The sequence below is a fragment of the Triturus cristatus genome, chromosome 6, assembly GCF_964204655.1.
Source record: "Triturus cristatus chromosome 6, aTriCri1.1, whole genome shotgun sequence".
Taxonomy (NCBI): Eukaryota; Metazoa; Chordata; class Amphibia; order Caudata; family Salamandridae; genus Triturus; species Triturus cristatus.
The window spans coordinates 1,627,537,761-1,627,609,849 of NC_140589.1; positions in this window are offsets into that span (position 1 = coordinate 1,627,537,761).

The following is a 72,089-nucleotide window of genomic DNA, read 5'->3' on the forward strand; positions in this document are numbered from 1 at the left end:
AAGGATCCCGCACTTGACGTAATTGACATACAGACACATGCCACAGCAGAAGAAATAAAGAAGTGGACTGAACTAGGAGGGATCCAGACAGATCAAGGATGGATGACGAAGGAGAAATCTGTATGGTTTCTCCCTGATTCCATGGTTCAAGCCATTATAGCTACAGTTCACAGTCCAGCACATTTAGGAGAGAAGGCTATGCTAGACAGCATTCAGCACATTTGGTTCAACAAACATTTACGAGCAGCAGCTAAACAAAAAGTTCGTACCTGTATGATATGTTGTCAGTTTAATCCAGGAAAGAGTGTTCCCGTAGAGCAGGGTGGATTTCAGCCTCCTGACCATCCTTTTGAAGTCCTCCAGATGGATTATATTCAGATGGAACGTTGTCGAGGATTCAAATATGTCCTCGTAGTTGTCTGCGCTCTCTCCCGTTGGACAGAGGCGTATCCCGTATCAGATTACACTGCCCCGACTACTGCCAAGCAGCTAGTTCGAGAATTCTTCCCACGGTACGGTTTACCACGTGTTGTATATTCAGATAACGGCCAGCCTTTCTCATCCGAATTAATGAAACATGTCTCACTCTTGTTGGGATATCAGTGGAAATTCCACTGTGTCCGACACCCCGAGGCAGCAGGTCTCGTAGAAAGACATAACCAGACACTGAAAATCAGACTGTCCAAAATATGTAGAGAGAAAGGTGTCGACTGGATAGTAGCATTACCAGTTGCACTCTTTTACATGAGAATGGTAGCACACTCTAGAACAGGGCTATCCCCGTATGAGGTGATCTTCGGTAGACCGCCGAATATGTGGGGGACGCCTATACCACGTAAAATAACTGATGTCGACTGTAATATGCTGACAGATTACTTGGCTTCCTTGATGTCTGCACTACAATCTTCTCGTTCACAGGTAGCTGCAGCCTTTCCCGACAACACTGAGGCGAAACCCCATGACGTTGTTCCGGGTAATCTTGTCTTTGTGAGAAACTTCGACAGGAAAAGTCAATTGGAGCCCAGGTGGAAAGCACCCAAGTTGGTCCTGTTGACCACAAGAACAGCCGTGAAGATCGAGGGACGAAAAGGGTGGATTCATTCAAGTCACGTCAAAAAATTTCATGGACTTCCTCCTGACACAGACAGTACTGCCCGTGTGTCTTCCCCCATTGACTCAAAGCTACCTTTGGCTGAGGCCAGTAGCACCGAACTCTATAAACAGAAACTCAGGTCCAGATCTAAACTGTCGGACGATTTGATTGTTTAAGTCCTCTCCAAGGTGAAGCGGTTGAATCTGTCCCGACATGTACCCCTTAGGTCTGAATCACGTAGAGTCCAGAATCATAATGAAACGACATGCTTATTGTAAATTACTGCGTAACCACTGTATTGTGACTTTATTAATTTTGTCTTCCTTGAGTTTTTTAATAGTTACTGCAAGTATATTGTTGCATATGTATTATCCTGTTTCTAAACGTGTTTTCAATATAACTGATGAACATTCTTTTAGTGACCTACCGCCACATGAATTATCTTATAGACTTGCGCTGCGCAATAACACATTCATTAGTATGTTACATCATTCCCATCAGACTAGTAATGCGACCAATTGTTGGGTGTGTGGCCGACTCCCTCCCTATCAGAATAACAAAGGAGTTCTGCCTTTCTTTCCACATCCATTCACACACAATGGCTCCTGTGGAGCATGGTTTAGTTTATTAAATTCCATAGACCCAGACACAGCAGTTTATCAACAACATTGGATATGGGGAAATCTGAATCTAGTTTTATTCAAAGTCTGTCACCCTAATAAGGAGGGTCACCCCAGTAGAACAGGAACTGATTTAGAAAATGAAGTGTATAAATTAGGTAATTTTACGCCTAATCTTATGATTCTGAATGTCAAATCCGAAGTTGAACTAATTCTGCCCACTATGTCAGTATTTCCAGTTAAGGGTGAATTATGTGTAAGAAAAGTTGGTTCCATACATATGGGCCATAGCCAATGCGTTACTACAGTAGAATATAGTGATCAAGGTAAATCTTCATTTAGAGCTTCTCGCCATTCTTACTTCATATGTGGTCAGACGGCATATATGCGTCTGCCTCTAGATTGGGATGGTACCTGTTACATAGCATTCCTTTTGCCACCTGTTTTCCTAGCTCCCCCTGATTATTATCGAAATGTTCATTTAGTACACAATAGAGAGCAAAGAGATCTCCCAGTTGTCGATTATACTGAGACGGCATGGGACAAGTATGTAGATTTCAATAAAGGTATCTTTCCCTATATAGGTACAATATCAAATAGTAAGCTGATACGCAGACTCACCAAGACTCTTGAAGCTGTAGTAAACGAGACTATAGCCGCCCTAGGCAATCTGACAGAGGAACAATCAGTGATGAGAATTGTTGTTCTCCAGAATCGTCTTGTCCTTGACGTCATCCTGGCCGATAGGGGCGGAGCTTGCAGGGTCATCGGATCCAGCTGCTGCATATTCATACCAGAAAATTCGCCATCTGTATATAAAGCTATAACACGCCTTCATAAGATTGTAAGCCAGATACACGAAAATCCAGGCACTTGGACGTGGTCCGGGTGGTTTTGGAGTGTGATATCAGCCTGGGGATGGAGAGTTCTATCCTTCCTAGGTATTGGCCTTCTTATACTCTTCAGTTGTTGTTTATGCCTGCAAGGTGGACCAGCGATTTGTGGTCTGTGTGCCACATCATGCATTCCACATCACAGGTCCCGTTCAGAATGCCGGAAGGAAGAAGAAATGATGCTCCATGAGCAAATCAATGGAATGATGAAGATTGATGTCTCGTGAAGGGCAAGAAGGGGACAAGGAGGGAATGTGGAAATGTGGATTTTCCTGATCAGTTATGTCCCCTATCTTGGACCCCAACGGTTCTATATACATGTTACAAGTACATGTATGTTCCCTCCAGTTCCAGTTTCTAAGACGCAAACATATGTGTGTCTACCGTCAACATGTTCTCTGTCAGATCCGCCATCAATGGGCTGGATATTCGATTCCTAAGTATGAAAGGCCACCGACTTTATATGGCTAAGTTACTCCATTTTTACAGTTCAGGCGAGTAGGCCCGATTCTGTCCTCGAAGCCTTTCCCTGCTCTCTGTCTCTGACAGCTTCAGCTTGAGCTCGCATCTGTATCCATGAACTTTGTCCTACTCCCTGTGCAGCTAACGGTGCCTGCCTCGGCCAGTTTTCGCCTGTCTGCCAAGAAGTTGTATTTCACCTTCGAATTATCTATTTTGCTCTCCAGCCGATGCATTCCTGTCCAGTGATTTAGGTAAACATTTCCTTTAGCTCACAAGCAAGGGACTCAGCCTTTCCGTCCTCCTGCAAGTGATTCATAGCCCTGTTGCCATGGAAAGTTTTCTGCCCCTCGCATCTCATATAGACACTTAGACGCTTGTACACGCACACAGTCAGTATAGAATAGATTCTGTCCGAGAGTCTCTTCCTTGTGGATAACATAGTTCTTTAAACATAGGATGTTAGATATGATTTGGGATTAGGTTGACTTGACCCCAGACTTCTCGTCTCCACATGTAGAGCTAAATGTCAAGTCCCCTTCACCCCCTAGTTGCACGTCAATTACACGTCATGCTGCCGCGCGCGCATCTATGCCAAGTATTATCTTATAGATCCACCTATGTCTGATAATTCTAACCAATCATGTTTCTTTTATTCCTTATTACGCCTAGTTTCGATTATGTCACTGATTTTGTCACTTTTCTTATCAAATGTTACGCCTTCTACATTCGTTTCATTGTAATGCACTTATTATAAAAATACATGTCTGTTAATAAATTATTGTACTTCACTTCCTGAACCCTCGTGGTGACGGAACCTGAAGGCCGCGACTCGAGTCGGCCATTTTGAATGGAATAAAGCCCATTAGAAAACCTCTTATACCACGGATTCTGCCTCTTGTTATTTTGAGCTATTTACTTTAATTTAAGATTCCGCATGAAATTCAGTCCGGTAATATTTATTTTATTTACCACAATCCTTAGCATAGTTTCCCCCAACTTTTTGCCTTTAATCCTCCTGCTTTGCTGACTTGATTTTTGTTGGCCTTGGGACTCTCCACAGATTACCACTGCTAACTAGTGTTAAAGTTCTTGTGTTCTCTACATTAAAAATTGAAAAGTTGGCTTACACCGAATTGGCACATTTATTTCACTTGTAAGTCCCTATAAAATTGATACTACATGTACACACAGCCTATAAGTTAAATGCTACTAGTGACCCTGCAGCACTCATTGTGCCACCCATTGAAGCAGCCTTTTAAACATGTCTCATGCCTGCCATTGCAGCTCATGTATGTAGTTTTAAACTGCCATTTTAACCGTGCAGAATAAACGATTTGCCAGGCCTAAGCCTTCCTTTTTAATACACATAAAGTGGTAGGGTAGGCCCTAAACAGCCCACAGGGCAGTGTGCAGTGTATTCAAAAAGTGGGACATATACTTTTAATTGTACATGTCCTGGTAGTAAAAGACTCTTACATTCGTTTTGCACTATAGCAAGGTCTGACTTTACCATTGGATAACATTTGGTTCACATCTTACAATGAATACGTGATAATGTGCAAATGGGAGTAAGTAGGAATGTTGACTCTGGTAGCTAAAAGCAAAAGAATTGTAATCTAAAACTCTCTTTAATGGTAAAGTCAAAATTTGAATCACAAGTCTGAAAAGGCCACTTTCAGAAGGTTGTCATTTTTTTGTCCCAACCATTTGGTGCCTGCAGCCTGAATCCTTGGTCACAAGAGTAGGTGTAGCTGGCAATTTTCCTTAGTGTATTGTTCCCAGACAGTGAGACAAAGGGGAACTAGGCGTTGGCAGGACGGACAATCTCTGACTTGATAGGAGTAACAGCTCTCGCCTACTACACCTGAACATCAGAACGACCCTGCCTCAGCACGCTCACAAAAAGTTTCCCACTAGTCTTTTGTGCTGCCAGAGATAAGGTGGCTCAGGGCATGTAGGAAGGGCATTCCAGACATCTCTGTGGGGGGAAACCTCTGGAATCTTTTCCAACTTCAAAGCTGGCACCATGTATAAATATTGGACCCTCAGACCCAACTTCTCAGTACACATCTGGAGCTGTGGAAGAGTCAAAAGAAGGCCTGCTGTGCTGCTATGCTGAAAGAAGGACTGCTTCTCTTCTGCCTGCTGCCCTGCTGGCGTGTAAGAAGGACTGGACCTGCATCTTGAACCCAGTACTACCAAAGTAACTCCAAGGGCTAGATTGCTGACCTTCTGTTCAGAGACTCAAGGACAGAAAAGGCACCAACCACTTTGAACCCTGCACCTGGACTCTGCCTGTGTGAGTCTTGTCCCCCACGTGCTACCACCCTTAGAGGTGGGCCTTAAGGTGCTCTACCAGTTCAGCTGTAGTCCTTTGGGCAGAACCAAAGCAGCGCAAAGCATCTCTTTGCAGCTCCCCATCAGAACCCCCGCTGTGTGACACAGGACCCCAAAGCGTTTCGGAACCACTGTTGCACGATGCATCCTCACCATAGGAGTATGCATCGCAGCCCCACAACTACTTGGAACTGCTGCTTTAGGATACATCCTCAACTCAGGACTTTGCATCTCAGCCCCGTACCTCCACGAAATTGCAGCTCATTTCGGGACCTCGCATCGCAGCCCACAATTAGAGAACTTCAATGGGCAGACAGCAAAGAATCAATCTAAAATGTGCATTCTATGGGGTTAAAATCCTTGCTTTCTGCTTACTGTAAATGCTCTAGATATTATTATTTTTTATGCAGGGATCTTTCAAGGACAAACATTTTGGCTAAACCAAACGTTTCTGTATACAAAGGCATGTTGCAAGAGTTACAAGTAGCAATATTGTAGTCAATAATAATGGCTCCACAATATCGAATACCAACATGTATTTAAGGTTACCATAAATAGGGAAGTATGAACTTACTATTCCTTACGCCACATCTCCTTAACTTGATGATATTGTGGAGTCAAAAAATAGTGCAGGTTGAAAATAAAACTTCAGTATTGTGGTTGAACCTATGTTGGTCTATCAAAAAATCAAAAAGGGCTTCCTGAGAAGTCAAGGAGTTTTTTACATAGTTCAAGTGGATGCCTTTCTTTTGTCGTATAATCCTCTGATGGACAACTGTGCTTAACATCCACAGGATCACATTATTTGGCACCAGCCTGTGTGAGAAATAGGCTCAGTGCATTATGGTTTGAAACAATAGAATTTCTTCTTTTATAAAATGCCCAACTTTTTTTTTTCTTCTTTGAGAGTGGTAAGATATCACAACTTATGTTGTCATAGTCTTCATCATCAACTGCTGTGGTACTGCAGCAGCTCATGAGATATGAAGTGTGAGGAGTTGTTAAGAGAAGGATAAATACATACATTCTAACCATATAGATATTTTTTAATGGTCTGGCTCGACAGCGCGGCAGTCACCGGACAATTATGTGAGCAGGGAGAGGGCCTTTGGCCCTGCCCACATGTTGGTAGCCAGGAGTAGATGTTCTGATTGGGCAGAAGTTGTGTGCTACCACAAAAAATTTGGGTTTTGCGAAAATAAAACCTGCTCGGATTAATAATACACATTAACAGTGTGCTGTGAAAATTTCATTAAAGAAAGCTAAAATAAGGGGAAATGCTTTTGTGCATGCATGTACTAATACATGAAAACTAGGCCGCAAGTACTTTAATTAAAATACTAGTGCTGCTTTGTGCATGTTAATAACGTCTGCTAGGGAAATAACGTGGGTTGTGCATGGGTTAGTGCAATGCTGGGATGGTGTGCAATGAAATTACATTTCATGAAAATAATAATGTTATGTGTTTGTTTTCTGTAGAAAAAGCAAGCATGGGCCTACTCTTCTGCGTGCCAGTTTGGGGTTAATAATTGGTGGAAATATAAATGACCAAAGAGGGAGAAGAAAGAGCGCAAAAGTTGTGCGTGTCCTTGTGGGACTGCCAAGCTACGGAAAAGAAATTGTGATGATCAGTGGAAGCGAACAACTTCCTTCTCAAGATGGCAAAAGCAAACAATGGAAGTGCAGAGACTTGCAACATGTAGTGTGCAGTAGGAAATATGTACTATGATTGTGTTCAAAGTTGTTTCCTGGGAAGAATTTGTCGTAATACTTAAAGTTTAAGACAAAAGGACATTGAATAAAATAGTCATGATGAGAGTGGTGTGACAGTACACCCCCATCCTTATCAAATGGGAGACGGAGTTCGCTCTCATATTGAAACAAATGTAGGTTGGACATTTAGGTTTTAGGATATAATTTAAAGTCCCTGGTGGGTGTGGTTAGGTCGGCTGGTGTTTAGGTAGCGGAAGATCATTGCTGTTGTCGGTTTGCTGTTTCCAGATAGAGGCCTACCTGTTTCCTGATTCCTGACTTAAACTTTGCCACTCAACTCTTCTTGAGGGGCCTTACTGCCCTTTGGACAGAGAGTAAATTTCCCTGATTCTTGGTTTAGTATAGATAATATCCTGAATTTGCATATTCATTTGACAATATATTTTGTCTCTGAATCTTTTCTCTCTTCACCTAACCACTTCTTTAATGCATTGTTTTATTTGATATGAGGTTGTTTTTATCCATTGCTAATACATGTTCTCCGTGATAAGCTATGATTTGCATTGGATGACGGTACTTGATGAGCATTTATTTCAAATTATTTTTCGATAAACATTATAAATCACACACTGAGTCTGTTATTATTTAGTAATATAGATAGGTACATATCATTGCTATCAACTATTCAACATTAAAAGGTTTGTCACCACATTTATATACATTTATAAGGAGAAATGCAGGTTTAATAGTGTATTTGATAAGTTAGGTATAAACTTGCATCACATTGAACCCCAGCGTGAAGGGATCAGTTGGGTAGTGTAAATGGGCCTTGTTTGTGAAAAAATTATCAATCCCAGATCGCTGGATCACGTGCTTGCCTTCCACATTGCTTATGTATTCAGCTGCCTGAGCTTGACCTTTCAGGGGTACACACATGGCACTGCAATGGTACCAAAGTGTCTTGGATAACTGGATAATTTATGTTGTTTTTTCTCTGGAAGCAGTACAGCTGGGCGAGGGTGGGCTTCGACGTAAATGGATTTTTAGGTCTGCCTTGACAGTGCAACTGTTTCCTGACCTTTAACCTTCCACACAAATACATACTCATTCCCTTGCTATGTACTTCACATTACCATACAACATTCTTTTAAAGTCATACCTATTGGAATTTCCAATTGTAGGAGAGTAGGATCTGCACTTATGTTGCCCCCACTTTTTTCTGATGTATACACTGGTTTCTGGCTATAATCAGGCTGGGTCCCTTCTAATTAGGGCCCCAGTCTCTCTGTTCTCTCTAAACGACTTGGAGTGCATATCAGATGTACTAGTGATTGGATACTGTGGTGCCTTATGAGCCCCTAGTATATGGTACCTTAGGTACCAAGGGCATAGGTACTTTACAGGCCTACCAGGGGCTGAAGCATGTATTATGCCACCCCTGGGAAGCAGACTAAATCTGACACCTTAGACCTGCTACTGCAGCCTGGGTGAGGTTGTGTTAGCACTCCTCACAGAGGAATAGGTTCCTATATCTCACCATACACACACATATAAACCTATCAGCCACCCCTATGGCAGGCCCTTTCAATCCTGAGGGCAGGGTGCTTGGTTTACAATGTGAGGGGGTGCCTCTGCCTGAGAAGGGCCCCTCTGCAGCTGTCAGGGCCTACTCCCTGTGGCTGTTTGTGGATGCGGCTAAACCATATACTCTTAAGTGCATTATAACCTCCCGGTTAATGCTAACTTTGGAATGACTGCATCAAAAAATGTCGTGTTTGGTGTCAAACAACTTGGAATCATACCCCCACACCAGTAATTGGTGTGGGAGTATGATCCCACCCTTCTAGAGGGGATGACATGTACCCACTGTGGAAACACGGTAGAAATCTGAAAGAGCCCTGGCATCACAAAATGGATGCCACCAGCACAGACACTGGGCTGCCCTCCTGCTGATGACTGAAACTCGCAGTGCAGGAGGCCCAACAATAGGCATCCTGTCACAGGGAGGTGTCACCACCTTCCAGACAGGATTAAGTGTTTTGAAGCTGGGTGGGTGCGCTCTTAGAGTGCTTTGAAGTCCTGCACTGGGGGAGCAGTAGGCTCCTCTGTGCATATGCCAGCTCAAACCGGTTTAGGGGCTACCAGCCCCTGCTCTGGCACAAAACTGGACAAAGAGAAGTGGGTGTAACCACCCACCCCCCGACCCTCCTAGAGAAGTGGTCATAGAGCTAGTCCCTCCCTTTCTTTTGCTATAAGATAGGAACACCTTGCCATTGCAAGTTAGATAACCCTGGACGACGCTTTACAAGAAGAATCCTGGCCCTTCGACGTTCCACTACCATTGGAAGACGGAAGAATCTCCCTTGGAGTCAAGGAGTGACTCCCCTGCTTGGCAGGCACCTGCAACTGTAATCAATGGTCGCAAACTTTCCCACTCCCGCCGGAGTACGAAGTCCCTGCAGCCCCAGAAGTGGATTTTCTGACTTCTTGACAGCCATTGTGAGTCCCCAGCAGAGCTGAGGCGAGTACACCAGACAGACTGTGCTCTTGAGGCGGAAAGCCGAGAGCTTTTTTTAACTTGTTCTACAACTTATTTTTAAAAAACTTTATTGTCACTTTACCTGTGTGCACTTGCTTCTTGGCTTCTTTGATTTCCTGCGCAGCCGAGTTTCGCTGCCGCAGCCCCCACAAGCTTTTCCCGCCGCCAGCTCGGCGAGGACCGAGGCCACGCCCCCTTGCGAGGCCACGCCCCCCACGCCATCCTTTCACTCCCAATAATTAATGTGCATCTCTCGGACGCGCAGCGGACGAGCGCAGCGGGCGCGCCGTCTGCGCGCCGAAGGCGCGCCTAGGGCAAGCCCGTCTGCGCCCGTCCGTGCCAGACCGAGCCATGGGGCATGGCACTCTGTTCCGCCCATCACTTATTCAGCTCAATCCCTTAGGGATCTTCAATATCCCGCATTTACGGCTCCCCCTACCGCCATCCGACGTACAACTGCCCTTGGCATCTCGCGCCATAACCAACTCTGCTTAGATGGACATCTACCCCCAGGTACGCCTAGCAGGAGCTCCACTTCAATCAGGGTACTCTACCTAAACACCCGCTCGCTAGTGAAACACTCCGAGGACATTTTTGTTCTCCTGTCTAACTCCAACCCCGACCTGCTCTTGCTTACGGAGACCTGGCTAACCTCCGAGGCTCTCCCTGATATCCTGGCAGCCCTCCCCCCTGATTACTACATTCTCCATACTGACCGCCCTGACGACCGGCCAGGGGGAGGGGTGGCAGCCATTATATCTAAACGTCTTACCTCTATCTCCTCTAATTCCCTTGTCTTACCGGGGGTTGAGAATTTACTTTTTAGTGTACAAACCGACACTGGCACCCTCACCTTTCTCCTATTATACCGACCTCCCCACTCTATGCCCTCCTTCCCCTTCATCCTGAGTGAACAACTATCCGCGTTATTAACAGTGCACTCTGACTTCGCCATTTTCGGTGACCTAAATTATTGGTTCAACAACCCCAATGCTGGCCCTCACGCCACTGAGCTCTTTGAGACTCTTGCGAACCTGAACCTCACTCAGCATGTCTCTCATCCTACCCATATCAAGGGCCATATTTTAGACCAGATTTGGTCCTGTAATCTGGCCCGGTCTTCACCAGCTATTCTCCCCTGTACCTGGTCTGACCACCACTTGGTGGATACTACCATCACAGTCACCGGCCAGACTTTCACTCCCCTAATGGCCGGGGGACAGTCACAAAAATGGAACACCTATGATGCCCAGGGCTTTCTTTCCGCCCTTATCGAAACTTGTCCCGATCCTCACCCTTCCAGCTACATCGATCATCTGGAACAGGAAATAGGTTCCTGGCTGGAGTCCGCCAGCGACCAGTTCGCCCCCCTGGTCACTTTCCCTTGTACCAGGCATCGGTACTCTCACAGGTGGTTCTCCGACGACCTTAAGACTCTGAAATTAAAAACTCGCCAGTCAGAACGCACTTGGAGGCGCGACTATTCTGACTCAGCCAGACAGGCCTACCTGGCTACACGTAATAACTATAAATCTGCTATTAGGTCAGTAAAAATGGAACACTTCTCCAATCGGATTGCTTCAGCTACAAATAAATCCAAGGAAGTGTTCAGAGTTCTAAACGAGCTAACCACTGATGAAAGATCTCTTCCAGCTCAGACCCCTACTCAGGCCACCTGTGATACTTTGAACTCCTTTTTTTTGGAAAAAGTCATCAAAATTAAAAAATCTATCCCTCCCCCCGCCCAGCTTCCTCCTCTGGACCCTTCCCTCAATAACACCTTGACCTTCACTTCCTTTCCTGCCTTAGACACGACCTCCTTAGCGGAACTTGCCACCCGTGTGAAATTGGGCTCCCCTAATGATTGCTGCCCTCCCTATGTTCTGCGTAGCATCTGCCTTAATCTGCCAGATAGCATCTTACACTTACTCAATAGATCACTCACCAGTGGCAGTGTCCCCACCTCTTTTAAGGAGGCCATCTTAGTGCCCCTTCTTAAGAAGCCGGGTGCTGACCCTGCCGAGCCATCGAACTATCGTCCCATCTCCCTCCTCCCCTATTTCTCTAAAATCTTGGAGGCCCATGTCACCCGCTGCCTATCAAACTTTGTTGAATCTTCCCAGTACCTCGAGCCTAACCAGGCGGGCTTCCGACCTGCCCACTCGACCGAGGCGGTCATTCTGGCAGTTCTTGATACTCTCAGGAGCAACGCTGACGTCGGGAATCCCCAAGCCCTCGTCCTTCTGGATCTGTCCGCCGCGTTCGACACGGTGGACCATAACATCCTTCTCCACCGTGTCGGGCAGGCTGGCATCCGAGGCCCTGCTCTCGAATGGGTCAGATCCTTCCTTACTGGAAGAACACAAGCAGTTCGCCTGGGCCCTTATACGGCCAAAAAATCTTCTACGCCCTGTGGAGTCCCCCAGGGCTCCTCCCTCTCTCCGCTTCTATTTAATTTGTATCTCCGGCCACTGATTCAATCCCTCCTCAAATGGGACATCACAATCTTCAATTATGCTGATGATTTGCAGCTCGTTTTCTCACTTAATTCCCCACTAGCTATCAATACGTTCCACGCAGTAATGATCCATATACAACTCTGGATGGACCAAAATCAATTAAAATTGAACCCAGGAAAAACTGAGCTCCTTCTCCCCGGCCTAAGCCACACCCATTGGGGCCCTCAGTTCTGGCCGCCGGAGCTTGGTTCCCCTCCTACCCCAGCTAAAACTATAAAAAGTCTGGGTGTAATTATCGACGTTGAACTTTCCCTCAAAGCCCAAGTTGGAGCGGTAATTTCATCATGCATGTTCCAACTTCGGGAGGATTCTTAAAGTCCGTCACCTTCTCCCCTCTGCGGCACTCACTCAATCTGTCACCTCACTTGTACTCTCTCGTCTTGATTTTTCCAACTCTATTTACCACGGTCTCCCACTCTATCTGCTTAACCGCCTTCAGGTCGTACAAAATCAGGCAGCCCGCTTGATCCACGGATTACCTAGATGGCAATCCGCTAAACCCCTGCTTCACAGCCTCCATTGGCTCCCAATGAATCAAAGGGTCGCCTTTAAGGTGGCATGTCTCACCTTTAAATGTCTTCACTGCCCCAGTCCAGGGTTTCTCAACTCCCTCATCCGACCCTACCGCCCTACACGCAATCTTCGTTCTGCCCGCAATGACTTACTAATTATCCCTAAAAACAAAACCAAGAAATTTGGTGGTCGCCGCTTCTCTCATTTGGCCCCCACTTTTTGGAACTCCCTCCCTCTGTCTATCAAATCTTCCCTCTCTCTTCTTTCATTCAGAAAACTCTTAAAGACCCATCTCTTCCCACCCCTATGTTAGGTTGCTCTGTATTTCGTTTTCTCCTTCCCTGTCTAGCAGTGCCAGGAAGCTTCGGCGTTAGTGCGCTTTACAAATGGCACCTAACATAACATAACATAACATACACCCCACGAGTGACGAGGAACCGCAATACCTGGGAACCGTGCACTATTGTCAAGTGCAACCCTTCACGATGTTCTACGAACTTGTGCTTTGAACTATTTGTGGCCCAAGCCTCCAGCAGGTTTTGCAGCAAAAATCAGCGGCCTACCCTCTCCCGAGTGACTGTGGGCTCTTGTGCAGCATTTCATCAAGAGGCGTCTTTGCAATCCCTTGCCCGTTGGCTTGTGGGTCCCCCAAAGACTTTCTTATTGACTAAAAGGGCTCCTCTAGTTGCTCCAGGCCTGCCCTCACTCACCTTCGCTGGGTGAGTCCCTCAGACCTTGCTGGTCTGTACCATCGACTTTCTTCACTCTACACAAGACTTGCTGTTGCCAAGGCTTGTTGGCTCCAATCCAGTTGCCGACACCGCAGTCAGCTGCAGACGTTATGGGACACTCCGAATCCAGCTGCTGGTCATCGTCGATCCATCTTGGACCTCATGAGCGAAGAGTCAAAACACGCTTGATCACCTGAAATCACCTGACATCCGTGGGCATCCATCTTCCTGGCCCCGGGTCACTGGCAAGTGACTGTGAATACTGTCCCTTCAATTTTCAGGTCTTTTACATCTCAAATCCAGCCTTGGATTCCACCGGACACTTCTTCAGTTGCCGCAAGCAGCAAATCTTCTTTGGTCTCCATAGAAAACAGCGACGCGACCCGACACCAAAAAACACCTATGCACCTGGCTTCCCTCGGTGAGGTAACTCGTGCACTCTGGTGCCCTAGTGTGTGTTGGCCCTCGAATTACTTGCCTTGTAAGCGGCTTGCTTGTAGACTTCCTCGAAGTACTCTAAAACTTTAAAAATCAAACCACGACTTGCTCCATTATAATCAATAGGGAACCCGCGGCTGTGTTCTCACACTGCATGCGTCTCCCGTGGGTCTGTTACTTACCTGCTTTCACTGCAGCCGTGAATCCCCATCGATTCTACAGGCCCTAGGCCTTGTAATTCTGCAAGTCGACTTTCCTAAATCTCATTTTTAGTATATGGTCTGGTACGCCCCTAGGGCCCCAGCCATATTTGTGCTTAACTTATTGTGAAACGTTGATATTTGAATGTGTTCCTGACTTCTAATCTCATAAAGAGAATAGTAGAGTTTGTCTAGAAATAAATACATATATATTTGATATATATACCGGTGTGATGTCCTTTCATTTGGTAATTCAAGAGATTATAAGGTAAAACAAGTTGCTTTACATTCCTCTGAGACTTAGCCTGAAGGCTGCTCTCCACAGCTACCACTAGGATAGCTTTCTTTAAAAGGTTGTCTTAAACCTATCTACCATAAGAGTCGAATTGGACTGGTGCAAGGTGACCACTATAACTAGTGACCAGCATATGCCAGGCCAACTTCTCACACCAATGCATGTTTTGTTTTTGACGAAGTTGTTGTAGTGCTGGGTCTGGTGGCTAAATGGACTAATGCATCCACTCTAGGGGCCTGTGTTTGACCTCATGGTCATAAGTTCAAATCCTGGTGGGTCCACTCAGTCTTTCATCCTTCAGAGGTTCATAAAATGAGTTCCATTGAGTTGGCAAACAATAAACATCTGTTAATCAGCGCCTTGAGACCCTAGTGATACGTGCGCTTTACAAATACACGTTATGTTTACTCAATTTTTCCTTATCTGCAGCAAGCTCCTGACCTCCTTTAAAAAAGTTCTTGAGGGCTAGATTATGTGTCTCCTCCAGATGCAAAGAGCAGTTGTTAGGTTTGTCTTTGGCAGGGGTACTGCCACAAGCGTTCTACATCAAAAGTAGATTATTTGGCAGGACAAAGCTTGTGGGGGCTTTCCTCAGAAAAAGCTGCTTGGCACTTTTTCAAGAATTATCACATACATATTTGAGGTTCACCGAAGAGTGAATATGCGCAAATATGTTTCTTTACTTCCAACAACCATAGATGTAAGGATGGAACTGAAACTTTGCATAATGACTAACTACTAAAGGTACTGTAAATAGGAGAAGGTTCATCTGCAAAATGGTTCTAAAAATATTTCAGAAGCGTATTTTAAATAATGCTGGAGAATGCTGACCTAGAGTCTCTGGTATTTCGCCATCACCTGCACAGCAAGGAGAGCACTTCGGAATAAATTAGTTTTTCAGTGGCACCTATGGAGTTAAAAGTGGGTACTGTAGGGGTAAATTGTTGTTTAAACTGTGATAGAGTACAACCATGGGCAAAGCAAACGAGAGCTCTTGTTTATTCCATGGCTTCACCTGGACACTAATTTGCAAAAGGAGACACTATACACCTTTCTTTCACAAATAAATGTATAATTTATTTTATTTATTTTTTTTGTCGTTTCATGAAACACAGACAATGCTCTTCAATGTATCAGAGAAGATCTGTACAACAAAAATCCAGCAAGACTAATAAGGCAGCATGAGAAATCAACAAGTAGAATAAATACAAGTATATGGGTCTTAAATAAATTAGGAAATATACACATAGCACAGAAAACTCTGAGACGAGTTGAAACACAGACAAAATGGAATTAATAAAGAGGGATGGGTTAATATATTTTAATGAAACAGATTCTAAAATAATTTCTTTTCGTAAGAAGTGCCAGAAAGAATCCTCATCTGAGTTCATCTTTGAAAAGTTGAAGGGCTCACACTCCAATGCCAGGCTTCATTCACCTACTAAATCCGATCTCACCTTTGAAAACTCTCTGGTGTTCTAGGCACTGTACACACTAAAAGATCGTTTCAGCCATCACAGAATAGTCACAGTAAATACATCTGCCATCCAGCTGCTCACAACCCACATTCACTGCTTGCACAATCCTTTCAGGCGGACGGATTGCTGTCTCTTTTCACAGTTACAAATAACCATCAGGAAAAGAAATGCCTTATGGAAATTTCGAAAAATGGATAAACTTATTTTTATGTATCTGCCAGTTATTAGCATATTACAGAGCTTGGACATGAAAGGAAATAATTAACCCTTTTCATAACGATTTCATCCATTTTAATAACATTATTTTTCAAAAGGACGTCTGTCCACTTCCTTTGTAGTGGAGATACTATTCCACAGTGTTAATTTAACGTATCATTTATTATTTAATTTATTTATTTCAAATGTGAATCACTAAACATAAAACGTATTGCGCTATGACTAAAGGTGTTTTTAATCCCATCAAAATTTGAAATGATCTATGTCTAATTTACATTTCAGAATGCCACTCTCCCGTATTCTGACACCTGACATTGTTTTCCAGAATACAAGTTACCAGCTCTTCATAGTGCTCTGCTGAAGAATTATTCATATCTGGTTGTTGAATTTCAGTCTACCTATTATGGCGCAGAAAAAGGAAACTCTACTCGACTTTCTTTGTGAGGGCTTTCATGAGCGAAAATAACTCTATTTGTATTTAGTCAATAGGCATGAAGTTGAGTGGGAGCCAAATTAAAGGATGAAAAATATTGTCATGCGATAAATTGTAATACTATCTGTATTGCTGTATAATAACCCAGTAAGAAGCCGAATATGTTGTAAAAATATATTAATTTTAAAGCTAAACACGTTCTCTCCTTTTCGTACTGAGGCAAGTAACAAGAATAGGGCAATATCAGTTTCCTCTGCTTTTTCATCTGTCATTCATCAGCCACAAGGCTCTAAGAGCCCTATTCACTAAGCCTTAGTAAGCCTTAGTACCTGCTAGGCCTGACAGCCTTAGGGTGGTCTTCTTCCCAAACTTCAATCACTGGCAGCAGCACAGCAGGACTAGGAAGGGGAGGATGATGTGGAGGAGCAAGTGGAAGACTCGGCACAGCTCTTGAAGTGCCGCACACAGAGGAGGGGTGATTTCTCTCCTAAATTGCAGGTCCCTCCCAGAGCAGAAAGAATTGTGTCCTCCCAAGGCTTGTCCCCAGAGGAGCTGATGGACAGGAAGGCTAAAAGAGAGTTCAGGCTGCAGATGACCAAACTAAAGATGGAAGAAAAGAAAGCTGAGGCAGAGAGAGCCTTGGCTGAAAGGAAACTGGCCATCGTGGAGAAGAGAATGTCCCATCAGCTAAGTCTCAATGAGGTGGATATTAGAGCCAGACAGGCATAGGCTAGCAGTAATGGTGGCAGCATTACCTCAGTGTCTGAGGGGGACAGGAAAGTCCACATTGCTAAAGATTTGGTGCCCAGCTATGGGGTACGGAATGATATTGGCAAGTGGTTTTCCGCCTATGAGGTGGTCCTTAAGATGCATGGGGTCCCAGAAAAATATTTGGGGGAATCATTCTGGAAACACGTGCCTACAGTGGGAGGGATACCTTAATTATACTGGAAGGGGGGGACCAAATGAAGTACATTCTCATGAAAACCATCCTTTTGACCAAGTTTGGGCTCACCCTAGAAAAGTAGCAGAGATAGCCAAAAGTTACAGAACCAGTCTTGGGTGGATTTCCTTGTTTACGCCAGCATGGCACTGAATGGCTGGGTGGAGGGTAGCAAATCGGATAATTTTACTTGGTTGTTTAATCTGGTACTGAGAGACCACATGTTCAATATCTGTTATACAGAGCTGCACCAGCACCTGATTGATAGTAAGCTCACTGATCTCAGGGAGCTTGCAAAAGAGTAAGACCTGTGGGTCAGCAATAGAGTGGCCAAAAAGGTATCTAGGGGGATCACCAGAAGGGTGGTCAGGAGTTGTACCAGAAGAAAAACTTAAACATTAGGAGTTCTCGCAAGGCTTCCAAAATAGTTACCAAGGGAACAGTAACCAGTGCCAGTCTGAACCAAAGAGAAAGGGTTTCAATGATAAGCAGACAGGGAGGATTTCCCCCCATTGTACTGAGTGTTACAAATATGGGCACTCCAAGGGAGACACCAAATGTCCCAAGAGGGAACAGCCCCCCACCGGTGACCATCTGGGTTGGTGAGTGTAGTGTTGGAGGAGGAGGTGGTCTCAGTTAGCTTCAGGGAGAGGGCAGAGGTTACCCTAGTGCCCCTATGGGATAGAGAGATGGTGCAGATAGCCTACATGCCTTCCAATTCTGCCAAGCATAGCCAGTAGGCCATCCTAAATGAGGGTGTTGAGACAGAATATCGAGTTGGAAATGTCGACTTACACAAATATCGAGTTGGAAATATTGTGATTCAGAAATATCGCCAGCAAGAATATCGTGGTCAAGAATATCAAATTTAAGGTAAGAAATATTGTAAAAAAAATATAGAAGTCATTAATATTGTTTGCAAAAATATAGTTGATTGAAATATCGTTTTTTTTTAATTAGTGTTATGTATTTTAGTTTATATTTTAAATGTATGTGATGTATGTTTTTTGTATAGGTAGGTATTGTTTATGTTTTTTAATATATGTGTTAAATTGTTAGTAGTTATGAATTTTATTGTAATTAAATTTCGCATTTTTTAGTTCCGTAGCGGGTTGCGGTTTTATAGGGGAATAGGGTGGGAAGTAATTTAATTTTAATACATAAATGTTTTTTTTTAATTTGTTTAAATTTTATATTGTTAGTTGTGGGAAGTAATTTATTTGTAATTAATTATTACTTGGTTGGTAATTAATATTAATTAGTTAATTAATTAATTGATAATTAATTATGGTAATTGTGTCATTTATTTTAGGTGCAGGTTGTGGGGTTTATAAGGGTAAAGGTTTGGAAATATTTTAATTTTGATTAATTAATGATTAGTTGTTAATTAATATTAATTAATTGATTGAAAATTAATAATGGAAATTGTGTAATTAATTTTAGGTGTGAGTTGTGGGGTTTATAGAGTTGAAGGGTGGGAAGTAATTTGTGTTTAATTAATTAAAGATTAGTTGTTAATTTATATCAACTGATACTACTGGCTGTTACGGAAGAGGCCAGGAAACTTCTTGACCAGGGCGGATCAGCAGCCATCATTCTGCTCGACCTCAGTGCCGCCTTCGACACTGTTAACCACAACATTCTGCTCGATAGGCTATCCAATCTGGGGATCGGGAAAAATGCTCATACCTGGTTTCAATCCTTCTTAGAGGACCGCTGTTATCAGGTATTTGAAGGGACAACCACCTCCAAGCAATGGCCTCTTAAGTGCGGGGTACCCCAGGGATCCTCTCTTAGTCCCACCCTCTTTAATTCTTATATGGCCCCCCTAGCTGAGGTAGTACTTCCCTTCGGCATCAAAATAATCACCTATGCCGATGATACCCAGCTAGTGGTGGCCCTTAACCATCCGGAGGGCTCATCGGACACTCTTCGCCTCTGCCTAGAGGCAGTCGCACATTGGATGCACCGTTCACACCTCAAATTAAATGGGGAAAAATCTGAACTCATGTTCCTGGGAAAATCACCCTCGCCCTCTTCCCCCATCACTTGGCCCCCTTGCATGGGACCTTTGCCACCTCCAAAGCACCAAATCAAAAGTCTAGGCATTTGGCTTGATAATACTCTCAGCTTCAACTATCAGACCATGAAGCTCTCAGCCACATGTTTCGGTCTGTTACGCCTGATCAGAAAAATTCTCCCCTTACTTCCCTTTCAAGCCAGGAGAATCATGGTCCAAGCACTAATCTTATCCCGCCTAAACTACGGGAATGCACTCTATCTTGGCGCTCCCCAATCCACATTAAATAAACTACAGGTGATCCAAAACTGTGCGGCACGTCACTTGGCACAGATCCCTCGTAGACAGTCAGCCAAACCCGCCCTGAGGTCCCTACACTGGCTGCCCATCCGTGCTAGGATCCAGTTTAAGGCCATGTGTCTGGCACATAAAGCTTTCTGGAAACATGGCCCACAAATTCTTCAATCCTTGATCGTACCTTACCAACCGACTAGGGCTCTTCGGTCCAGTAACACCTTCCTTACCGCGCCCCCAAAAGTCCGTAGAGCAAAATGGGGCGGACGGTCCTTCATTCTGAATGCTTCCAATCTGTGGAACACTCTCCCACTCACACTCCGTAGCGAACCCAACATTGGTCTCTTCCGCAAACACCTTAAAACCTACCTCTTTTCTTCTGCTTTCCAGTAACCCTTTCTTTTTCTGCTCCAATCGCCGTCTTTAAGCGCTAGGAGGCCTCCGGGTAGCTACGCGCTATATAAATATAATTTCATTTCATTCATTTCAGTTCAATTATGATAATTGTGTGATTTTTTTTAGATGTGGGTTGTGGGGTTTATGGGGTAAAGTGTGGGAAGTAATTTATGTTTAATTAATTAAAAATTAGTTGATTATTAATATTAATTAATTTATTTATATTTAATTAGGGTATTTGTTTATATATTTGTGTGTGTGTTTTATTGTTATAGGGGTACAGTGTGGGGAGTACCTTAATTTTACTTACTTTATACTTAGTTGTTAAATACTATTAGGTTTTTAATTGAAAATAAGTTTTAATTGTGTAATTAATAATTTTACAGTTTAATTTTAGTTGTGGGTTGTGGGGATTATAGGGGTAAAGTGTGGGAAGTTAAATACATTTTATGAGTTTTAATTTGATTTTAATTAATAATATTTCTTTAATTGGTAATTAATTATGCTAATTAAGGAAGTACTCTTTTAAAATTTAGATTTCTGTGGTGTTATAGGGTGTGAAATAACAAAAGTTAATTTATGTAATAATTAATGTTTTTGTTTCTACATAATTTCTCATTAAATATATTTATGGTTTTGGTTTTTCTTTTTTCTTTTATTTTATATAATATTTGTAGATATTTATCATATGTATTTAACATTATAATATATATGTTTTTATAAATGTGTTTAATATTAAATATATTTGCATTTTAATTGTTAACATATTGATATATTTTTTAATTTATTTAGTTTAAAAAAAATGTGTGTTGTTAAAATTTTGTTTGTTTTTAATTTTCAACTGACTGAAGTGAAAATATTAGTTGTTAATCCTCTGCAATCCAAAACTTTCCCTACTGATGCACTCACTGGAGTGGGAATAGCAATTTTTCACCCATCCGCTATTCAACCCTTTCCCTACTGTTACACTGATGGGAGTGGTAATATTATTTTTCACCCCTCCGCTATCCAACACTTTCCCTACTGTTGGACTTACTGGAGTGGGAATAGTAATTTTCTACCCCTCTGCTACCCAACACTTTTAAATAGTTTAATGTTTTAATTTATAATAGTGTTTTTTTATTAGATTTTATGTTATTGGTACACACACACACACACACACACATATATATATATATATATTCAGTGAAAAAAACCATAGGTTTCACACATGTTATAGTTAGCTGGACATTTCACTCGTAAAAAACCACTGAAATTCCCCCGTTATAGTTAGTGCAGGCAACTATAACTCACGTGACCGCAATCCTCTGCTGATGACATATGTGTCTTTATGAAAAAAAAATATTTGTAATATATGTATAGCTAAAATTTAATGGAAGAAGACATGGGCAAATAAGTGTCTAAATACAGTATTAGCATCAGCAGAAGATTGCGGTCACGTGAGTTATAGTTGCCTGCACTAACTATAATGGGGGAATTTCATTGGTTTTTTACGAGTGAAATGTCCAGCTAACTATAACATGTGTGAAACCTATGGTTTTTTCACTGCATTTGCAAGGTTTTTTAAATGCTAATTCCTAACTATAACGTGTGTGAAACCTATGGTTTTTTCAGTGAATTTGTACGGTTTTTTAAATGCTAAGTTACTTTACGCCATTCGTGGCGTGCGCGCCCACTTAACGCAGTTCGTTCCGTGCGCGCACGGTGCGCTTCGCGCACCGCTCGCCCACTTTACGCAGTTAGTGCCGTGCACGCACGGTGGGCACGCGGTGCGCTACGCGCACCGCATGCCCACGTTACGCTAGATGGGCCATGTAGGACATATGATGCGCTTCGTTGTGAAAGGTAATATTTAATTTTTTTAACAACTGTCATATGCCATGCACAAATGGTGCCCTTCGGGCACAATTTGCACATGGGGTGGGGAGAGTATGGATATTTGTTTTTTTTTAAATAATTTATACCGTACGCGTACGGTAAGCGTAATCGGCGAAATTATCGAAAAATTTAAAATTCCGTTTTTGACCTTGGGATATCTTTGAGGACTCCCTCAACATGGCTAGGTGCTTAGGAGCTGTCGAAACAGCCCCTTTACATGTTTTTGGCCTTTGTTTTTTAATCCCCTCTCAGAGTGCGAGAGAGAAAATGGCGGCCGCTACTTCCTGGTTTCGACCGATTCGAATGTTTACTAAGATCTAACAGCCAATCAGAATCGCGCTCGCGCACGTCACCGTACGCGTATGGTAAGCGCACCGTAAGCGCACCGTAAGCTGGCTCAGATATATATATTGATTTAAAGGCTATTTTCTCAGAATCTACTGAACAGATTTACACCAAACCTACAAAAGGCACTTCCTTGACCTGTAGACTACCTCTCTGCCAAATTTCAAGGAACTCTGTTCAGCCGTTCGGGCTGTAGCTGTGTCTAAAGGTCCTATGGAAAAATGCATGGGAAAAATGCGTTTTGGGACCCCCCTTTTATCTCAGCCCCCGCTTGACGAATCCCCCCGAGACTTTCAGGGTAGGAGCAGAGCGTAGCGCCCCATTAGTTTTGAAATTTTCGCGAGGATTCGTCGACCGGCGCCAAAGTTATTCAAAATAGAATGTTGCGGTTTTCCTATGGAAACAGGGTCCTAACTATAACTACCTACTGGCGACCGCCAGTAGGTAATATATATATATATATATATATTCACTGAAAAAACCATAGGTTTCACACATGTTATAGTTAGCTGGACATTTCACTCGTAAAAAAACAATGAAATTCTCCCGTTATAGTTAGTGCAGGCAACTATAAATCACGCGACCGCAATCCTCTGCTGATGATGTCAAATATTACATCACTGATGACATATGTGTCTTTATGAAAAATAAATATTTGTAATATATGTATAGCTAAAGATACAGTATTAGCATCAACAGAGGATTGCGGTCGCGTGAATTATAGTTGCCTGCACTAACTATAACGGGGAAATTTCATTGGTTTTTTACGAGTGAAATGTCCAGCTAACTATAACATGTGTGAAACCTATGGTTTTTTCAGTGAATTTGCAAGGTTTTTTAAATGCTAATTCCTAACTATAACGTGTGTGAAACCTATGGTTTTTTCAGTGAATTTGTACGGTTTTATAAAAGCAAATGTTTTTTTTGAGAATTTTTGGGAAACCTATGTATAAAATAATATATGTACTATATCCTGCATTATGGAATGGTTAATTTTTTTTTTAATGCATTTTTTTCCGTGCGCGTACGGTAAGCTGACGCTATGCGCTCCGTACGTCATAAGTACGGTGCGCTTACGTGATACGATGCGCGTACGGTAAGCTGACGCTACGCGCTCCGTACGTCATAAGTACAGTGCGCTTATGTGATACGTACGTGACGTACGCGTACACGCATGCGCGTTGCGTGGAAGCAACGTCGCGGTTACGCAGGGGCGTGTAATGCACATGCGCGAGTGCGTCTTACGTACGCGCTCCGTAAGCGCTCCGTAAGCGTCACGTTTGCGCATGCGTACTTGTTTACGAGCGCGTACCGTAAGCTTACGGAGCACGCACGGTAGGTCATGTGATCCACAAAGAACACTTTTCATTGGTTGAAACTACTTTCAGTTCCAGAAACTTCCCACACCACACCCATTCCCCTCATTACTGCTTGAGATCCCCTAGGAGAAGGAGCTGAATTGACATTGAGATACAATGGCAGAGCAGCAGACCTCTTCTGAGAGTGAGCCTAGCAGCACCATCATCAGACAGAGAAGGAGGAAACAAAAGGATTCTTTTGTGTGGGAGTATTTTACTTTTCCAGAGGGGCAGAAAAAGGTCAATGCTCCATTGGTCACTTGCACACTTTGTGACCGTGTTTTATCTAGAGGAGATCCAAGGAAGAAGTATTCCTTTGGAAATCACTCTATGATGAGACACATTAGGGATAAACATCCCAGGACCTTTGCTCGACATACTGAAGAAAACTCTTCAGTAAGTCACCGGAGCCCAACCTCAGAAGCTCAGCCGAGTACATCATCGGCAGCTCAGCTGAGCCCTTCCTCTGAGGTGGGAGCATCACCTTCTTCTGCTCCTCTGGACATTAACCCTCGATTTCGGAGGGTTTCAATGAGGTGTACAACGTGTTGTGGTCTTATTGTTTTTGGGGAGACCAGTGTTTCCCTTATTAACAATAAGATAGACCAGCACGTTTGTAGACGCTCATAATATTTCCATTCTTTCTTTCCTCCATCCCTGTATTAACCCAACGGCTCTTTTAAGAGCCAACCTTACCTCACAATTTTTTTTATTTTTTTTTAAGCTTTCCTTTTTGAAATTTTTTTTTTGCTGTGCGCGTACGGTACGCGTAATCGCGGAATAGTTACGCGAAGTTCGCAGAATTTTTCCTCGCGGAATTTCTGTGTTTACGCCGTGCGCGTACGCTACGCGCATTCGGCGATTTATCGAAAAAAAATTAAAATTCATTTTTGCCCTTGGGGGTCCTTCTGGGACCCCCTGACAAAGGCTAGGGGGTCAGGAACTGTCCACCCTGCCCCCTTTTCACGTTCTCCACCTTTGATTTTCACCCCCTCAGACTGCGAGAGACAAAATGGCGGTCGACACTTCCTGGTTTCGACCGATTCGAATGTTTACTGAGATCTAACAACCAATCAGAATCACGCTCGTGCACGGCAGCGTGCGCGTATGGTAAGCTTACGGTACGCGCTCGGGGCGCGCCTATAGATATATATATTGATTTAAATGCTATTTTCTCAGGAAATACTGAACAGATTTACACGAGACCTGCAAAAGGCACATCCCTGACCTGACGGCTACCTCTCTGCCAAATTTCAAGTAATTCTGTTCAGCCGTTTGGGCTGTAGCTCGGACTAAAGGTCCTATGGAAAAATGCATGGGGAAAACGTGTTTTGGGACCCCCCCTTTTTCTCAGCCCCCGCTTGACGAATCCCCCCGAGACTTTCAGGGTAGGAGCGGAGCGGAGCGCCCAACCTATTTTGAGAATTTCGCGAGGATTCGTCAATCGGCGCCAAAGTTATTCCAAATAGAATGTTGCGGATTTCCTATGGAAACACGGTCCTAACTATAACTATCTACTGGCGACCGCCAGTAGATAATATATATATATATATATATATATATATATATATATATATATATATATATATATATATATAGATACATATATATTAACTACTGGCAGTCGCCAGTAGATAGTTATAGTTAGGACCACATTTCTATAGGAAAAGCACAAGCTTGCCTCTGATTGGCTTCTAATTCTTCAAACCAGGAAGTGTCCTCTGATTGGCTGCTAACACTTCAAACCAGGAAGTGTTAGCAGCCATCTTGTGCCTCGCATCGAGTGAAAATGTAAAACAAAGGTGCCGGGGACAATTTAATATGCCAGAGCTCTGTCTGTGTGAGATACCCCTTTCACGCTCCCTCTGCCCACATCACCAGCTCGCAGCTATGCCTTTAGAAGGCAGTCCGTCGGCTCCCAGCTCTCTACCTTTGCGAGCTAGTACGCTGCTGTTCCTCATTGCGAGCGGACGTGCCACATTTGGCAGGGAGAAAGGTCGTGGTCCAGAAAGCACGCTTTTGTTTATACCCCTTTTACGCTCCCTCTGCCCACATCACCAGCTCACAGCTATGCCTTTAGAAGGCAGTCCGTCGGCTCGCAGCTCTCTACCTTTGCGTGCTAGTGCGCTGCTGTGCCTCTTTGTGAGCAGACTCGCCACATTTGGCAGGGAGAAAGGTCGTGGTCCAGAAAGCACGCTTTTGTTTAAATGGGGTAAATCCGTTCAGTGGTTTTTGAGAAATATCATATTGTACAGATATCGATATTTGAGAATTCTGACATCTGATTGGTTGAGGCGTTACGAGCACGAGCTTGCTGCTCATTGGCTGCAAACTGCTGAGACTAGGAAGGGTTGGCAGCCATTTTGTGATTCAGTCCATCAGTTTGTATCTCTCCATAGTTCTACCTCTGCGAGGCAATACTGAAAATATACCGGAGCTCTGTCTGTGCGAGATTCCCATTTCACGCTCCCTCTCCCCACATCACCACTTCGCAGCTATGCCTTTAGAAGCCAGTCTGTCGGCTGGCAGCTCTCTACCTTTGCGAGCTAGTACGCTGCTCTGCCTCTACCTCTGAGAGCTAGTACGCTGCTGTTCCTTTCGGAGCAGACGGCCCGTAGTTCTCCCATTGCGAGTCAAGCCCACGGGCCGCAGCTGTCCCTCTGCGAGCCTGGGTGCGAACTGCTGATAAGTTACACTATATGAGCATTGAAAAGCCATTTTGTAATTCAGTCCGTCAGCTTGCATCTGTCCGAAGCAACTCTGAAAACATACCGGAGCTCTGTCTGTGCGAGATGCCCCTTTCACACTACCTCTCCCCACATCAGCAGGTAACGCACCCTCTTCCCACATCACCAGCATACCCCCAACAAATTTCTTGGGCCCACAAGTCTCCCTCTGCGTGCCACCGGTCGGCTTGCAGCTCTTCGGGTGCGTCTTCTCGGGCTGCAGGTGTATCTGTGAAGGCAAGACTGGAAATATACCACAGGTCTCCCTCTGCGAGATACCCCCATCACGCTCCCTCTCCCCACATCACTGTTCCTAAGCTATCCCTTTGGAAGCTGACGGTACGCGCCTTTCCCTATGCCTGTCAGCCCGCAGCTGTTCCTCTGCGAGCTGGCTCGCAGCTCTCCCTCTGCGAACTGATGGGCCGTGGCTCTCCCTTTATGAGCCAGCCAGTCGGCTCACAGCTCTACATCTATGAGCCAGCCCGTCGGCACGCAAGTCTCTGAGAACAGATGCAATGGAGCCAACAATCATGCAGGTGGGACACCCAACTCTGCTCCGACACCCCCCAGCAGCAGCTCCTTGTCTGCCATCCCCCCTCACCCCCCACAAACAAATGTGACAGTCACGTTAGGGAATTTGGACCGTAAAACATTGGCTAATGTGGTTCAATTATTAATAAGAAGATGCTTGTGAGGTTGGACAAATAAGAATTTTAGTCATGTTTGGATTTACATATAAAACATTTTATTTAAATAAAAGAACAAAATAAAAGTAGGTACAGGTATGGCATGCCATCCCTCGACAATTTGTGAATCACAGCCTGCAAGACAAAAAGAAAGGTAAGATGGTGAGTCATGCGTCCAGCAAACGAGAGAGAGAGAGAGAAAGAAAGAGAGAAATAGTGAGAGAGAGGGAGAGAGAGAAAGAAAGAAAGAGTGAGAGAGAGAGAGGAATACAGAGAAAGAGAGAAAGAGTGAGAGAGAGAAAGAGAGAAAGAGTGAGATACAAGGTAGAGAGAAAGAGAAAAACAGTGTGAGAGAGAGGAAGAGAGAGAAAGAGTGAGAGAATGGAACAGAGAGAAAGAAAGAATAAGAGAGAGAGGAAGAGACAGAGAAAGAAAGAAAGTGAGAGAGAGAGAGAGAAAGGAAGAGATAGAGAATAAGAGAAAGAAAGAGTGTGAGTGACAGAAAGGAAGAGAGGGAGAGGGAGAGTGAGTGTTGACACAATGGAGAAAATCTTCACAGCTCACCTTTCTGCCACCGGTGCGTCTCCAACCACATGCCGGGATATAGTGCAGCCCTCAAGTTTAGTCATCTGAAACATAGTATAGAAATAGTAATGGCAGAGTACATACAACTGCACATGCGTAATTCTCTGTTTCGCCCCTGCGCACTCAGGCTGCTGCACCCCATCTACTCCCGTCACCCAGAGGTGTGTTTCCGTCCTACGCACTCAGGCTGTTGCACACCATCGACTCCTGCTGCCCAGAGGTGTCTGCCCACGTCTGCGCACCCAGGCTGATGTATCCCATCCACTCCCACTGCCCAGAGATGTCTGCCCGCTGCTATGCACCCAGTCTGCTGCACCCCATCCACTCTCAGTGCCCAGAGGTGACTGCCCGTTCCTGCACATCCAGGCTGCTGCACCCCATCTACTCTCAGTACCTGGAGGTGTCTGTCCACTCTTGTGCACCCAGGCTGCTGCACACTATCCACTCCCACCTCCCAGAGGTGACTGCCTGCTGCTGCAGAAATAAGCCTCTCTGCTCATGTTCCGCCACTGGCGTGTGTGTAAGAGGGTGCACCTTGTGCTGAAGCAACCTTCTCAGGCGTTGCGTACACACGGTAAACAGAGCTCACAATTCATAATGTGTGTTGATTGTCAGAATGGCCATGCATCATCGCAGGCTGCACAAGCGTTCAGCTCTGGTGGCACTGAGTGGTGGGAGTTCCGTGTTGGAGGGACGTCAATTTGTGAATCACAGCCTGATAGACAAAAAGCAAGATAAGATTGTGCGGCATGAGTCCATCAAAGGAGAGAGAGACGCACAGAAAGAGTGTGAGAGAGGAAGAGAGAGAGAGAAAGAAAGAAAGAAAGAGTGAGAGGAAGACAGAGAAAGAGAGAAACAGTGAGAGTGAGAGAAAGAGAGTGAAAAAGAAAGAAAGAGTGAGAGGAAGACAGAGAGACAGAGTGAGAGAGATGAAGAGAGAGAGAAAGAGTGAGTGAGAGGAAGAGAGAGAAAGAGAGAAAGAGTGTGAGAAAGAGCAAGATAGAAACAGAGGAAGAGTGAGAGAGAGAGAAAGAGAGAGAGAAAGAGAGAGAGAGGAAGAGAGAGAGAAAGAGAGAAACAGTGTGCGAGAGAGAAAGAGAGAGAGAAAGAGTGTGAGGGAGAGAAAGGAAGAGATGAGGAGGGACAGTGAGTGCCCACACTGTGGACAAAACCCTCACAGCTCACCTTTATGCCACCGCTGTGTCTCCAACCATGTGTCGGGACCTAGTGGAACCCTCAAGCTCCCACATCTGAAACAGAGTACAGAATCAGGAATGGGAGAGTATATACGACTGCGCACGCCTAAATCGCTGTCCCGCTTTTGTGAATCCCGGCTGCTGCACATCATCCACTTCCACTGCCCAGAGGTGACTGCCCGCCGCTGTGCACCCAGGCTCCTGCACCCCATCCACTCCCGCTGCCCAGAGGTGTCTGCCCGCCCCTGCGCACCCAGGCCTCACTGCTCAACTTTTTGCAGACAGGGCACCCTCCGCATCATGCAGCCCAGCTCCGCAGGCCAACAGGTCTCACATTTGGTGCTGCGTCTTGATTTTGCCATGGCCGAGGACATACCAGTGCACCCATCATCATCGCAGGTTGCACACCCGCTCAGCCCTTGTGGTGCCACTAACTCAGTGACCAGTGAGGCCACACATGTGGCGGTAGGCCCCCGCTGTTCGATGGCTCAGGCCTACACTGCGGTCTAGCAGGGCATACAAAACATGAGCTGTCTGGCCTATTGGGATAGGGCATCATCGCAGGCTGCACACCCGCTCAGCACTTACAATGCCCCTACCTCAGTGGACCGAAATTCACCGTCCCGTGGCGGTGTGCCTATGCTGGCCGCAGTGCATCCAGTGCACCTAGTCTGAAATGGAAATGGCGTGGAGCACGTGCGTCCGGTCGTTTTTATTGGCAGGGACACGTGTCCTGTGACACCTGTGCTTGATGGGTGTGGTGTGGGTGGAAACCAGCCATCAGGGAGTGGCTGTGGTGTACTGACAACTAGACCTGTGAGCAGGAGATCACTGCAATGAAAAGCTGGGCCATGTAGCATTGTTGTCCCTCCCTGTATGTGTAAACGGATTGGGCTGGCCTGGCGTATCCCAGTCCTGCGTGAGGCTGTGAACAATGACTTCGGAGCTCTGGGCGTGGTTCCGTCCTGGCCTGTATGAGGAATCAATTGATGCAGGTGTCCCTGTTGTAGTGCTGCCACCACCCGGGCCGCAAGCACCAATGTGCCACCCTATACTCTTGGTATTGTGTGCATTATTATTGGTGGGTGGCTTGCATTCTTCACATGCTTGGTTGCCACATCTCGCTACATTCAGCTATTGTGTGACTGAGGGGCCATGCCGTTTTTATAAGGTCGGCAGTCCTGTTGTGCGCTGCCTCGGTGGTAGTAGGGGGATGGTCCAGTGGGAGGTCCTGAGGGTGGTGCCAGTGGGTTTTGTGGCCCTCTTGGGTGTCGGAGGTGCATGAACAGTAGCTCTATGACATTTGTTGGTCTTCAGATGTGATTCTGGGCTGGGCTCCCTTTCACACTGTAGGTAGTCGTCCTACTTTACGGCAGTAAAAGGCAGATGTTACATTCCTACTACTAACGCAGCTTATCGCCTGGTTTTGGAATGCACCGTAGATTTGGCTGCTCATTGAAAATATCGGGAAGTGGTGTTTTTGTGTTATTTTTGTACAGGAACTCCTACACTGTATATTATTTGCGTTAGTTGTTGCTCTCATTTGTGGCAATTTCTTTTGGCAGGAGCTATTGCTGGAAAACTGGCGATATCGGCTGTTTTAACCAGGTTGAGAAAGGAATGATAATTTAAAATCACTGAAAAAGCTATAGGTTTAATGAACATTATAATTAGAAATTAACATTTAAAAAACCTTTGAAATTCACTGAAAAAAACATAGGTTTCAGGGACGTTATAGTTAGAAATTAGCATTTAAAAAACCTTTGAAATTCACTGAAAAATCAAAGGTTTCAGGGAAGTTATAGTTAGTCACTCGTACAAAAACAGAGAAATTCGAACGTTATAGTTAGTAGAGCTAACTATAACTAGCGCCCCCACAATGCACTGCTGATGACGTCACAAATTACATCACTCATAACATGGTCAGTGACATCGCTGATGACATCACTGATGACATTTCAAATGACATCACTGATGACATCACTGATGACATCATCCACGTGATAATCTGATGCACCTCTTCACACTCTAATATAACCTTTTATACACCCACTCTAAAATACTGACTACCATTTTCTAAACCATAGACAAATCGATAGCAGTTACTATATACCCACTGCCTACTTCCTAGTTATACACACACATTTATTAATTCACCCATACAGTAACTCATACATGCAGTCACTCATCACTATGTTTCGTGCAACCCTGCACTTAATAGTGGTGAAAACGTACCTCTGGTGTGTGGCTTCCTCATAGAGGGCAACTCTTCGGTTTTGGATATATTTCGGCTGGTCCGGTCGAGAGGAGGCCCCGTCGTGAAGCGGTCTCATGCTAGCAACCGGTGGTGCTTTGCTGTCAAGAGACTTGAGGAGGCACGAAGAGAGTTCTACAGTGCAGTATGTTATACAGTGACTCTTTCCAAACCCACTTGGATTTTAATAGAAGGTCGAATTTGCTGGCAGGGCATCACTGCTCACTCGAGAAAGAAAATAGCACTACAAAGGCCAGCAGGCAATGCGCCTGTGAACTCCCACTGAGGCGGGCCCTACAATGACTATCAGGTGCTGTATAAATTGTCATGCGCTGCCAAAGACTGTGTTCGCCCATGATTAAGTGCAGGGTTGCACGAAACGCGTTGGGCGCTTAAGATTGTTGGAAGTGTCCTGATTCCATGCTGCAGCTTTCTTCAATAAAAGCGGTGAAAACGTACCACTGGTGTGTGGCTTCCTCATAGAGGGCAACTCTTCGGTTTTGGATATATTTCGGCCGGTCCGGTCGAGAGGAGGCCCCGTCGCGAAGCGGTCTCATGCTAGCAACCGGTGGTGCTTTGCTGTCAAGAGACTTGAGGAGGCGCGAAGTGAGTTCTACAGTGCAGTATGTTATACAGTGACTCTTTCCAAACCCACTTGGATTTTAATAGAAGGTCGAATTTGCTGGCAGGGCATCACTGCTCACTCGAGAAAGAAAATAGCACTACAAAGGCCAGCAGGCAATGCGCCTGTGAACTCCCACTGAGGCGGGCCCTATAATGACTAGTACCCTTTCTTGGGCACACAGCCCAACTGAGTGCCTGCAAGCTTAACGTTCTAAAACCGTGTTCTCATGGAATCCGAACACAGAGTGAATAATAACAAGTTAAAGTAAATAGCATATTGAAAATGTAACATATCTCCCTAATATAAAATGAAGACAAAGAGAAGGTGTAAAGAAAAGGAAGTAAATAACACAAACATAATAACTACTCTTTGTAACATAATCTAAGAATTTTGCAGGTACAAATCTTGAACGTGTAGAGTCCTTGACCCTGTTGACCATTACTTTGAACATCGTGGGACGTGCTCGGAACCAACCAATCTTCATTTAAATCATCATAATTGGTGTATGGTAATGTGATCTTGGCTCTATAATTTTCAGGACACTTAGAAACACGTCTGATGTTCCACAACTTACCATCTTGAGTGATAAGAGAGTTTCTAAAGATTTTAGTGATCTTAATGGGTCTAGAAAATGTACTCATACACTTACCCAACAAACGTGGTTGTCATACCACAATTTGTTCTTCTTTTGTTTATTTTTTACCTTTAGGATTAAATCTGTTTTTTATTAAAGGAAACAAAGTATCGGATCTACATCAACAGCTGGCGCCTACAACCCTACGGGCCGGCGGATCACAGCCCCTGTAAGTCAACCCCCCCAAGATCCCAGTTCAAACCCCCCATGCCGATCCCCTTTATACACAGCATGTCGCCTACAACCCCTTGGGGCCGGCCGCGTCTGAAATGCAACAGTCAAGCGGGTCTCCAAGTTCTCCACAGGGCGTGGCAATTACCTCCTTCGGGGCTGACCAATGGGGCCCACCCCTGGGGAACCCCCCCCCCCATGGGTGTGTCTGGAACAGATATTCCCCTGTGAAGGCTAAGAGTCCATACTGGTTATGAGGCTACCCGCCCCACGGCTGCCTTAAGGGGCAACTCCGGCTTCGATACATCCGGAACCAAAATAACAAACAAAACCATAAAACATCCCCCCAGAGTCCCCCCCACTCCCACTCCCCTGCCCCTCCCCGCCCCTCCACCCTCCCCCCTCCCTCGTCGTCCAGTGCGTGCTGTCAAGCCTACTAGGAGGTCGCACTCCGTTCCTCGCAAGTGGCCCCTGTCGGTAGTCCTCAGGAGGCGTCCTCCGCCCGCGCGGTGAGCCCTAGGAGCCGAAGATAGCGTGGGCAGGTCAGCTCTCTAAATTCCGTGACCAGTAACGACTGGAACGGCTGCCATAGGTCCGTGAACCGATCCGCCTCGCCCGCTGCCGCCAGCGACATCTTTTCCATACCCAATACGTGCCACAGTCTGTGGAGCCAGCCCGTGACCGAGGGGGGCGTGGGCATGCGCCAGTGTGACAGAATATTCTGAACCACCGACCCCAGTGCGATGGCGATTTGTCTCCCTCTACGGGATTTCAGTGGGTACATCAGTGGATTCGGGAGGCCTAGCAGAACATAGACCGGCAGGCGTGGCAGCTCAACATCAAAGTGGGAGTCCACGTCATCCAGCACTTCTTGCCAATAAGTGCCCTAGAGAGGGCATTCCCACAGGAGATGTGTAAGTGTCCCCACCTGCCCGCAACCCCGCCAGCACTTATCCTCTTTACTGTGGTCCATAGCATGGATGCGTTCAGGGGTGTAATACCAATAGATCGAAATTTTGGTGAAGGTTTCTGTGAGGCCCGTATGATACGCCGAGTGCCGGGCCCTGTAGGCTATCCCTCCCCATTCTTCGTGGCTCAAGGTTCTGCCTAATTCTTTTTCCCACCTTTCCCTCCCTGGGTTGTAAAAATGTGACGGGGGCGTTTGAAGAAACTGGTAGAGGTCGCTTATGAGTTTCGTATCTGAGGTCCGTGACAGGAGCCAGCGTTCATAGGGAAGGAGTCGTCTATCCGCCGACTCTCGGACCTGGGGCTGCAGCGCCCAGTGTCGCGCCTGTAAGTAGCGCCTCCTCTCCGGCTCTGGAAATGCATATGTCTGTCGGAAATCCTGAAAGGGGAGCACCCCTTCCATGTCATACAGATGACATAAAGCCCTGCAGCCCGCCGCGCGCCAGTGAGCAAACGCGCCTCTCTCCATCCCTGGGGTAAAGTCAGGGTTATCCACCAGGGGCGTCAGCGGCGAGGGGAAGGTTGTGAGGGCGTTTGTGACGTTGGTGGCGTCCCACAACCGCAGTGGTACTCGAGTAATGAAGGAGGCGTACAGGTTAGCGGGGCGGTGCTCTCTACGCAGAAACGGCACCTCCTGTAGAGGTCTGCCGGCGACCGCCTGATCCTGGAAGAGCCAGTGTTTGTCAGACTCCCACTTGCTCCATTCTACTAAATAGCGCAGTTGCGTCGCCTGAAAATATTTGCGGAGGTCCGGAATCCCCAGTCCGCCCGCCTCCGGCGCCAGCATCGAGAGCACTCTCCTCATCCGGGGTTTCTTGCCTTGCCATATAAAGCGTCCGAGGTCGGCTTGCGTCTTCCGGAGCCATCCGGCCGGGGGCTGAAGCGGCAGCGCTCGGAACAGATACAAAATCTGGGGTAAGATCATCATCTTGACCGCCGCCACCCTGCCCAGCAAGGAGAGGGTATTGCGGTCCCATCGGGTTAGTTCCCCCTGTATTTTCTTGCCGAGCGCGGTGTAGTTCACCGCCACCATTGCGGGCAACGTGGGAGCCAGTTTAATTCCCAGATAGGGGACGGTATCCGACGACCAGATGAGTGGTACCTGACTCTGCAGAAGAGTTCTGGTTGCTCGTGAGAGGGAGAGGTCTAGAGCTACCGATTTCCCCATGTTCATTTTGAACCCCGCGACCGTCGCAAAGGCATTGAGCTCCGTTATGCACGCCGGCAAGGCCTGTAGTGGGTCGTCGAGGGACAGTATGACATCGTCGGCGTATAGGCTAACTGTGTGGTGAAAACCGCCAAACTGCATTCCCCTCACCGCCGCGTTATCCCGAATTCGTTGAGCAAAGGGCTCCATGTAGAGAGCGAAAAGCAAGGGTGACAGCGGGCATCCCTGCCTCGTGCCTCTCTCAATGGCAAAGCACTTGGAACTCTGCCCATTCACTCGTACCACGGCCGATGGTGATTGGTAGCAATTGAATACCATGCGGCGAAACTTCTCCCCCATCCCTATTTTCACCATTACCTGTTCTAGATACGGCCAGTGGACGCGATCGAACGCTTTCTCCGCGTCCACCGCTAGCAGCATTCTCTCCCCCGGAATCCGCGACGCTTTTTCAATGAGGTGGGTAATCCTTTTGGTATTTTCCACCGTCTGCCTTCCGGGAACGAAACCCGCCTGATCCGGATTGAGGATGCCCGGTAGATGCGGGGCCAGTCTCGCCGCTAATATGCCAGTGTACAGCTTGAGGTCGATATTTAAAAGAGAGATCGGCCTATAAGACCCGCACTGTTTTCTGTCCTTCCCTGGTTTGGGGAGGACCACCAGGGCCGCCTGCAGCAGATCCGACGGGATGGCCCCCGGGTCCGCGAAGGTGTTAAAAAGACGTGTAAGGACCGGTGCCAGCGTTGTACAAAACGTTTTGTAAAACAGGGTCGAGTAGCCGTCCGGGCCCGGCGACTTACCGTGCTTAAGCCGGGCGATGGCCGAAACCACCTCCTCTATCCTAATGTCCTTATCTAGGCTCCCGCCTGGGATGCCGTCAGGGACGACAAAGAAACCGATTCCAGGTATTCGTGCGTCGCGTGAGCGTTTGGGGACTCCCCGGCGTAGAGGTGGGCGTAGTACCGGCGAAAGAGATCTGCTATGGCAGCGTCCTCCGTGACTGGCGTGCCCGTCGTGCTAATGAGCTCCTTCACCCTCTGCCGCTGTCGCACCTCCCGGAGCTTACTCGCCAGTAGCTTGCCGCATTTGTCTCCCCCCACGTAGTAGGCATGCCGTAAGCGCAGCGCCGCATACTCAGCGCGGTCCATGTCGAGCGCTGTCAGCGTTTTCCTCGCCTCCCTGAGCTGCCGCCAAACCCGGGGGGCCCCCGTCCGGCAGTGCATCTGCTCCAGCTCATGGACCCTCTGGGTGAGTTCCTCCCGCTTCTGTTGCCTGGCCTTGTTATCTGCCGCGGAGATCGCAATAAATTCCCCTCTCAGGACTGCTTTTAAAGCCGCCCATTGAGTCGCGCTGGAAGTGCCGGAGTCCTCGTTATGTGCGAGGTAATCCCGGATCGCCGCCGTGACCTGTGTGACTACCTCCTTCCTGTATAGCAGAGCGTCTCGGAGCCGCCAGGTCCGCGGGTTGCTGACCACCGGTGGTACCGTAAACGTCGCCATTACCGGGGCATGGTCTGACATGGAGATCACCCCCATCTCCGCCGAGGTGGCCAAAGAGTACATTGGTCCCGTTACCAGAAAATGATCTAGCCGAGCGTATGTTTTGTGAGCATGTGAGTAATAGGAGTAATCCCTAGCGGTGGGATGCAGGCGGCGCCATAGGTCGTGTAGGTCCAGCTCTGCCAGCTGGGCCTTGCAGCCAGCGGAGAACTCCCCTACCTGCGGGGAGCGGTGAGCCGATCTGTCTAGGGCCGTGTCAAAGACCATGTTGTAATCTTCCCCGACAATAATATGCCTGTCCGGCGTTGCCATGATCTCCCCTATGGCAGATCTAAGGAAGGATTCCTGCCGGTCATTTGAGCTGTAAAGGGACCCTACCGTAACTGAGAGTCCTGCTATTCTGAACCTGTATGCCAATAGCCTGCCTTTTTGTTCTGCCTGTTTATTGAGGACCTCCCCTCTAAAGCGGCGGGCCACCAGGATCGCTACCCCCGCCGTTTTCGTGCTGTTAGATGAGAAGAATTGCGAAGGGAACGCGCGGGAGCGGAGCCGGAGGCAGTCTCGGGGTACTAAGTGTGTCTCCTGGAGCAGACAGATATCAGCCTGAGTGTTCTCCAATAGAGACAGAACTGCCCTCCGTTTGACCGGATTATTGAGACCCCTGACGTTAAGCGACACAATGTTAAGAGTCGTGGCCATCCTTGGAGGAGATAGCTGCCGCCTCGTAGCCATGCTTCCCTTCTGCCGCCCGCTGACTCGGGCCCCAAGCTTCGCTACCATAATCGGGATTTTGGACACGGACTGGACCCCCCCCCTCCAACCCTGACCCCCCTCTCTCCCGCCCCTAGAACCCCTCAACCCCCCTCCCTCCCCCCTCCACTCACCCCTCCCCATCTGCCTCCCCGCCTGTCTCCCAGTCCCTTCCCCTGGCAACGTGCCATTAACTTAGGGCTGCAACTCCCCTTTCCCTTCCCCCACCCCCAAAACTTCATAGTCCAAGTCCAGTCCCCTTGGCAACCAGACAGTGGTAGGATAATCAAGTGGACGTCCAGCCACCCGCCCCCCCCGCCCGCCCCCCCCCCAGGCCCCAAACCTGCAAGTTGAAGATGGCAAAGTCGTTCTCCCCCCGGACTGATTCATGCAGTGAGCGCCACAACGTGGGCGCCGGTGTTTTCCGCCACTTCCATCACTGCACTGTCCATGCCAGCTCTGATGGTGGGCGAGTCCGGTCTCTCTGAGCGCCCCCGGGACCGTCTCCTGGAGACTCGCTGCCAGCCAGTCCCCCCGGAGCGCCCTCTTCGCTGTAGCGTTGCCTCGTCCTCTTCCGATGCAGTGATGCCCAGGACTCCACACGTTTCCTGCAGGGACCTGAGGTGATGCACAGTTCCGTTCCACCTGAAGATGAGCCGGAAGGGGTGTCCCCATGCATACGGCGTTCCATGCTCTCTGAGAAAGTCCGTGGCGATTTTAAAAGATTTCCGCTTTTGCAATGTGATAACTGATAAGTCCTGGTAAAGGGCCACCGGGTATCCCCTGAAGGTCAGTGATGGCCGCTTCCGTGCCTCTGCTAGAATGCGTTCCTTAAGCGTGAAGTCCGGCAGAAAGGCGAGGATGTCCGGGGGCGGCGCCGATGTTCTCCGGGGGGTCCCGACCCTATGCACCCTGTCTATGCGGATAGGAAAGTCTTCTCCTTCGCCCAGCACCTCTCGAAACAGGTCACGTACATATCCCGCCACATCCGCTCCTTCCTCCTTGGATGGCACACCTCGGACCCGGACGTTATTCCTCCGCGACCTGTTTTCAAGATCCTCCGCGTGCGCTTGGAGGTCAATTTGCTGGTCCCGGAGGCGCAGCACCTCCTGCTGTAGGGATTCAAATTCTTCGTCTCGTTTCTGGTTAGTATCTTCCACCGCGGCCACTCTTTCTCCTAGGCCATCCATCTCCCGGCGTAGCTCTCGTACTTCTCCCGCCACTTCCGTTTTCAGGGTTTGAAAGTCCTCCCGGAGAGAACTAAATAGGGACTCCATAAAGGACCTGGTGACCGGGGGCTCTCCGTCAGCTGCCCCCCCGAGCCTCCGGCAGTCCCAGGCGAAGGCAGCCCCCTGTCGGTTCTGTGTTGTGTCCTGCCGAGGAGCTCGGGGAGTGTGTGCTCTCCCTTACGGCCACCTCTGCTGCCTGCCATGTCGAGGAGGAGACCAGGCCAGGCCCCCCGCTGGACGGACCCCTCTTCTGTCCACGGGGCCCGCGGTCGCCCCTAGCTCTGCAAGGAACCCTCAGCCCAAACCACTCTCCACGGCTACCGCGCCTCCCTCCGAAGGCCGGGAATGCTGGGCCCCTCAAGTCCACCGTGCCAGGCCCCTGCCCTGTCTGCCGTCCGGGGCTCTGCGTGCCGCCTCAGTCTTGCCTGGGCGAGTGTGGGTTCCCTCCGCTGTCTGCTGCCGTGTAGCGGCTGGTTCAGGCCTCCCTGGAGGGCAGGGATACGACCTTGGTGCCCCCGGAGCCGCGCGTGCGCCACTGCCTGATCCCGTTGAGGGCTGTGGGGCTGGGTGGAGGCCTCTGTCCCTCGGTCACCCTCCTCCGCCCCTAGGCGGTCGCTCCTTCCGCTCCGTCGCGTCTCGTTCAGGCCCCCAGGTTATGGCCGGGCCCCCTTCTGCGAAGCCACACCTCACCTCCTGTCCCAGTTGGGCTCTTGGCCGCCGTGCTCTTGTCCCCCCGCTGGCCACCGCTCCCCGTGCAGTGGGCCCAGGCTGGCTGCCTCCTCCAGCCCCGGGATGCTCCGGTCTCTTCCGTGTACTTTCTCCCTCTTATCGCCGCCTGCAGAGTGCCATACGCTGTGCCTGCGCGTCGAAGCTTGTCCGCAGCGCCCCTGGCTTCACGTGTCCCCTCGCTTGGTGCTTTATGGAGCCAGCCACCACGCTATGGGGCTGACCCCCAGCCTCCACTGCTGCTCCGGTCCCTCGCGCCTGAGCCACCGCTCTCTGTCTCTCCGCCACTCTGGGCCAGCCCGAAACGGGGCGCGTACCTTCGGGGCTTCAGGCACCCCCTCGTCTGCTGCGGGCACCGCGCCTCACCCAGGCCCCTCGATCGGGCGTCCGACCACCTCCGCTCCTGGCAGCAGGGGTCGATGTCGAGCAGCCGGACCCGCTACCTCCGTGCCTCGCGGGGCCTCCTCTCCCGCAGTCCGGTGTGCTCCGTCGGTGCGTCCCCGCACGTTAGGTCCTGGCACCCCTCCCTGGCGCACCGTTGTCTCTATGTCTCCGTCTCTCCCTCGGTCGCGGGGGCCCCGCTCCGCCAACCGCCGCTGGGTCTCCGCGTGGGCCTCCCCGTAGGCTCTCCCTTTCCACCGCTGCTACCAGAGTCTTCTGATGCGGGGGGAGCTCTCCGGCCCTCGGCGATCGGTGGCTCTCCGTCCGGCTTGTCCCGCACACGGGGCTGCTCCTTCTCCGTGCTCCGCTGCGTTCTGCGAGACCCCGCTCGCAAGACCGGGCTCTCGCTTTGAATCTCGGCCGGGGCCGCTCTTGCCCGGCTGGCTCTATGCTCCGCCCCGTCCCTGCGTCTCCTCTCCAACGGCGAGTCGCCTCCCGTTCAGGCTTCCCAAAGGCTCCGAGCGGGATCACTGCCTCCGCTTGTGCTCCGGTATCGCTGCCGCCACTGCACCACGCTGTTTGGGGGGAGATACAGCAATTATACCGGGATCTGGGGCCCAGTAGAGCGGGAGCCGGCAGGGAAAGCGTCCGTTCACGCCGCCATCTTGGCCACGCCCCTCCTATTTTTTACCTTTAAACTGATATCCATTTTGTTATGGTCAGACCTTATGTTACTTTTACATTTTTCTTTAATCCACCACGGACAAATATCAGAAGCTGGATCTCTGCCCATCAGCAGACGAAATGGACTAACTTCAGTGGTAGAATGTGGTGGGATTCTATACATCCACAATCTTTCCCTTAACAAATTTTTCCAATCCTCTTTCTCCTTAGTCACTTCAGAAATGTAACTTTTCAAAACGCGATTAAAGCGTTCCACCTGACCATTTTCGGGTGGTGAATATAAGGATGTTGTGATGAGTTTTATACCATGACCTTTGAGGTATTCTTCCATATCGTTAGAAATAAGTTGAACCCCATTATATGTGACAATTTCTGAAGGACAACCTTCCCTAGCAAAAACTTCCTTAAAGAAATCCAAAACTTTATCAGTGGTAGCCATCTGAACCAACTTGACCTCTGGCCATTTTGAATGATAATCCACTAATACAAAAGCATATTGTGAATCCAAAGGTAAGTTCAAAAAGGGGCCAGATATATAAAATGCCAATTTCTTCCAAGGTTCTTCTGGCCACTCCATACTCTTAAGTGGAGGTACAACAACCCTAAGCATCTTATCACTGGAACAACAACTCTCACATTCCCTAACAATGCGATCTACCATCCGATCCATTCCTGGCCACCAAAAGTAAGTTTTTATCAAGCGTTTCATTGCAGACATGCCTGGATGAGAACTATGAGCTAACTTGAGGATAGTCTCTCGCACTCCAAATGGTGGTACACATTTTCCATCCTTGTAAATAAAATCACCATCCAACTTTAACTCTTCTGAAACTTTAAAAATAGGCATAAGTTCTTCAGAAACATTATTTTTTTAGGCCATCCTTCAAGCATAAACCTTTTGACAGTTTGCCATAACAAATCATTTTTTTCACTGTCTTTCCATGCTTCCTCTGAAATATCTGAAAAAGCTCCAACAACCACATCTTGAATAGAGGTGACAATATCTGAATCATCCTCCTTTTCTTTATCATGTAACATACATGGATGATGTGACATACAGTCCGCCGTAACATTTTTTTTTCCTGGTACGATTTCTGTAACAAAACAATATTTTTGTAACCTATAAGTTAACCTAGCAATTCTTGTGGTCGACTACCAGCCTCCACCCGGTGAAAGTATATTAACTAAGGGTTTATGATCAGTTCTCAGAGTGAAACTGGTACCCCAAATGTAATTTCTATAATGTTCTATTGCCCAAACGCACACAAGTAACTCTTTTTCTATAACTGCATAACGCCTTTCAGTCTCATTTAGAGTTCTTGACGCATTCCACTCTTCCTTTCCACTTTTATGCGACAAAACACCCCCTATACCATACAAGCTGGCATCTACAGTGATAATGCAGTGTTTCTTCATACAAAACGGCCTTAGGGTGGGAGCATTCACAATATCCTGTTTGATATCGGAAAATGCACGCTGTTGTAGTTCTGACCATTCAAATACAGCATTCTGCCTTAACAATATTCTTAATGGCTCCATTTTCATTGCAAAATTGGTCACAAACTTAGAATAATATTCACACATACCCACAAAAGATAGTAATTGCTCTTTGTTTTTTCGGAGCTGGTGCATTTAAAATACCCTCCATGTTAGATTTTTTAGGTACAACACCATCACCACTCAGAGTATGGCCCAAATATTCTACGCTCTTTTTAAACATTTTACATTTGTGAGCTTTCAGTGTCAAGCCATTCTCTTTTAATCTACTACATACTTCAGACAAATGTTTGAGGTGATCCTAATCATTTGCTGAAAAAATCTGAATATCGTCCTGGAAACATTTGACGAAATTATCAAGGTCTCTAAAAATATTGAACATAATTCTTTGAAAAACAGAAGCCGCAGAGGCTAAACCAAAGGGCATTCTAGTGTACTGATACAGGCCCTGTGGAGTTATAAATGCTGTTAACATTTTTGAATCCTCTGTCAAAGGCACCTGATGGTATGCTGATCTTAAATCCAATGTTGAAAAAACCTTTGCGCCTTCCAACATGGAAACAACCTCATTAATGTTCGGCAATGGGTGACAGTCTACGGTAATGCCTGCATTTAATGCTCTTAAATCCACACATAGTCTCAATTTTTTATCAGGGTTCCGGACCAAAACTATGGGTGAAACCCATTCAGATGACTCAATAGGCTCGATGATACCTTCCTCCACCAGATCTGTTAACATATCCTTAAGTTCTTCCCTTATGTTGATTGGCACTGGTCTGATTTTCTGTCTTATTGGTGTAACGTTATTTTTTAGTTTGATTTGATGAGAGTAATCTTTAAATTTGCCCAAGGAGTCAGAAAATACATCCTTAAAGGAGTCTTTTAACACATTTTCCATGTCCTCAGTACCTGTAAATGAAATGTGATTAATACAAAAAGACTCATCTAATACAACAGGATCTTCAAGTCTAGGATTTAAGATTATACCAAGTTTCCTTTGATCCCTCCACCCCAGAACATTAATACCCTTTACTGCGACATATAGATATATGTTTGCACTTCTATTTTTAAAGTACAATACCGTTTCAAAATAACCCACCATGTCAATACGTGAGCCATCATAGCTTAACGGATTTATATCAGATGGTGAAATTTTATTGATGTAAAATTTTCCGCTAAGTTTTTCTTCAAAATATTGCTAGGAAATAATAGTCCATGGTGAACCCGAGTCCGCCATGAGACTAAGATCCACATTAGCCACTTGAACAGTACACATTGGCTGGTTAGAAAAGTGTATGTTATCTGACACTCCAAGCTTTCCTATGGTATCCATCACCGACACCACAAATCCAGCATTTTCTGAGTTGTCTACAAGAGCTCCCCTTCTTCGTGAACACATCTCTTTGTCTGAACCTTCTATCATACATGAAATTCTTGGGCGAAATTGAGAAGAATTTTTCCTTTGATCTCTACACATACTTGCGAAATGTCCAATTCTTCCGCAATTGTTACACTCTCTTTTGATTGCTGGACATCCACCAAAAGAAGCCATGTGGTTTCTATTTCCACATCTGTAGCAAGCCAAATTTCTTTCATTACCCATTTCCTTGAACATTGAATTACGAGCTAAAACCTGATTTACACCTTGTGAAACCTTTTTTTCCTCATCTTGATGTTTTATTGTGCATACTTCTACTGCTTTATCATTTTTACTATTAGTGTTCTTAACTGTATGCATCCATTTCTCAGTTTGTTCAAAAGCTTTTGCTGTTGAAATAGCTTCTGAGACCTTACGGTCACCCATCACCCATAGTTGTTACTGCGTTTTTTTACATCTAACATGAACTACTATTTGATCCCTTATCATTTCATCTGAAATGTTTCCAAAGTTGCAGTGTAAGCTTAGAGATCGTAATACTGTTAGAAAGTCATCAAATGATTCATTTTCTTCCTGTTTCCTTGTGTAAAATTTAAATCTATTCAGTGCTATATTACTCGTAGGTTTAAATCTTTTCTCCATTCTCATTAATGCTTCTTTGTATACGTTAGTGGCTTCTGCATTCTCTACAATGGTAATCTCCGGCAATGCCCCAAAAACCATCTGTCCTTCTGATCCTAGACAATGCAGTAAAATGCTTTTCTTCCTTTCTGCCCCCATCCTTTCTCCGTCTATTGCCTTCATATAGTTTATAAACTCCTCCTTCCATCTTGCCCATGGTAATGGTGGTTCTCCCTTATTTTGTAAAAAGTTTACCGGAGGATCAAACTGCATTTTCTTTTTTTTTCCTTTTTTTTTTTAAAATAATTGTATTTCCTTTTCCCCTTACTTTGTAATAATTATATTTAATTTTGATATCATAGAAATGCATTCTGAGCTCACACTGGTAACACTACTTTTCCATACTTTAGGGATTAGCCTGTCTATTTATTATATATATATTTTCTATAGCAATGCTCAAACGGCAACAGAATCTTGTTTGTGACACATCTACTGTGTGGGATTTTTTAATCCAATATAAATATAGCACAAGAAATAGAATATAAACTTACTTGTTCCAAACTCCCTCAGAGAAACAAAAAAAATATGATGTTTTCCACCTGGACCGGTTGTTTCCTTTACAGCTAGCGTTTTGGTTGCTAATGCTGTATCCAAGGAAACAAAATGGCCACCACGTTATTACGTGCTTATCTCATTCTTTCCCACAAATCATTGCGCTTCCCAGAATTCAGTATAGCTATCCCAGAATTCTTTGCGCTTAAGGATCTTCGTTCGGAAGAGCACGAACGCTGTGTTACTCTGTATGGGTATGGGCACTTTGTGTGCGACATGGCAAGGTTTGATTTAGACTTAGTATTGATGATGATTATCAATGAGGGCACTTCACTTGTTTCTTGTGTGTGCACCTGGTTGGTTGGTGCGCGCCCTGCCTACTCCAGTGCCTACCGGTTTGGATTGTTTTTAGCGCTGTTGTGCGCACTTCACAGTTCTTGGTTTCCACCGGTTTATACGATTTGGAGCTACTGTTTAACATACTTTCATGTTGCTACATTGCCGCTAAATAGTGAACGCAATTAGAGAGATTGTATGTAGATAATTTATAGTTATATTAGTAATATTACTCTGGCATGGATTACCATTTATTAAGAATTGGGTCATTATGCTTCTTTACAGAAACTTGAAGTACTTGACTTCTTGGAAATTACAAGACTTGTCTTTTCACATGAAAATACATAGTGATTCAAGGTATGTTTACCTTTCGGACTGGACTGCACTTCCTCTCTTTTTTAAATATTCACGTTACTTTGCACATATCTCTTTTCTCTCTTTTTTCTTTCTCTTTTTTCTTCTCTTCTTCTTTCTCGTTTCTCTTCTTTTCTCTTTCTTTCTCATTTTCTTTTATTTTTTCATTTATAAAAACGGATTCTTCTACTCACTTTACTCTAGATTTGCTTGTGTTTTTTTGAATTGAACTGTTTTATAACATATATTTCACTTCATATATATTGGATTTCCTCTTTGTTCACTTTCTCTCGGTTTACACTCATGGATTTGTTCAAACCATACTATTCTAGCAAATATTTTCTGACTTCTTTCTGGTGTTCAAAATATCTGTTGAGGTTCATTTAATAGGTGTTTAGTTGTTTACCAATACCTAACAGGTTGACAATTTTCTAAAAAACTAAAAAAACTATAAAAAATTGTCGTTACCCAAACCTTTGTTTGTACATATGTTTTTATCGTGATGTAAATGTCTCAGATGTCGATTTGTGTAATTTCATGGGCACTTTTAAATGTTGTTGAAAATTTGTTTTGTCTGTATGATTTACATACTATATGGTCATTTGTTCATGTTGTAAGTCCTGTGCTCTATGATTTATTTGTAATATTTATGTTGTTTTATCATGTTACAGCCCTGATGAAGTTCCCCTTGAGGGAATGAAACGCGTTCGCTGACCATTCTTTTTACCTACAAAATGTAAATGAAAATTAAAGAGGACATTTAGTTAAAAGAATTTTTTGACTCATTGGACTATCTTATTCGTGTACCCCCATTTTTCATTTTTTCTTGACGTTTGATCTGGAGCACAGTAGCGCCATTCAGCGGCTGGCGTATGGGGTGGATTGCACGACAATCATCACATTTATCTCAAGAACTGGTGTGAGGTGCAGCAAGAAGGGCCCGCCGTTGTTGCAGTTGAAATATCAACCGTACTTTTAGACAACTGACAAGTCCATACTGCCTTCCTTCTGTAAAACAACCTTTCGCCTTATTCCTTCACAAGCGATTGCGCGATAGTTCAAAATTGGTTCCTATTAAATTCAAAGACGCAACACTTAATTAGTCACTCGCCTGATGAATGCTTATCTAGAATTTCTTTGTTGTTACGGAACCGCAACTTAGTCAGCATACACCTACACACCTTCCACTTTTCTTCTTCTTTTTTTTTTTTATTGATCCGGTAAATAACTCCAATTCTTCAATCGAACTTTTCAGGGTCCAGGAAAACTTCTCATCTGTGCTGCTTCTCATCGTTGTGAGGAGTCTTCCTCCGCTCGTCGCCATTGTAAGCATTCATTTTAGTCAATAGAGATTAAATAATTTAATGTCGATACAGTGCAGCACAGCAACATACATGTACATCCTGCAGAGCACACAGCGCAACTGAGTGCCTGCAAGCTTAACGTTCTAAAACCGTGTTCTCATGGAATCCGAACACAGAGTGAATAATAACAAGTTAAAGTAAATAGCATATTGAAAATGTAACAGCTGCCTATGTAAAACTTGCCACAAGGGCATATTATCAATAGACGCAATAGTCAGTTTCACATGTAAAATTCCCTTTAATTAAAAATTCTCTCTGGGTATTAGGGATTTTCAGTTTCATACAATCTGTACTATTGGCACATGCTTTGCAATGTTTGCAACATTTAAATCCATTGCTCTTACGCCTCGATTCACCAGAATCCAAAGTAGATACCGCATTATTACTGTGTTCATCTTTTAGTGATCTACTCTGTATAAATGTAATCTGTGGTGTTTCATGCACATATTCTTGCAAAATGGAATCAGTTCTTAAAATGTGCCAATTAAGGTTGACCATTTCTCTGATCTTATAGGCATTGGTAGAGAAAGTTATTATAAATCTCACCTGATCTGCCTGGTCTGATGCTAAAGGTTTAGAGCACAGTAATTCAGGCCACAATAGTGCATCAGCTTTTGCTATAGCTTGCTTGATTGTTCTCTTACTATAGCCTCGTTTCACAAATCTCTCACTCATTACTTGTTTCTCTGCATTGTACTTTTGCTGTGTGCTGCACTTACGCTTAGCCCTAATCAGCTCCCCATAGGGAATACTCTGAATTAAGCTAGAAGGGTGAGCACTATTGGCGTTAAGTAAGCTATTCACTGCGGTTTTCTTTCTGTGTAACTTAGTAACCAGTGTATTTCCTTGTACCACAATCTCTACATCTGGGAATACACTATGCTTCTTACTAATGTGTTAGGTAAACTGCAGATTGATATCATTGTCATTAATAGAATTGACAAATTGGTTAGCAGACAGTTCATCTCCTTTCCAGATGAAACAGATATCATCTAAAAATTTCGCTCATGAAACAATATTATCACCATGTATCTCCCAGCTTTGGGACACCTGCTCCTCCCACCAGCCCATGAATAAATTTGCATAGCTGGGGGCAAAGCAGGTGCCCATTGCCGTACCCTGTATCTGCTTATAGATACTCTGGTCAAAGAGAAAATAGTTTTTGGTTAAACAATACGTTACTATTTCCAACAACATCTATGTGTGTAGACGCAGAGAAATGGGCCTGGCTCTGAGGAAGTGTCTTATGGCCTGGATCCCCAGGTCATGTCGAATGCAAGTATAGAGACTGGTTACATCCAGTGTAACCAGCAGGTAATTTTCCTCCCATACTATACCATCAATAAGTGTTAAAAATGTGTGGTGTCCTTTAGGTATGCTGGTAAGGCAAAGACAAAGGGTCGCAGATAGTAGTCAATACATTTGGATGTCCTTTCTAACTGTGAACCCATTGAGGAGACTATAGGCCTTCCAGGTGGCTGCTCTCGATCTTTATGCAATTTGGGGAGCAAGTACATAATGGGCAATCGTGGATGTTTGCAGTACAAACTGCATAAATCCTCCCACTCAAGCAAACCTTGATCTCTTCAATATATTAGCATTTCATTGTACCGGGAATAAGATGATAAAAACTCTGATTTGTTACTCAATACATAACGCAAGGGATCACTCAATTGATGTATTCCTTCATTCAAATAATCAACCTTTCCCCAAATCACCACATTGCCCCCTTTATCGGAGCATCTGATAAATATTGAGCGGTCATTCTTCAAATTTTCAACTGCCTATAGCTGATCTTTGTTTAAATTACTTCTTGCCCTGCCTTCCATTTTATATCTCATTTTGTTCAAATCCGTAATACCACTCCTCTCAAACACTTCCAGTGCCTCACTATGTATATTCGGTGTGAATGTGGAATTCGGTTGAAAGTTACTTGAACCTGATACATCCACCGTTAAATTCAATATATCCACATTAATGTTTGGGTCCTCATGATGTGCTATGTTCTCATCTAGTTGTGCCATAGTGTGTAATATTTCAATATTAGAAATGCACAATGTGTCTGCCACTTGGTCAGGCCTTGAATCCCTTCTAGACGGAACTTGCATGTGAAACCATTTTTTCAATTTAAGTTTTCTTAAAAAAACAGAAAATGTACATTCTAGTCTGTACATAGTCCAAATGCCTGGAGGGACAGAAATATAAGCCCAGTGAGAGTAATTGAATGTCCATAGGTGATAACATACGTTCCAATAAGTCCACCACCGTCATTTCGTTCCCCTCTTGGCTTGTGTTGATAATGCCACTGGCTTGCTGGCTTCTCCTTTTAACTTCTCCTTGACCTTGCTTCTTTGTTCCTCTGGTTCCTCCTGACCCTCTTGTTCTTAATCGTGTTCCACGTCTTCTGCCACGAAAAAAATCCTGCTCGCCTTGTACTTGATTTTGCTTGGCCCTTGTTAGCATTTGAAATTGTTTGAGGAAGTTGTTCTTGCCCATATTGCTTATTGGTGCATTCTGTGCCAATTTTTCTGCTGATACGTCAGATGCATTGCAATCTGAGACATCACTCTCTTCAGTAATTGCACTCCTTGTTCTCTCATTAACCTCACTTGTCTTTTGCGCTCCACTTTCATTGAACAAGTGGTCATATTTTCAATGAAATGTTGGGTCCTCCCAGACTGGTAGTTCCTGAAGTCTCTAATGAACTTCCTCTGTTTTTCACTCGTAATTTCTTCATACAATTTTACCAGTTTCGCTTGTACCTTAGCATTGAACTCCTCTAGTGCTTCTTTAGAGATTAATTTTAACAATTCCTCATTTGTTTTCTCGATTTCAGCAAAGATCAATGTGCTGTGTTTTAGAGCATACTTAATTAGAATCCGCATCATCACTGTGGAGCATTCTTTGGAGTTCCCAGCCCACTCCTCCAACATATCTGAGTCTGGGTTCTCGTAGGTCGGGACAGTATAAATGCAAAGTCCCCTAGGAACTCGGCCAACGTCAATGTATTTTTGCAGAGATTTTGCCTCCCACCATTTGGCTAGTTCTTTTCTGCAAAGTGTTTCCAATTTGTCGTACAGCATTTGTATTTGCACCTCGTTGTTAATATATACATGTTCCTGACTGGCAAGTCCTCCCTCAGCCTGTCCATCTGCCGATTGGGTAAAAAATAACCTGTTTGAAACTTCCTTTCTTTTAGCTTCTACCAAAGAGGCCATTATGGTTTTTCTTACTTGCTCAGAATATACATTCAATAGCACTTCTCTCTGCCGGATGACGAGCTTGTTAGCTCCGCGTGTTCCTGCTGGCGTAGGATCCAGACTCTCGTCGAGCCTGCATGTATTCCACTGGTTCAAGTCACCTTCGCAACTTCCACCACCGGCTTGTGTTGCACGCTCGAAATGCCACCTTGGATCCGTTTATATAAAATAGTTTAAATTCAGCAGTTTCTTGTTGTATGTGGTTGTTGTGTCTCTCTTTGACAACTCTTTTACCCATGTTAATTGCCATTGTGCTATATATTACCATATATTGTATACATTGTCCACAGGAACCACTGTTCCATGTTATATAATAGATACCCTGGTTCCATGTGAGTAGGGTGGCCCTAGTTTTCTTGATTGCATATCTTAAAAGGGCATACAGAGAGTCCATCTATTTTTAACCAGATTCTGAAAAGAAATGTAGAGACCCTGCAGATATCCTGTAAGTCCACCCTTTATCAGCATTTAGATGACCTTTTTGCGGCATCAGAGAGACGGGATGCATGTGGACATGACACCATTGCACTTTTGAATCACCTGGCTGAGAACGGACACTAAGGGCCGATTACGATGCTGGACGGACCCGAGTCCATTTGGCATTGTTCTGGAACTGGAGCCAAATGACCTTCAGTCGTCGGATCCAGCCCAGGAATTAGGATGTGACCGAACCTTGTTCAGTCGCAATCCGATATTTTGCTATGAGAGCATGCATTCCGAATGGAATGCATGCTCTCATAGCAAAGACCAGGGGTGCAGTTCATCCTTGCACCCCATGGCAGGCAACCGGGTGCAGGGATTAACAGGGGGACACCATAGGTGACCCCTAGACCACCATTCGGTGGCCTTACACCCGTAGGGGCCCTGCTGGGGGTCCCCAAAGCTGTTTCCCAGTGCCTTTTTGTGCCGGAAAGACCGACATAAAAAGGCAGTGGGAAACTGCCATCGTAATCCCTCGGCGGTAATGAGCCTGCCGAGGAATTACTGTGGGCCTTCCAAATGGCGGACGGGCTGGAGCCCGTCGTAAGCCATTCGGAAGACTAATTTGGATTCCCTTCCAACTGAGCCCATCTAAATGACTCGGTCGGAAGGGAATCAACATCGGTGATTACAATGAGGGCAGGAGGTTTCCGACCGTCGGTCGGAGCCCTTCCTGCCCGCATTGTAATCAGGCCCTATGCGTCGCCAGGTAAACTACAATACGGCCAGAAGGAAATTCAATATCTGAGACACATCATTGTGAAGGAGCTAGAAAGGTATCACCAGAAAGGGTAGCATCAATCTTATAAATGAATCCACCTCGAACTTAAAGGGAAGTCAGAATGTTGGAAAATTGTGCAAAAGTTGGTCGCACACTGCTCGTCACACCAGCAAGTTGCCCCAAAGGACTGTGGTAAATGTGGTGGCGACGGCGGGTACGCCTATGCCACGATGTGTAAAGAGAACAGTATGTGTTGCGTTAGCCATCCCTGGACACGTGTTTCGAGGTAGTTGCCTCTCGTCAGCAGGGAGCAGGTCAGTGTAAAGGGGTGCCGTGTGGACTGCCAAAATGTAATTAAAAACAGGTCAAGTACCTCTCATGGCGCGCAGGTGCAGATCCAAGGCTCGTCAGCCCGTTGGCTCAAGGGAGCCGTAATAAATTGTGCAAAAGTTGGTCGCACACTGCTCGTCACACCAGCAAGTTGCCCCAAAGGACTGTGGTAAATGTGGTGGCGACGGCGGGTACGCCTATGCCACGATGCGGAAGTCAGAATGTTCTTAGGAGTGGTTGGCTACTGTACACAGTAGATACCAACCTTTCCTTAATGGCAAAGCCTGGTTGACACACAAAGATGTGTTACATCTGATTCCATAGGACAACAAATGTACCAAAGCAGTCCTGGAACTAAAAGAAAAATTGTGTAGTGCCCCGACACTAGGAATGCCTGATTATACAAAAGAATTCACTTTGTTTTGTACTGAGCAAGATAGGGTGCTCTCTCAGTTTTGACACAAATGCATGGAGGAGCTCGAAATCATGTAGCTTACTTTTCCACTACACTTGATCCTATAGTGGCAGGTCTTCCCGGTTGCCTAAAAGCAGTAGCCACAGTAAGTATTAGTCTGTAAAAGAGCGAGAACATAGTGATGGGATACTCTTTAGCTGTTATGGTCCCACACTCTATGGAGCTATTGATGACACGAACAAAGACACAGCACATGACTCATAACAGATTGACTTGTTATGAGCAAAACATATTGTCAGCAGAAGATATCACATTAAAATATTGTTCAAATTTAAACCCTTCCACACTATTGCCTGTACATGAAATTGATGATAAATATAATGAATAGTACCACGATTGCCTATATGTCACAGAACTTTGCACCAAACCCTCGACTTACATTAAGGATGAATCACTAATTGAGCCCAACCATGTACTATTTGTGGATGGTTCATGCCTTAGAGGAAACGATGGCACACTGAGAGCAGCATATGCTGTGTACACTATAAATGATGTCATAGAAGCATCATGACTTCAAACAGTGTTTTCCACACAAGTTGCCAAATTAATTGCCCTGATGAGAGGCTGCTGATTAACTGCAAAAATGAAAGTCACCACATGTATGGAGAGCAAATACGGGTTTGGTGTAGTTCATGATTTTGGGCAGCTATTGTCCCAGCATGGTTTTCTTAGTTCTCAGGAACCCCAATACAAAATGTAATCCATGTCAAAAACTCGCCGGAGGCTTTGCAGATGCCAGAAGAAATCGCAGTTGTTAAGTGTCCAGGTCATCAAAATGGGCAACCAATACACTGACTCAGAGGCAATATTGTGCTGGCTTGCACCTTTAATGGAGCTTTCATATGTGAATCTGGCATGAAGTCAACAAGTACAGGAACATATCTCAGAAACAGAGCTGAATGGATGGGTAAGAGGAGGATGTTAGAAAAATATGAACGACGTTTGAATGTCAACTGATGGATGGCCACTGTTACCTGATAGCTTGTTGTTTCCAATGGCACAATATTATCATGTGTACACACCTTTGGGGAGAGATGCCATGGTGAAACTATTCAGGCATTGTTGGTACAACCCCAGGTTCAAGATGTTTGCAGAAGAGATCTTTTACAGGTGTGTAATAAGTCAGCAATAGTTCAGGAAAAAGAACACGTCACCTTGACACATATAAGGAGATCAGGTGGCCCTTTCAATCGAATGTAGATGGATTTTATCGACATTTCTGTACTAGGCCTGGGTGGTAAATTCCGTTCCGCTCGCGGAATTTGGGTAATTTCGCGTTCCGCGGAGAACACGGAATTGCCAAAAATTCCGCGATCCGCGGAATTTTTTGCTTGTTCGCGCATTCAAAATGAGTGTTCGTGAGATATTTCACCCCGAGCACACAAATAGCAGCAATTCCGCGTGTTAGCGGAACTCTGCTTGCTCGCGGAGATTTTTTACCATTTTGCGGAGCTTTGCGTAGCACGACTACGCAAATTCCGCCCACCCCTAGTCTGTACACAATGGGTTGAGATATATCCTGGTGATTGTTTGTATTTTCTCAAGATTGGTGGAAGCTTACCCGACGAGAAGAAATTGACGGTAGCTAAATTGTTATTGTGAGAACTGATCCCTAGGTACAACATGCCAATTTCTTTTGAGTCAGATAGAGGAACTAATTTCAACAATTTAGTGATGCAAATGATTTGTACAGCCTTACAGATGGAGCAAAGATTACACTGCAGTTCCAGACTAGAAGAATCAGTTCTCGTGGAACGAGTGAATGGTACCATCAAGTCCAAATTGGCAAAGGTTTGTGCTTCGACTTTCTTAAAGTGGCAAGTTGCTTTACATTTGTTGTTAATGAGTATTCGAAATACCCCAGACAGCCAAACAGGACTATCGCCGCATGAGATCCTGATGGACAGGGCAACAAGATTACCAGCTATATCCGCAAATGCCCTTGTGAATATTACAGATTACATAATCTTGGATTGCTGCAAGGAATTGGCTGAAGTGGTTCATTCTGTTCCTGATGAGCAGCCACACCAGGTTTTAATAAAGAAGCTTACCTCAACCTTAATCCCGGAGATTGGGTCATCATGAAGAAGCACGTCCCGACGACTTGTCTTGAGCCCAGATGAAAAGGCCCCTTCCAAGTGACCTTGACTACAAACACTGCTGTTAAATGTGCTGGAATTGTAAACTGGATTTATGCCTCACACACCAAAGAGTGAGAAATCCAGAACTAGTGCCTTTGGTCTTTGATCCTGAAAGAAGAGCTTTGGTAGTCGAACTGCCACAAAAAAGACCAGTGGCACCAGTGCCAGTCCAGCCACAAGAAGAAAGGGGTGAATATCAGTAAACAGAAAGACAAGAGCAAGTGCCTGAAGTGACACAAAGTGATATTAAGATCTCTAACAAAATTGAAGCAGAGATAGAAGCCCAAGCTGAAAGTACTCAAGGAGTGGTACTAGGAGATGAATATGATCCATAAGAATAAACAAGTACCAGAGTAAGGAGAACAAATCAACAAGCAGATTGGCCAGTGAGTTTTGAAAACAAGAATCCAAAATGAAGCAGTTTAATAGCTCAAATTCCAGAGATCATAGCTGAAGAGGAGGAAACAGACAGTGAAAGTGATATAGATCCAAATCAACAAGTAATGCGGAGATCTAAAAAAGCACGAGTACCTTGTTGCAGATACTCTGCACCCAAATGGTCCTACTATGTGAACTCTGTTCTGAACGTTACACTAGAAGACATGTGTAATGTGAATCCTGAATTATGAGATCCACCCTGAAAGCCAAAAAGACATTGTAAACACATTTGATTAAGTTGGAAATAAAAAGAAGTTGGAAGGACAGTAAGAATTGAATTTGAATGAAAACCATTAGGTTTAATATTTTAGTTCTTTGTTTTACAGAAGACTAACCAAGACCTAAGAAAAAGCTACAGAAGGGTTAGGGATGACACTTTAGTAGAACATGAAGTAGGTTTAAGGATTGTCTATTTTGAAAAACTTAACTGCCAAGAATAAAGACACTAGCTGTATCAGAGAAGCCAGCCACTAAAACCACTGAGTTAAGCTTTGTTTCACTCATAGAGAAATGTGTTGCATTAGAAATAAGTGTAAGTGTATCATGGGGTCATTTTTTGTAATAACAGTAATAATGGTCACAATAGTACGAATCGGGTTTTATTCAACACCCGAGACAGAGCCTAAAGCAAAGAACCTTACTAATGCACATACATCAGACTTTAGAGAAAATTCCCTTTAGTTATGGTTATTTATTTAATTTTCCCTCATGGTCGTCTCTCGAAATCCCCCCTCACCTGGCCCCACCGCTCTTACCTGCAGCGGCCACGGCTGTATTCTACAAATGTTTATTTTAGATTAGTTCAAGAATGCACTAATGCTATGGATCCAAGACTGCTATGTCTGTGCACATTTACCCACTTCTGTTTCTGAAGAGGTTACGAACTATCACATATCTGTGTCTTATGGTTTTTCCTATAGTATTTTACTATCATTCGTTTATAGACAAGGACATTTTGAATACTTTATTTTGTAACCTGTTACCGAATCCCAAAATAGTTTTGAGATTTGGTATTGGGAAGGGGCGTGTTTAGGGCGTCCCTTCCTAATACCGAATCACAGCGGTATGTAGGAATGTTTTGTGACCGAAATGCGTCGCAAAACATTCGCATTTTACCACATACTTTAAGTAGGTGGTAACCCATTAGCAAATAGGAAGGGGTCCCCAAGGGACCCCCACCCTTTGTGAATGTTTGTTACAACGTTTTTAAGAGCAGTCAGTGGTCACACGGACCACTGCTTACTCTTAAAAAATGAATACAAAACTTGTAAGTTTTGTTTTGGAAACACATCCCGTTTTCCTTTAAGAAAAAAGGGCTGCTTTAAAAAAAAAATGCTTTTTTAAAAATCAATCACAGACATGCTGGACTGCTGACCCCAGCAGGCCACCAGCCCTGTGATTTTTGCTATTCTCACTTCTCAGGGGGTCGCAAATTGCGACCTACCTCATTAATATTCATGAGGTAGGTAATTTGCTATCCCCTAGGAATAGCAAAAAGCATTCAACACACATTCATGCATGCCGTTTTGCGATTTCCTAATTATGAATCGCAAAGATTCCCAATTAGGACATTGCAAAACGGTTTCTTCATGCATCTGGCCCTTTGTACTTTCAAGAGTGCCCTTGATGAACAGCATGAATATACACCAGCAAGCAAAAAAAAAAGGACACAGCTTGGTATTATTTCTCTCCACATACACTATAGATAGTGTAAAAGCTTACAAAAACAACTTAACCTGTCCAATGCAACCTGTAGAAAAAGCCTATATAATGGCTTTAAAAGAAAGGTACATTAACATGACAAATCTATAGACAGTAAGAGTGATGTCTTAGAGAATGTATGGAAGAAAGAAGAAAACAAATATAGAAAGAAGATGGTTTACCCTAAATTCTGACTAAAAAGAAGACACAAGGGGGAAATTTGCATTTGCAAAAGAGGAACGCTGAAAAGGACAAACATGTAGGGATTAGTCGTTGTGAGCACACATTCAAATTGACAGGGGTATCTTGGCATATATTACAGGGAGGCAAAAATGCAATTCCAGGGGTCTACTACATCTGTGGACAAAATGCTTATTTCCTGTTGCCAGCAGATTGAGAGGGAACTTCTATTTAGGTATATTAATTCTAAAGATATATCATGCTACTAGCATAGATGAGTTAACTTTAACACCAGCCCATAGACAAAAACTTCATTTAGAAATTGAGACCAGATTAATAGGAGATATATTTGGAGCATTAATTCCACCTGTAGGTGTGATTGTAAACAATGAGAAGATTAGGAAATTAGGCACAGTAGTTGTCAAAATAGCGACCAGCACATCTGGAGCTTTGCTTGTGATTAACACAGAGTTAGTTGCTATAAGGTCCATGGTCTTGCAAGACCGTCTTGCTTTAAACATACTACTTGCAGAGAAGGGAGGAGTTTGCCGGATGTTTAAATTAACCCACTGCTGTTCATACATACTGATGAAAGCACAGAAATAGAAAGTTACACAAAAACATTTCACATTTAGAACCTGAATTACATGAATTGGAAACACCAATTTTTATGAAACTTTTGGAAAAGAATTAAGCATCATTGGAAATTGGTTTTCAACAGCAGAGAAAGATATACTGAAAGCTACATTAATGCCAATAGTAATAGTGGGGCATTTTCTAATATTTCTTTATGCCCTATTACTGAGTTATAAATATTTCTTATGCAAAAGACAGGAAATTCTCCAGAAAAAAATATACAAGAGGGATAAAGGAATGGATAGTATTATAATGTTAGTGGGATAAAAAGAAAATGACAGGACTCCACTTTTGACAAAAGTGCTCTCTGAAACAAATTCACATGTGAAACCTTATTGTGTGATGATTTAAACATCAGAAGAAGGGAAGGACTATTAAAGTCTACATTTTTCATAAAATATGTCTTGATTAACAGTGAAGAAAATGTGCCTGACTTTAGAAAATGAGTTTAACTTTACTATATATATATAGAAGAGAAAACGAAAAACATGGCAAATGATTTTTTTAAAAGTGCTAAATAAATGAAACAGCCTTAACCAGAATGCTTTCGAATGTGTATAAACATGCAGCTTAAATAAGTATTAGACTCCCATACCTAATATGCCACCATGACTAGGCCTGAAAATATAGTTTGCCGACTTCTGTTTGACATTAGAATAAGATGCTTTTTAGCAACTGTTGACCTATTCCTCTAATTGTAAAATCGTTCATCACTTTAAAATTTGCTGTGCTAAGAGAAATGTATTTCTTTGCCTCTTCACAATGTATGATGTATTTCTTTAGCCTTTTCACACCATAGGATTTCCTCATTTCACTAATCAATGTATTCTGATATATTTTCATAAGGTCTAGAGTATTAGCAATGTTGAACTTTCTTAAGATATTGGTTTGCATGCTCTCGAAACAAAATGATAGAAATGTTTCACTGATTTAGACTAGCCCTTTGCCCACACAATGGGATACTGATGACAGCTAATAGAATAGGCCTGCAAAGGTTCTCATGAGAACCTTCCCTCGTGTATCTAGTGCAAGACACAGTAGAAACTTCAAGATAACTGCTCACTGGAGTTAATATTTACTGTGGGAAATGGAAGAAGATGACAGACCATCTTAAGACCCATTTCCATTGGATGACTCCATGTTGAATGTTGCACATGTTTTTGGTTACATATAAACATGTTCCTAATTAGAGAGGACTGAGTCCTGATTTGCCATTATAAGTTTTCAATGCTTCATTACCCTTGATGCTTTAAGCATTACTTTCCCTTACTATTGATGCTGCCTTATCCTTGATGCTTTATGCATTATTTTCCCTTACTTTTGCTCAGATTGCTGTGTGTTACTGCTAACAACAATTTCCTATTATCCAGAGATGTGGCCCACAGTTCGATCTCCGGCGCCAGCGGCAGCTCAGCATCATGTGACTCTGGCCAATAGCTCACTTAATCCCCTTCACGGCCCCAGTGCCTTGAAACCCTTAGGAGTGATGTGTTTGTGCTTTACAAATAAATAGACATTATTATTATTATTGGTGGAGAGATTTTCTCTACAACAGACCATAGCCACTGCTGTGATTACTTCTCTTTGATCTATTGTACCAGTTGTTACTACAAATTGTTAGGGAACTCAGCTGTATTGTGATGATTCTTTTTTATTTTTTATTTTAAATAATCTTTTTATTGTGAAAGATAATTTCCAAGCAATTAATCCAAATTACATAAAATTTAAATACATAAAGTAAATTAGGCAGGGGATTCCACCACCTTACAATCAGCTCCCTTACAAATGTCCAGGGTAGCAAAAAACAGACGTCCAGCCTACATAGAAGTTAAATAAGTACATGAAAGAAAAGGAAACAGCTCCAGCTGATCTGTTTTACAGCACACAAAGACTAGTCATAAGTATACTGCAAGGGCAAGAAGAGAAAAAAATAAACTAAACCACCTTGGATTGTTCTATTGGTACCACCTAAGCCTACTCCATGTGCGTCCACAATCCCCTGGTCCTGGCCCCTGGTCCTGGCCAGTGCCAGTTCCCGTTCCCTCTCATAGAATGTTTTTCATGATTGCCCACCACTCCACTACCTTTGGAGGCATCAGAGACATCCATAGACTAGCTAACCTGACTGTCACTATAATAATAGATATTAGATGTCTTAAACCTAGATATGCTTACGCCCTGTACCCACACATGATATCCATATGAGTAAGTTGTAAGTCCAGACAAATACAGATCTTAATGGTCTGACCCACTTATTCCCAAAACGTCCCCAGTTTTGGGCATGTAACAAACATATGTAGCAATTTTGCAGCCACCATTTGCATTTAGGACATTTACTCTTATCCCCCCTGCCATCCCCCTCATTCCCAGCTCACCTTGCTATTCTATCTAGAGTATAATATGACATACACACAGTTCTGAATTGTTGTAGTCTTAAGCTTATAGAGTGAATTGACCCCTCCACCGGCTCTAATGCAGATGTTAGCTCCGTGGGGGGTGATGTCACACAACAATAGGTTAATCCATTTCATAGCAAGGTTAGAGCTATCATTAACTCTATACTTGCAGAGATTTTGATAGAGATTCTTAGCTACTTCTTGGATGCCCCGTGGAGACATGTCAACAAGTCAGAAATCTCAAGAGCCTTTATCCTCCGATGCTGCAAAATGTAATCCTTTATCTTGTAATATTTAGAAAATAATCCATGGGGGTGATCATAGGAGCTTTGCAGACTTTCAAACTTACAAAACCCATTTAGATCTTATAGCTGTCCCAACCGCTCAACACTGTATCTGGCCCAGATCTTACCAGCTAAGTTGTGGAAAACTTCTGTATGCATCAGATTTTTCCATAAAGGCAGATTCGCATGAATGAGAGGTAGGGAGTATTTAGATGTAATTTCAAGTCATATGAAAACTATATTTCTCACTTCCTTAAATCTTACTCTCTTGAAATAATTGGGATCATTACCCCTGTATAAAAATATTCTACTGTCTGATCAAAGTGTGAAAATGGTAAGAACAATCTGGTTTGCCTGCTAGCAACATATTGTGAAGAAGTCCAGCAAATGCAGCCCAAGAATACAACTTAAAATCAGGGAGCTGTAACCCTCCCGGTTTATAAGGGTATTTGATACATCACATTGCACGCCGTGCCCGCTTATATACCCATTTAAAACTACCAATGGCCGCTTCCAGTTTTAAAAAAATGAATTTGGAACACATAGGGGAATTGTCAAAAAAGATAAACAAATGTAGGCAAGATATTCATTTTATAATATTGCACTTCCCCATGATACTAATAGGTAACTTATGCCAGCCTTTAAGTTTTTTGATGACAGAATGCAACAGGGGTTCATAATTTAACTCCACTGCCTACGCCACTTGTGGTGAGCTCCAAAGTATTAGCTGATGAACAAACACCAGATACGGGTTTCATAGGTTGAAAGTTAAGAAGGACTTGTCTTTTACTAACATTCAATTTATATCGTGAAAAAGTGCCAAATTCATAAGCTTCCTCTTTGATATAGTCTAGCACAATTGCAAGATCAGAGGATTAGACAGCCACATCATCAGCATGGGCAGTCATTTTTAGTTCACATCATCCTGATCTGACAGGCCGTATGTGTGTATTTAAGGACAGCAAACGCAAGAAGAGCTAGATATATAATGCAAATAATAAAGGGGAGAGCGGGCACCCCTGATGGGTGCCCCAATTTATCTGAAAGGGAGTGGATAGTGACCCTAGATAAGCCAGCTGTGCACTAGGATTATTATATAGAGCCTACACCCATTTAAAGTACCAACCTCTCAAGCTAAAAGCTGGTAATATTGCCAACAGGCATTTCCATACAACTTGATCAAACACCTTTTTGGCGTCCAGCAATACCATCCCCATGTTAAGACTCAATTTTCCTGCCACACCAAAGGCAACCAATGGGGTGTTGATATGGCCCGTAGTATCGCTGCCCTGAAAAAATTCATGTTGCTGACTCGAGACCAAGCCTGGCATCAAAAGGCACCAACTTGGCTGCTGAAGTCTTAGCAAAAACTTGAGCATCCACATTTATCAGATATAGGACGGTACGAGCCGCATTCATCTGGTGGCTTATCTTTCTTTGGAAAGAAGACAATATTTGTCATGTTCAATGAATGAGGCAGATCCCTACTCCTCCCTATACATTGCATGACTTTGCACACTAAAGACACAATACTATTCTTAAAGATTTTATAAAAGTCAATTGTTACTGCATCAACACCGGCTGCTTTGCCAGATGGTAACGCTGCCACAGTCTCAATACCTTAACCACTGGTAATCTCTTCTTGGAGTGCCATTACCTGCTCTTCATCCAGCTTTGGGAGTGCACATCCCTGCAAGTATTCTCCCAACCTTGTTTTTATCGAATAAGCTAGACTGGCCATAAAGTCTCTGATAAAACGGCGCAAATTGCGACATTATTGACTATGGGTGTCTATATAATAATCCATCTTCCCCCTTAATAGCATTGATACTGCTCTTAGAATTCTAGCCCACTAATTGCTGTGCCATTATTCTCCCTACCTGCTCCTCATATTCATGCTAGAGACAGCGATGCTTACTATAGCTGGTCGCTATCTTCTCCTTTAGTATACTCCCCAAGGACAAGTGTTTCTCAAACAGTGAGAAGTATATTTGCTGTTGCTTGTGTCCCCCCTACTAATTCATCCATGTGTAGTAATTCTAATTGCATGACTGACTGCTGTATTAACCTCATATTATTTACTTTCTTTCTATTTTTCTTTAAAATGTACTGCTGGGTAATCCTTCTTCTTCACAAAAAATCTACAAAAGGGTCCTAGGGGAACTAGTTTAAGGACTACAGTACCTTCAATCCCCAGAACATACCGAAATACACTAACAGAAGGTCTTAAGTCTGCTGGGTAATCCCCCTAATAAAAGCCTTCATTGCATCGCATACGATCAATGTGGAGACTGGACCCATGTTTTTCTGTGTAAACTCTGATACGTTTTTTTGTACTGATAAAAAGTTTTTTGCACTGATAATACATATTCCTTATCCATAAGTAATTGGCGAGAGAAAGAAAAAGGGCGCCTCTGTCTGCTTGCTACCTGTAAGTGAAGAAGAAAGTATAATGGGGTAATGGTTGGATGTCACTCTTGGACACACTTCCACATAAGCAGTTTGCAATTAAGGGTGGGCGGAAAATGTCACGAAACAGCAAAAAATCTCCGCGAACACGCAAAATATCGTGTGCTCGCAGACATTTTGTGCTGATTAATGCGTTATTGAATTTGACCTTCAACTCGGGCACCTGCTTTATTTATATCTGTAAGTGCTTCCTGTTGAGGTTTAATTTTTGTGACAGGAGCATCGTGCCAGAAGGAATCCTGCCCTGCATATTTATCCAAGAAGATGCCACCATTTTGTGCAATACCTCTACTCAACTGGAGTACTTTCTACTGGCTAATCAGTAAGTGCTACCTCGGTGGGTAAATGTATAGTGCTTTTCCTACACTACAGCTGCGTAAAGGGCCAGAAGAGTTGTCCAGCGACCATGTGTGTCTGTAACTTTTGCCACTGCGCCGATGGGCGCAGGGGTTCCTCGAGTGAGCTGTCCATCATAGTGGGGAAAGGGCGGGAAGACGTTGCACACTGCTGGTGTATGGGCTGGGGCCAAATGGCGGGGCTTCTATGCAGTTCACATGCCTCTTGTTTATAAAGTGTCAGAGACCGACCAGCACAGCAGATGAGGAGACAGAACCTCCTGGTTTCAGGAACTACACGGGGATTGCACTCGAGAAACTCATGGATGCACAGACCTCCATCAAGGATTACAGTAAATTGTTCACGGTAGATATGGGGAGAAAGCCCACCTGCCTAGCCTCTACCGTGCTCACAAATCTTTTGTGCTGATTAATGCGTTACTGAATTTGACCTTCGGGCTCCTGCTTTATTTATATCTGTAAGTGCTTCCTGTTGAGGTTTAATTTTTGTGACAGGAGCATCGTGCCAGAAGGAATCCTGCCCTGCATATTTATCCAAGAAGATGCCACCATTTTGTGCAATACCTCTACTCAACTGGAGTACTTTCTACTGGCTAATCAGTAAGTGCTACCTTGGTGGGTAAATGTATAGTGCTTTTCCTACACTACAGCTGCGTAAAGGGCCAGAAGAGTTGTCCAGCGACCATGTGTGTCTGTAACTTTTGCCACTGCGCCGATGGGCGCAGGGGTTCCTCGAGTGAGCTGTCCATCATAGTGGGGAAAGGGCGGGAAGACGTTGCACACTGCTGGTGTATGGGCTGGGGCCAAATGGCGGGGCTTCTATGCAGTTCACATGCCTCTTGTTTATAAAGTGTCAGAGACCGACCAGCGCAGGAAGATGCCACTGTTTTGTGCAATACCTCTACTCAACTGGAGTACTTTCTACTGGCTAATCAGTAAGTGCTACCTCGGTGGGTAGTGTATAGTGCCCATATTATTCCTGGGATACTAATGCAAGATTGAACCATACGTCCTTTGAACTTTCTTATTGGCTAAAGAAATTATTGAGCCATTTAAGACTAATACCATGAAGACATTTGCCCACGTGAAGACTAATTACTATCAAGATACCAAGGGGTCAACTTTTTAAATTCTATAGTCCTGAGGATGGTCTTATCAAAGAAAATCTAAAGACCGAAACGTCGACTCTCACACTGTTTTCCAACGAACTAATTGTTTATTTTTTGTGAAAAAGTGTTTGACCAATTGCTAAGTGAAGGCTTGAATTATTCAACTATCTCCTTTCACTGTATAAATAATTGCTGCTTTGTAAAGTACCCTTTTTGAATTATGATTATAAAATTGAATTTTTACATATACACCTGATCTTTTTCTTTTCTTTTATTCTCTCCTCCATATGCCAGTCACGTTAATCTGATGTGATATACTCTCATTTGTTTGATGTACAATTTGAGAAATTAAGTTGATTATAAGTTACACAAAATAATAGTGACTAAGACTGGAGGTATACAACTAACCTACCTCTGATTAATGTCCAAAAATTTATTACAAAGTAATCATTAAATAAATCCCTTGAAGGCACCTTCTTACCCATTTTTTCCTACACTACAGCTGCGTAAAGGGCCAGAAGAGTTGTCCAGCGACCAAGTGTGTCTGTAATTTTTGCCAACGCGCCGATGGGCGCCGGGGTCCCTCGTTTCAGGAACTACACGGGGATTGCGCTCGAGAAACTCATGGATGCACAGACCTCCATCAAGGATTACAGAAAATTGTTGACGGTAGATATAGGGAGAAAGCACACCTGCCTAGCCTCCTCCGTGCTCACAAATCTTTTGTGCTGATTAATGCGTTACTGAATTTGACCTTCAACTCGGGCGCATGCTTTATTTAAATCTGTAAGTGCTTCCTGAGATTTAAAATGACAGGAGCATCATGCCAGAATGAATCCTGCCCTGCATATTTCCGTCCCGCCGTGGATCGCGGAAGTTTCAACATTTTCGCGTTCCGCACGGAACGCGAAAATGTCGAAATTTCGCAATTTCCGCGAGCGGAACGGAAATTTTCACCCACCCTTAATTGCAATGCGTTATTGTTAAGAAAAGCCAGATCAATACTAGAGTAATGTTTATGTAGAGCAGAGTAGTATGTGTATCCTGGCACCATTGGATACAGTGACTTCCATACTTCCCTAAGGCAGAACAAATGAGCTAGTTTGAGAAGGGAAGCCCTAACTTTCACAACTCTAAGAGAAGATCACTGATTAGTAGAATCAATGGTGTAATCCATTGTACAGTTAAAATCTCCCATAACTAAATGCTACACCCATCATTCAAGTAATTGTAAAGTTAGAGCATCTAAGAGGGGATGGTGCTCGGTCGCTGCTATCTCTGGCTCCTTATACAGGAGACTTGCCGATTTTGGTGTCATTACGTTTTCAGAAATTGTATTTTTTTAACAAAGTGCTGCTGTTTCTTTTAAAAACATTGCTTGCTGCTGCTGTTTTAATGGGGAATTTTACCGTTCATTCTCCTCCACTCATGCATCACGCATTTCCGGACTCCCGGGGGGACATCCTAGGCTGCCATCTTGTTCAGGGCGCGCTCTAGTTTTCGGGGGGCAGTTTACTAGAAAGCATGCGTGCTGCGCAGATGCACCGCTGGCTCACCAAAGGTGCGCCTAAGGCAATCCCGTCTGCGCCCGTCAGCGTCCCGGAAGCGGCAAGCGCAATCATGCTGCCCGCTGTCCTCCAGATCTACCTAAGGCTCGCTTGGTGATGAGTCTCACCTAAATGATGGCGATTGGGGAACACATAGGCGGGGTGCCCCTCTGAACTCCCGGCGCATTCAGGCTGCCTTAATTAATGCTCAGTCCCTGGTAAAGCATGCGCTGGACATCTTCGAGCTACTGGCTGATAGTCAGTTAGACCTGTTATTTATATCGGAGACATGGCTCAATGAGTTTTCTGCCCCAGTCATCACATTGACCATCCCTGCAGGTTATAAAATAGCCAGAATGGACCGGAAAGCAGGCAGAGGAGGCGGGGTGGCGGTAGTATTTAGGGATAGCTGGACTTTTACGCAGGCAGAATCTCATGACATTAAGAATGGGGAAGCATTGGACTTCGCCCTCACCATCTCACCACACTTTGTTCTAGGGGCTACACTAATATATCGTCCTCCCGGTCCCGCAAGCTCCTTGCACTATGATTTCTGCTGCTCGGTGACCTCAATATCCATCTGGATTGTAAGGAGGCTGCTGACACTAGTGAACTGAACGACTCTTTAGACGTCGCCCATTAGATGCAGTGGGTTAATTCCCCTTCACATTGCAGGGGGCATACCCTAGACGTGGTCTGCTCCAACTTTCCCATAGTGGTTCAAGATCCCCTCCCGGTTACCTGGTCTGATCACTTTTTAATTCAATTCTCCTGGTCCATTAAATCCTCTGATCCGCCTTCGAGGTCATCCGAAGGCAGACCGCCCCCACGCTTGGAGCCGGCTGCTTTCGGCAGTGCTCTGACTGAAACACTTCCAGTTGTTGCTGGGGGATTGCCGGATGCAGTAGGAGGTATTCATAGTTGGATTTCTAGAGCAGTGGAACAGTTGTCCACACTTCGGCCACAAGAGAGCAAGAATTACCCCGTCCAAACCTTGGTTCTCCAACGAACTAAAAGAACAGAAAAAAGTGTGTAAAAACCTTGAACGCAGCTGGCGACAAGCTTATTGCCCACCGGCCAAAATAGCACTCAGGAAATGTCAGAATAACTACTATGTCGCAGTCAAGAGTGCCAAGGGCTTGTTTTATGTGGAGCGCATTACACAATCTAGGAATAACTGTAAGGAAATCTTTATGATTGTCCAGAGTTTTCTGAAGCCGAGTACGGAACGCAAGGCTTCTCCTGTCTTTAATTCCTGGTGCGAGCAGCTTTCTGATTTTTTCATAGATAAAATACAAACAATCCAGGATAGCTTTCGGCCAGCATGCCCCGGGCTGGCGGAAAACTCGCTCCAGACAGTCTGGTAGCCTGATCCTACCCACACTTCTCTAACAGTGTTTACGCCCATTCCTTTGCCTGATACTCTGGCCATTCTCAAATCGCTTTAATCAGGGTCCCCAGCTGACCCCTGTCTTGCCAGGCAGTTGGCAGCTGTGGCGGAGGTAGTCATCCCCAAAGTTAATAATATCATCAATTTGTCTCTGCAATCCACCATGGTTCCTAAAGAATGGAAAAAGGCTAAACTACTCCCCCTGTTAAAAAAACCTTCACCTAACCCTGACATTTTGGCTAGCTACCAACCAATCTCACTCCTCCCGGCTGTGGCAAAGGTATGTAAGAAGGCAGTATACAAACAGCTGTCTGCATTTGACGAAACGTCTGGCGCTCTCCACCCGGCCCAGTCCGGTTTCAGGGCCTCATACAGTACAGAGACGGCATTGGTCGAGATGACCAAGGCTATTAGGGATTGCCGTGATTCAGGCGGCAGAGCGGCCCTGGTTTTACTGGACCTCTTTGCCGCATTTGACACGGTACATCATCGTCAGTTACTTGCACGCCTGTCCAATATCGGAATCTCAGGGTGTGGGACTGGATTGAATCATTTTTGGCTAATAGAACACAGCAAGTGTGGCTTCCGCCTTTTTTTGTCCACACCGAGAAGTATTACTACGGGTGTTACACAGGGCTCAACATTGAGCCCATTACTCTTTAATGTTTATGTGACACCACTGATTTAGCTGGCGGAAGGCCTGGGCGCCAAAATCATAGCTTACACTGATGATACCCAGCTGCTTTTTCCATGGAAAAAGATGAGGTATCCTTGGGCTCAGCTAAAACCTGCCTGACAAGTTTCTAAATGGTTAGCGCGGGCCCAACTTAAATGTAACGAGGGTAAGTCTGAGGTTCTCGTTTACGGGTCCTTCCCGCAGAATTTTAGGGATGACCTGTGGCCCGAGGGCTACCCTATGCCAAAAACCATGAGTAGCCCAGTAAAAAACCTGGGGGTATGGTTTTGCGAGGACCTCAGATTCCTAATACAGCTCAATAAACTGGCGGGAGTGTGTTTCGGCACATTGAAACTCCTTAAGAAATTTCTGCCGCTATTGCCTAAAGAGGCAAAATAAATGGTGACCCGTACTCTCATTCTCTCGCAGCTAGACTATGCCAATTCTCTCTACATCGGCCACCCCCGTAACCAACAAAAAAAGTTACAGATCATTCAGAATGCGGCCGCTAGAATGCTACTGGGTATTCCGGGTAGTTCCAGCATTAAGCATTTTCTTAGGGATTTGCACTGGCTTCCGGTTGACCAGAGCATTCTGTTTAAGGCATTGACCATTGCCCATGGTGCCCTCTACAAATCAGGACCTCTATACCTCAGGAGGCGCTTCAATTTCTATGTGCCATCTAGACATCTCTGGTCCACGGGACAAAGTCTTGCTGCTATCCCATGCCACTGCCTCGCCAGAATGGGAGGTAGCTCCCTCTCTGTTAGGGCAGCTATGGCCTGGAACAGCCTGCCTTTCGAGCTTAGGAACGGCCACGACCTTAGGCTGTTCAAAATAAGCAGCTAAAAACCTTGCTTTTTGATTAGTCTTCTAGCCCCGACTTTCACTCCGCTCCCCTCTGAACAGGTTTTTGCGCCGGGACACTTCTGAGTATCTGTGCGTGTTACAAATGGCAGATAACATAACATAACATACCATCATATCAGGTTAATCAATGTTGGGCCCATATATTGTACATATCACATACCTAATACCACACATTACAATTTGTCCAATTGCCCATCTCCACCTAGGATCGTCTGCAGCCCTTATTAGCTTATATTCCAATGACGTATCCGCTAATATAGCGACACCCCTGATTGAGACTGTTTGTGATGTGCAAACAATAATATTATATTCAAGCAGCCTAAGCAGCAATTGATCCTTGTGTGCCAAGTGTGTCTCAGTAAGAGATACTATATGAGGTTTGTAAATGTTAGATTCCTCTTAAACTAGTTGGCGTTTACAAGTTGAATTTAAGCCAGAAACATTCCAACATAAACGTCTTATTGACCCCATTTTAAACCAACTTCATCATCTAGTAAGAGATCCACCATGGACAACCAATAACCCCTGTGTCTTGAGTGACAGCAAAGAAGCATAAAATGTGTAAAGTTATACGTAAGAGAATGACATTGTTTACTACATTGACTTCGATTTTGATAATTTTACCTATTTTTCCCCCACTTTGATCCCACCCCACTTCCTCTTCAGTACCCATCCCCCTCCCAGTCTCTAGCTAGGAGAGTCACCCCCCAGGCCTAGACTGTCAAGCCTGACAGCTCTAGGAGCATCCACTAGCTATGCCTCCCCAATACGCAAATTGACGAAAATGACCATACCCCTCCAAGCTTTAAAAGAATACCCCGTATAATAACCCCAAAGATATTGCCACTACTGGTACAAAAAAAGGGGGAGAGAAGGCCCTAAAAAAGGAAGCGCTATCAAAGGGAAAGAAGAGAAAGACCCAGGAGCCCTCTTGTTATCCCCAAGGGCAAGGGTAAGTATTCTGTACTAAGTCACCCTTTTATGTTAGACAGGATTTGGGATGCTTCTTGTTCTGTGGAGCAGAGGCACCTTTGACCACCCTTGTTAATTTTAAGTTTAGCTGGTTCCTGCACATAAACATGTGCACCAGTGGCTTTTAGTGGGTCTATAGGTTGTCGCAACTTCCGTCTGTCCATTGTTGGTTTATAGAAATCTGGCCTAGCTATTATCAACATTGAATCAACAAGGACAGGAGTTACTGGCTGGGCTTTGATAGAAATGGCTTGCCTCAACAAAACAATTGTCTATGTATATCAATATAGGTCATGGGTTTTCCCTACCGCTGAAATCAGAGTTACTTGACCTAACAGAGTGATTAATAGGGAGTCTATGTGCTCTCTGTATTTGCAAATCCATGTCCCAATTCGACAAGTCTGGAAAGGCCTTTCTAAACAACTGCACACTGGCGTTGATCATCTCCTTCCTTTCCCTCTGGTATGACAAATATGCGTAAATTGTTCAGTCTCTGTTGATTTTCCAAATCTTCAATCTTGAATTGCAGTAAGTCCAGCTGTCGATTGTGGTCTTTTATCATACTTTTATTTTCTGCTCCAATATCCTCAATATTCAAGACCCATTGCTGAAGTTCTAAAACCTCTACAGAGAGAGCTGATATTTTGCCAGTGACTTCCTCTGATGAACTCTGTATAACTACATTATCCACTCAAACTTGTGCGTGATGTTGCTGTGCTTCTGCCTGTTGGGCCTGTAGCATCTGCAGAATATTTAGTAATGTTGACTCCTGTTCGTTGTCTGACACCAATGGGTCAGATGAGGCTGTGGGTGGAGAGCAGATGGTAACAGCGTCTCCTGGTGAGTAAAGACTAGTCTCGAGTGGGGCCAGGAATTTCAGGCTGCTAACAATTGAAGGTGTTGGCTCCACAGAGCCTTGCATGTCCTTCTTGTCCTTCTTTCTGGGGTTTTGAGAGTCTACTGATGCAGTAGAAAGGCGTGATACTAATGCCCTGACCTCCCCTTTTGACAGGACCCAGTCCCGTAAAGGGATACCTTTGGCAGCCTTTTACTTGCCAGATGATTTTTCCTAAATGCAGGAGAAGATTTGCCAGCCGGTTTATTCATTGGTACTTCTTGTACCTTTGTTGTGTCTGCACAGGTACTGCTGAGTGGTAGCTTGCCAGTCCCTTTATGAGGCTTGGTACACATTTGTACTTCCTCTGCTCCAGGTGTGCTCCAACCTGTGTGTGTATTACCTGCAACATCAGTACTGGTCATACTGGTAGTTATGCTAATCTTCATATCTTTATTTGTTACAGGCAGTTGTGAGTTATTAAGGACTACAGTTTCTGAAGCTACTGAATTAACCGATAAAGTTTCTGATGCTTCTGAAGTGTCTGCAGTAGATAGCAGGTCAGCATTTGAGATACCCAGCTTGCTACCTCTTCTTTCTTCAGCTTGAGGCAATATGGGCACCTCCCTGCACCTCACCTGCCCCCATTTTACTGAAAACTGCACTGCCTGTCCCAACCACATAGTCAATTAAGACCCTGTCCTTTCATTATTAACTGTTTTTGCAGAGTCCGCTGCCTTTCCTCGAGGTTGCTGGTTAATAACTGGCAAAAATTGTTACCAACTATTGTTCTCCTGCCACATTGTTGCCATCCAAGGCGATCAGTAAAGTATCTATATTTCCATCTGGAGCTGCAGTCATCAGCGTGTCAGCGAGTGAGATCTCATCTCTGCTGGGCTCCCCGTCATATACCTGGATTATAGAAGCATATAAATTATAATGCATTTTACATGCTGGGCTTTCTGAGTTTTTTTCTGTGTTTGCACATCTTCTCCTGGAATATTGCCATTGAGCTGAACAAATACCATTATTATAAATATTAGTGTTATTGTCTTATTATTCCCACAGGCACCACTGTTTTTGGATATACAATATGTACCCTTGTTCCTTGTGAGTAGGGTGTCCTTTGTCTCCCTCAAACACGGATAATAGAATCTGCATCTTCTGATTGCAGCAGCTTAAATATCAGCCACCCTATGAAAACAGCCACAGCGCTCTCCAGCCGCTGCGGAGACCCTTCCATTCCCATGTTGTGCACCTCAAGGCAGGCTTTTGTCAGATTACGTGCCCCCCTGGCTCTGCAGTTAGTGTTCATGCGAGGTGGCATCATACTGAAAAGTGTAGCAAGTCGGGCTATGCTTACCTCACATGTGGCCAAGCTTCTGAGAGGTGAGTGCCCAAAGTCTGCTCTATCCTAAGGCAAAGTGTAGCCAAATGTGTTGCTCGCGATGCAGCTGTTTCCACTTTGGTAACGAGGGCGCAGAGCTTTCCCTCTCGTGGAGCTGCGCACTACGGAGTCAGCCAGCATCCAGCCTCAGGACAAGAGCATCGGTCAAGGGTCGGCATCCAGCATGAGCGCAGGAGAAGCACAGGGTCAGGGCTCACTGTGGCGAGTATCAACCCCCCATCCTCTCCTGATCTCCTCTTTTGAATTATGATGATTCCAATGAAACCTTTTCTTGATATTTCTGTAAATGTACTAATCTGAATAAAATGACAAAAACAATACTAATCTCTTAATGAGAAATACAAGTTTAAAAACTATTTCAAACCTCTCATCATTGACTGAACATTAAGGGCATCATTTATGACAACTGTTGCATCGCTGCGACAAAACAGCGACCCAACAGTTTACACTGCGCCCTCCTTGTGACACGATGGATGCGCTGTATTTAATGGACGGTGCTCCATGTCGCAAGGAAAGACAGATACATCAGGAATTCGGATGTATCTGTCAGTGCAAAAGTCACACATTGCTGGAGTTGTGTTGCAAGCATGACGAAACTCCATCAATGTGTGGGGGAGGGCTGTCCTTAATGAACTGCGTCACCCTTACGCCTGAGGCAGGCATAAGGTTTCGGCGCTATGGCGTCCTAGAAATGGCGCACTGAAATCTTATAGATTTCAATGACTACTTCTAGGAGGCTTTTATGCAGGGAAATGCCCACCCTGCATACATTATACCTGACGTAGGTATAATGTGGCGCAGGGCTTTATAAGGTGACGCATCTACCTAGATATGTCATTTTGTAAATATGACACAACGTGGCGCATTGTTTACATCACTGCTGTATCACGAAAAGTGACATAGCTGCAGCGCAAAAGTGTCACAAGGCCTTCATAAATATGGCCCTAAGTTTCCTGAAAGCTGATATTTATAAGGAAAGGAACATTTGTTACAGCTCCGTTCTCAAATGACAGCCAAGATCTGTAGGCCTGAAGACTAAGAAAGGTTGTAGATAGGAGGCTTTTGTTGTAAGTGCTTGGGTCTGCACTGGTCACATAAATCTTCCAAAATTTGGGCGTTAATAGCACCAAGTCACTTCAGAACAATGTTTCCTCTAGCCAGGGTCCAGAGGGATGGAAGATCTTCAACAAAGTTGGCAAATCTCATGTATGAAGAACAACAGGGCAAACAGGACAGAGACGCTCACAGAATTGAACAGCCTAACAGAGTTAGGATCACAATGGGAAGACAATGAAAGACTACATGCAGCTGAAATAGAGATT